Raw genomic sequence first — 64,891 nt, 5'->3', positions numbered from 1 at the left:
TCAGCCTCGCCTCACTGGACATGCCTGCCAGCCCTCGTACCAGCTTTGTTGCCGTCCTCTGGGTGCTTTCAAGGACCTTAACATCCTTTTTATATTGTGGAGCCCAGAACTGCACACAATATTCAAGATAAGGCCGCGCCAACACTAAGTATAGTGGGAAAATAACCCCTTTTGACTAGCTGGCTATGCTGTGTTTAATGCACCCCAAAACGCAGTGTGCCGTCATGGCTGCCAGGGCACACTGCTGTCTCATGTTTAGCTTGCTGGCGACCAGCACCCCCAGGTCCCTTTCTGCTGAGCTGCTCTCCAGCCACTCACCTCCCAGCCTCTCACCTCCCAGCCTGTGCCTGTGACTGGCATTACTCTGTCCCAGGTGCAAAACTGGGCATTTATCATTGTTGAATTTCATGCCATTGATGATTACCCAATGTAGCTAGATCCCTCTGCAAGGCCTCTCATCCCCCAGGGAGTCAACAGAACCTCCCACTTTACTATCATCAGCAAACTTGCTAAGGATGCTTTCCACTCCTGCATCCAGATTATTGATAAAAATGTTGAACAAAACTGGCCTTAGAATTGAGCCCTGGGGAACACCAGTGGTGACTGTCCATCAGCCAGTTGTAGCCCTATTCACTACAACCCTTTGAGCTCATCTTTTTAGACAGTTCATCAGCCAACATAATGTGAGACTGTTTATATCACAGTTGGACAATTTCACAGAATCACAGAATTGTAGGGGTTGGAAGGGACCTCGAGAGATCACTGGGTCCAACCCCCCTGCCAAAGCAGGTTCCTTAGAGCAGGCTGCCCAGGTAGGTGTCCAGACGGGCCTTGAATATCTCCAGAGAAGGAGACTCCACAACCTCCCTGGGCAGCCTGTTCCAGTGCTCCATCATCTTCACCGTGAAGAAGTTCTTTCACATGTTGGTGCAGAACTTCCTGTGCTCCATCTTGTAGCCATTACCCCTTGTCCTGTCCCCACAAACCACTGAAAAGAGGTTGGCCAAAGCCCTCTGTCTCCCACACTTCAGGTATTTATAAACATTGATAAGATCCCCGCTCAGTCTTTTTTTCTCCAGGCTGAACAGACCCAGGTCTCTCAGACCTTCCTCATAAAATTTGTCTAGAAGGACGCTGTGAGGAACAGTATCAAAGGCCTTACTAAAATCAGAAAGATTATATCCACTGCCTTTGCTTCATCAGCCAAGCAGGTGACCTTATCATATACAGAGATCAAATTACTAAGGACTTTCCCTTCATGAACCCATGTTGACTATGCCCAATAATTACTTTGTTCTTTAAATGCTTTTCAGTAGCACCTAGGATAATCTTCCTTATAATCTTTCACAGGACTGAGGTTAAACTAACAGGTCTGTAGTTTCCTGGGTCTTCTCTTGTGCTCTTTTTGGAAATAGATATAAAATTGCATTGTTGAGAGGGATCCAGCTATAACATCTGCCAATTCCTTCAGCACTAGGGGGTGAATCCTATCAGGTCCAATGGATTTATGAACATTCAGATGATGCAACTTACACTTTCATTGACCACAGACAGAAAGTCAGTGATTTCCAATGCTGAGGACTGGGCAGCCCAAGAGCTCCCATTATTCTTAAAAACTGAGGCAAAAGAAGGCATTAAATGTTTCTGGCATTGGCCTGGCTGAACAGGGAACTCCTGTTGGAACTAGAGCAGGAAAAGAAAATATATGATCTTTGGAAGCAAGGTATGGCTTCACAGGGAGAGTACAGAGCTAGAGTTCACATCTGCAGGGAGAAAACAAAATCCAAAACTCGAATTGACACTGGCCAGTGTGTTGTCAGACAATAAAGGCTTTTTTTTTTTTTTTTTTTTAATGCATGTTGAGAGCAAGAGAAGGTCTAAGGAAAACATTAGACTGATACGTAATACAGACGGTCACCTAACAAGGAAGGACAAGGTCTATGACAAGACTTATTCGGCAATTGTGCTTTTTTTCCTTCTTAAGCGCTGTGCCTAGCTAGTGGGAGGGAGCTTTGCAAAAATGTTTTATGTGAATCAAAAATCTAAATCACTGTTGTCACAAAAATGTGAACAATGCCAACAGAACAGTCAATGATCTTCATTTAAAAGACCTAGCTGATTTCAAAAGTGTATTATTTTCTGGAGAAATTAGAGTATTCTATAATTCTATAATTCTGCAAGCTATGTTTCGATAGTATTCCATCCACATTTTGTTTGATTTTGATGTCATTTCTGATGTAAAGATAATGCTGCCTTACATTAATGATTACACACTGAACAACCTAGTCTAAAATGCTTTAATTTTTGCAGAAAATAAGATTACATTTTGTATTATGGAATTATTAGTTCCTCTGCTTTTAAAGGTCAGAGGCTTTATGTCATCATGCTTTTTTTTTTTTTTTTTTTAAAGTTAGGGCTTTTTAAAGAAACACCATTTTATATCTTTAAAGACTTAAGTGTTTAATGTAAAAAACCAAACAACAACAACAAAAACCCACAACAACTATGAAGTGCGGTGGGAAGATCATGCATGAAATGTTTCCAAAATTGTATTTCCTTACTGAAAACTCCAGACCTTGAGACTTTAAAACAATCTCAGTGTTTATATTTGAGAGCCAGTGCTCTGAGCACTGAGAAAAGCCAGAGTAAAAACGGAAGCGAAACAAACCATTATGGGCTGTTTCCCCTGTAGCTTTTCCTTACCAAAATGCAACTGTCATACTTTGGTTTTCTCCAAAATATTTTGAAAACATTTAAGAACAGCTGGACAGAAAGAAGCTTTTCAAGGAGTTAGTTTGTCCAGTTCATAATGGCAAAAGTACCATATATGTTGCAAAAAGCATATACAAATATCCCAGGCTTGACAGCTCAGAGTCTGGCTGTTGTAGAAGCAGAAAAATTAATAACAAGTTGGTGTTCATTCTGTCAATGTGTTGTGATATGTATTTAAAAAGTCAGATTTTGCAGTTCTGTATTTCTTAGTTTGGCTATATTTTCCATTTATAAGACAGATTTTGTATATTTCCGTAAACATACTATGTTGACTGGCCTTGGTGATTTTAAACTGCAAGGGCAAATGGAGAAAAGAATTTAGATATTTCTACTAAACATGCATATTTTGCTGCCCATCTTACTTCTACTCTAACTTTTTATTTGGACTTGGCAGAACATATAGAAAAGCCACTGAGAGAGAGACCTAGAGAAAGAAAACAAATTACTACTAAAAAATCCCGTGTATTATTTTTAAAAAGGTCCCTACAAACCATATGAACAGTGACTCTAAATACAACTGCATGGTGTAAATGTGATCCACAGATTTCCCACTCATCTCAAATCATGAACAGGAACCACAAAGGTTACAAGTAGGTCAGATTACATGAGATAGTGCTAAAAAAAAAAAAAAAAAAGGCAAGTGTGGCGAAGCAAGCAACAAGAAAGTAAAAAAACATTCTATAATATTGCTGATTGGAAGAAAAAGGATATAAGAATTGCCTCTCTGTGTTCACTGTGGTGGGTAAAGCATCAAGAGAAGAGATCAGTAAGACCTTTGCTAGAAAGACAGAAATTTGCTGTAGGCTTGAGCAAGCTGAGTTATTTTTCTGTTACAATAGATGAGAGGTATCATTAAAAACAGAGAAGTTGAAGATGACACAGGGTATGCTTTAAAAGTTTTTGATGCAATCACAGAGAGATATTCAAACCCTGCCTGGGTGCCATCCTGCGCAATGTGCTCGAGGTGATCCTGCTTGGCAGAGGGGTTGGACTAGATGATATTCAGAGGTCCCTTCCAACCTCGTCCATTCTGGGATTTTGTGATAAATAAGGTAAGGAGAATACTTTAAAACAAATGCAAAACCTGTGAGAAAAATCACTGTAGTTATTTGTAATTCAATACCTGGCAAATTATATTATGTCTTACCCAGGACCAGAATAATTCAACAGATTCACTAATGATTTGAATGGTGGGACACAGAATATATATATATATATTTTTTAAAACAGCAAATGACCACAAAGTGGGAAGGCTGTAAGCACTGTAGAGGGCAGGGTCGGAACTCAGAATACTCTTATTAAACTGGAACATAGGGCTCCTACTTAAGCTAGTGAAAATGATGTCTTTCAAACTGAAAACACACAGATATCAACTATGGACTTCCCAGGCTAATTTCCGAGATGGTTTCGAAAAGATTTTATATAAAAGAACATTGCTAGTATTCCAAATTAAAGTATTCAGAAGTTATAGAATGACTCATTAAAACTGTGTTATGACAGGCTCCTTAATTATTTATATATTATTTTTCACCTGGAATCACTGGTTTCTTCAATAAATTTGATGGATGAATGAGAAAAGTCTTCAACATCTTTTTTTTTGCATCTCTATTAACTACATGAGGTTTTATGTGCACATGGTTCAAACTCTGCTAAGTCAACAAAATAATCCATTTCTTTGCTGGCTTTTCATTACACTCATTACTGCAATACCTATAGGCTAGATTCACTTAGATACTAGGTATATTCATTTCACTAACTTCAGACATGTTCAAGCTAGTTAATCTAGACTTCCATTTTTCTCTACAGTGGAGAACAGACTTTCTAAAAAGTGATTTGAGCTGCTCTAGGAGTGTATACTAGGCTGCTGCGTGAAGGTCTATTGACAATCAGTAGTGTCCAGGGCAACAAGCTAACTAATATTGATACTGTACACCACTAGGTCTAGTGCAAAGAACACACTTCTATTGCCAAGTGGTATCTTCAACTCTGAATGGGATACCTAGATCCTCTAAAGCACACAGAGAACTAGCCACTGTAGAATGGTACCCAGAAAAGCTGGAACAATGAGCACAACCTTAGACTGCCACAAGACAAATTATATCCTCCATAAATCAAATAATTCAGACAAATATAGAAAAGTACCCTGAAAATGCAGAAGTCAGACAAAGTATCCTCAGCTTAGAACAGCACCAATGAGTGACTACTACTGAAAACAAAAGGGACTCAGCACCACGGACTCAGCTGAAGGATACAAAGATTGACCGATCCTGTTGCACAAACACTCCCACCACTTTGAGCGATGCAGTGCCAACAAAGCCTGCAGACCATGTAAGCATGCTCAGTTTCTCTTGTTTCCCCTCCTCATACATCCCCATACCTTGAGCCACAAGCCCCAGATTCAAAAGATCACAACCTCCTTATTAGATGCAACTGCCTGGCACATCTTTTCAGATGGAACAGGAGAAAAGCAGGGACAATGCCTCCCAGGGGTGGGGGCACATGCTCAAGCAAACCCTGCTAGCAGGCAAAGTATTTGGCAATGGACTAATGCAGTACCTCTTCTCCATCACTTGACAAGCTTGCTCAATGAAACTCTTAGAATATAAGCAGCATGTAACTAACTATATCACATCACTGTCTCGTAGGTAAACAGAGAGGAAACCTGAAGGGACCAGAAGCAACTCCACAGGGCAGGAAAAGGCTGTCACACTGAAGGTAGGTTTGTGGGACTGGGAAATATGGACCGTGACTCTCTCCACAACCCATTATTCACAGACACAATGAGCAACCAGGACCCAGCTAGAGAGCACTGTCTGAGAGGTCTTTCCGAAGTGCATTTGAGAACCCTATAGAGTTGTTTGGTTTTGTTGTTTGTATTTTTTTTCAAACCTCTGAGAAGTATTTGTGTCCCCAGGATCTGTGCTGTTGAATTACCCAGACACATAATGTTCCCTAAACACGTTCAGTCTCTAGGACTATCTGGGCACCCTCTCCTAACACAGGGGAAATGACAAGGGGCATGCTCTTCTTTGGAGTGGCTCAATGCGTTGAGAATATTTTGTAGCCTGTAGCATTTCTAGTGATAGCTCCAGGATGATTATATCCCTGCCTGTGGTCTGAACCCACTGGGATACAGATCCCAGTGCCAGTGATGACCACGCCAGCACTAACCTAATACATCACTGCTAAAGCTCCTCTCCTAGTTTGGACAACGTCTTCTCTGAGCCTGTTTTGCACAGTTTCTGAAGATATGATGATAATAGATTCACCATTGCTATCAGGGAAGGAGTTTTCATTCTGTTTCATAGACTCACAAAACCATTGTGGTTGGAAGGGACCACAGGAGGTTTCTCGCCCGAACTCCTGCTCAAAGCAGATCACTGTTGAATTCAGACAAGGTTGCCCACAACTTTGTCCAGTAAGATCCTGAAAACATCAGAGGATGGAGACTTCAAAACTTCTCTGGGAAACCAGTTCCCATGCTTTATTAACCTCCTGGTGATTTTTTTTTTTCCCATTAGAAACACCAGGAATGTCCCTTGTTCCATTTCTGACCATTGTCTTTCACAGATAGCTTAATCATCTGTTAACACCTGCCCTTTATGTATTGGAAGACTGCTATTTGGTCTCTCCAATGCCTTCCCTAAAGCCATGTTTTCTGCCAGTTTAACAAGCCCAGTTCCCTCAGCCTCTCCTCACAGACAACATGCTAAGCATCTTTTAGGCCCTTCCTTGCACACACAAGTTTAGTAATATATTTCTTATGATGAACGCCCCCAAACTGGATAGTAGTATGCTGCTGCAATCTAACAAGTTCCAAGTTAAAAAATAAAAATAAATCACTTACCTATGTCTACTGGCTACATTTGTGTTTATAAAGGGTTCAGAATGCTGTTATCCTTCATTACTGCCAGAGCTGGCCAAGTCCTTTTCAATAGGGCTGCTATGCAACCATTCAGGCCCCTGCTGTTGTACGGGGTTAGTCCATTCCAGGCGCAGAATTTCGCATTTGCACTTTTTTCATTTCATGATGTTCCTGTTAACCCATCCTTCCAGCCTCTCTAGGTCCTTCTGAATTGCAGCCTTGCACTTGGGCAGATCAGCTCCCTGCCCCTCTCTTCCTAACTCATTGTAATTTGCAACCTTGATGAAGGAATCTGACCACACTGCCTGCACATGCCTCCCATCCTTCAGGCTGAAGACATTGTTGGTGTGCATAATTATATCACAACCTGTTCTAGGTGACATATAGCTGCAGCTGTGTCTAAACAATGCCCCATTGCTTTGCCCTGCTCATGTCAATGCCCATGTCTTACTCAGCTCTTGTAGGCTCAGTTTAAACCTTTGGAGGAGCAGTGCCAATATGGTGAAGCTCAGAAGGCAAGGAAATGAACCATGACTGAAAGCTGAACAACTGAGAGCAGTCAGGCAAGATACCCAAAATTCACAACCTGTCATGGAAACAGGGTGACCAAGACAGAAGAAAAAAAAGGCAGTGGGGACAGCAAACTGGTAGTTGGTGAAACAAACTGAGATCAGATGTGTTCGGCAAAGAGACTGGGACAAGGAGCTGACAGAAGAATTGCAGGCTCCAAGACACGCATACCTTAGAAAACATTCAGTGACATGTTCTTGAGAATTTGCCCTTGTTAAAACATGGGTAAAAAAAAAAAACCACACAAGTATGTTTTCCCCAAGAGCTTCACTTTTTGAAACAGAGGAGCCCTCAGTATTCAGACACTCCACTCACCATGAAATGTGTACTAGGATCATTTAAATAGAAACTTTAATGCACAGGTAAGATGACAAAACACAATTACAGATGCAGGGTGTAACAGTCTCATGAAAGCTAATACTAGTGTAAAGTGACAGTGGAAGTAGCAAATAACTTTAAAGAAAGAAAAAGAAATAAAAAGAAAAAGAATAAAATCAGAATGTATGTGCTGTTTTGCTCGTTTTGACTGATAGAAAAGGCCCAGAAGTAAGCATGTTTTCTTTCTATTTTTTTGTTTAGTTACTAGATGCTGATATAGTGACAGGCTTCAGAGATGAAAGTGCAGGAAATGAAACCTGACTGGAACAGGTACTTAGATTTATATTTGACCTACTTAAAACTCTCAAGGTTTACCTATTGTAACAACAGACCACCACCACACACAAGCAAAAGCAACACTGTGCAGATGAAGGATTATTATCCTGTAATGTATTTACTTTGCCTGTTTAAGGCTCTAGGTGCCCGATGACTATCTGAGCTTCCTTAAATGAAGCTGCCAGCAGCCTGGGAAGTCATGCTCCTCCAGTTCTGCGTCTTTGCTATCTCCAGTTTCTAAAATATTATTTGTTCTTTGGGAAAAGACCTATTTGCTGTCAGGGTGATGCTGTAAGGGCAGTCCTTGCTATTGGTTTATTGATTTGTTCCTGTTTCTTTCAATTGTGCCTGATTCCATGAGACTAATGTAAATTAACATTTTTATCCTGCAGTTCTTATTTAAGACTTCATCATGCATGGATTCATAACAGTATATAAAAAATAATAATGGAGGAGTAATTTCCCATTGCATTGGCTCTCGCTGGTATGGATTTAACTTTCCCTGCAGCAGCCCATACAGTGCCGTGCTCTGTACGTGTAGCTAGAACAGCATTGGTATCACACCAGTGTTTTGTCTATCATTGAGCAGCACTGGCACAGCATCAGGACTCCCTCCAAAGCCCCCCAGAGCTAGCAGGCTGGGGCCAGGGCAGCTGACCTAAACCAACCAAAGGGATATCCCATGCCGTGTGGTGTCACACTCAGCAATGAAATGTGGGGAATGAGAGGGGGGGGCTCTCATTATAAAGATACCTGTCCTCCCAAAGAACCGCTACGTGTATTGAGGCCCTGCTTTCCAGGAGAAGGCTAAGCATTACTCATTAATGGGAAGTGGAAAATAAATTCTTCCTCTCTCTGTGCTTCCATGCGGCCTTTTCTTATTCCCCCTCTACCCCCCCTTTCATTTTCCCTTTAATTAAATTATCCTTATCTCAACCCATGAGCTTTTTTTTTTTTCCTCTCCACTTTCCAGCATACTTTCTTCTTCCCCTCTTCTTCTGAGGAGGGGAAGAGAGAGAGTGGTTGTAGTGGAGTTCAGCTGCCCAGCAAGGTAAAATCACCACACACGAACATATGAGGAAGAAAACAGCCCCCCAAAGTCACAGAAGGAGATAAGGTTGGGGTTGGTCAGGCAGGACTTGCTTTTCATGAACCCATGATGACTGGGCCTGATCCCCTAGTTTTCCCACATATGCTGTGCGAATGCATTCAAGATGAACAAGCAAGCTTCAACACACACACCCACGCTTGGAAGTCTTTTAAATAGCTCTTCAGTATTTGCCCTCACAGTTGTGAAATCAGAATTTAAACATTTTAAACGATATCTACACTCCTACATGAAAACCAGGCAAGCAAAATGTCTTTGCATAGACCTCTATTCAGAGAGCAGTAAGCCTACAAGTCCAGATACCAAGTCAGCAGAAAAACAAAAACAGATGTATCCAGGCATTAACTAAATGCATAAAATCCTGCCAATAACTTACTATATATCACCTACTATTTTTTTTAAAAAATAACTCTTAGCTCTGCTTATTTCATGCCTAGAGCTCTTGCAAGTTAGGTACTCAGAATTTCCTGTACAGCCCTGAGGAAAAAATATTGAAATTTTGATGTTGCATTGAACACTGAGGACTAGAATAACTTGTTCTTCACTAGAAATCTTTTTTCGTGTTTTTAATGCCCAGACTGAGACAGAGTTCAACCTCCAACCTATGCATTCACAGAAGTTATTTCTGTTCCCAGCTGTTCTCATTCTCCCATAACTAAGAGCTTGCCCACTAAAGTGTGTTTCGAGGCCAACACCAACATAGGAAGACATTTCTTAATGCTACCTTCTAGACTGATCTAGACTGCAGTGCCACAGGGGGAAGATACAAGGGGCAAGTGAACTATGGAGAGACTGGTGAGACACCAAGAGATGGGTGAGGCATTAAGGTAAGCATTTTATAGTCACTGTATTTTCCTTCTTCAGTTGTCTGTATGCAGCACAATTTCTTATGTTTCTTCTGATGCAGCTGAGTATTTCTTGACATTGCTCTTCCTATGCGGCCTTCTCCTATTTTTCCCCCTCGCTTCTTTTCTTTGCCTTATGCACACAGGGAATTTGCATGTTTCCCCAGATTTGCTTCATTTGTCATGATTTTTTGAATTTAAAAAAAAAGTCTGTGAAGAATGTCTTTCTTCAAAATTCAGAGTCTTTATGGACATTGCAAACCTCTCCGCTACCCCTGGAAGGATATCAGATATGGCCACATGCACCAATACACACTTTTACATCATCATCAGAGTACTGCACGGAAGACATAACATCCCAGAAACCTTCCAAAATAAGCAAGAAGCCCCCAAGTCTCACCCTACCTAGGTACATGCAGATTTTAACATTTAAGTGCTCGCGAGTATAGAAGAAAGATTTCCAGCTTCAATCCTCATTTACTGAGAGGGAGAGAAAGGCCTAAAAATAGGAAGTGACATGGTTTCTTGTGCTCCTCTGTTCTAATGCTTCCTCCAGTCCCCAATACGCTTACAGTTCAGAGATATTTCAAGTCCATTTCCTCAAGTTCAGAATACCAACACAAAAGGATGTAGGTTTGCTACAAACTGCTCCTGAGCCTTGTAGCTAAGAGAAATATCATATACAAACTCCCTCTTCACAGAGAAAAAGGATACTTAAGACCAGATAGAAGGTATCTTTTATTTAAGGCCTAAGTTGTAGAAATGACAGACTTAGTTATCTTTTCTTCTGAAGAACTTTCCAAGGACAGAAATATTAGGAAATACCTAGACGCAGGGAAAAGGGAAGAGAGAGGGAGAATCAGGAGCCAGGAAAGGCCCATACATTAGAGTAACTAATCTCCAGTTCAGATATCACAGTCTAAGCACTGTTGCTCTTTTATGAGGGGAAAAAAGCTCTCAAGAGATTAATTTCTTTAAAAAGGCAACGTTTTAATATTGAACATCTTAAAAACACCAAAATACGAAGTTTAACTATTGCTTTGAAGAGGAGATTCTGCTTCTACACAAAAGCAAATCAAACATCCAAGAAATTATGAACAGTGTCCCAGAGTTTCCATAGATTTTTAGCAACTCTTATTGTAGCTCTTAAGTCCAGAGCCACATGACTCTGATATGCTTAACTGATAGAAAACAAACCCCAAACATTTCAGCACACTTCTCCTTCACTTTGAAGTAATGCCCTTTAAGGCCTCTCAATTTAGCTTAAATCGATTCTATTGACTTAAGACTAATACAAAATCCTATATAATAAGAACTAGTGTGTTACTTTTGAAGTCTGCCTTTATACACACACAGAGTGTCATATCAGATCCCACAGGGTTTTATCTTTGCACCAGAATCTGACTTCACTGCACTTTACATCACCAACAAGATGACTTGTTAAGAGTAGTAGCATTTCCCATTCTTAAAATCTAAATCATATTTTATTCAGTACTAACACTGATCCTTTTAACAAGGCATCTTAAAAAGTGAATAAAATTTACAAATTCAACACAAATTCAAGAGAAATACTGGTACAGGCACACGCCCCAAAGTTTCTTTATATATGTGGTTCTTCAAAGGTATATTATAGTTAACTTTGCTGCACTTTTGAAGCTCAAAAGCTCTGACACTGCTACTAGACTGTGTCACAGATATGAACAAGGAGGCAGAAAGGACCAACCATTCTTTAAACTCTGCTCTAACTAACCTTAAAAGGCCTCATATCAGATTCCTGTAGGGACAATATTTTTTCCCCACAGATTTCACAAGATGGCGCACCAGAGCTTCACAGTGTTCCTCTCCAAGCAGTAACTATTTCCCGTAGTCCTATTCCTACTCCCAATGAACTAAGACAACAGCATGCAATAATCCACTAGGATATCACAGAGTAAACAGACTTTTATATAAAGATGAGTTTATCTTTGAACAAAAGAACAAGTGTTTTATAACTCTTGTTGACTTTTTCTCACGAAATCTTGGGAAGCAAGGTAAACCTGAATGGTGTTTTGTTTTTAAAGAAAATAAATCTATTTTTAGTAGTAATGCTGGCCTGAGAATCAGTTAAGGTCACCTAAATTTAAAGCCTTCCTGAATGAAAGAAGTTTTTGTAAATTATGCTGGGAATAGTGCTGCAGTTGAATTTAACCCTTTACAGATGCATATAAGTAACACACATATATAAATTAGACTTAATAGGAGTTTCTTAAAGCATCCCTGAATATTTTATCAGCTTCAGCTCATTAGGAGAGGTCCAGTGACCAAAGTACATATTAAAGATGTATCATTTAGGAACCAATGCTTAAATTTAATGCAGTATCTTATATGTGGATGTTCCATGTAACTGCACCTTGGTGATAAAGATCTCTTGAGTTGCCCTGACAAAACACATTGCTGGCCAACACTTCCGCATCCTGCAATGAATGAATGATCACTTTCCATTAGTTGATGCATCCTTCAAAATCTGATTGTAGGGTCAGCATCTGCAAAGGTACTACACTTTCAAACACGTTCTCCATGTTGTAGTGTTGAATGAGAAAACAGTATAAAACAGTATTTGCATTTGACACATTCATAACACAAAGCTGATCAAGTTGTAGAAGCTGCAGGAAATTGAGAGGTTGGGTGCTGACTGGAAGGGAGGATTTCAGGAGCAGATGACTGGGATGAGCGGTGGGTACTTTCGGGGAGGAGACTGCTTGGATTAAGAAGGGGAAAAGAAAGAGATGCCATTGCAGCAGCTTGCCGTCCTAGTAGCAGTCCTAAACTATAAACATTTGAATTAATGAGATCATTGCCTGGCAGGAGTATATTTAGTTGTTTCTGAATTTGTTGCAGGACCTGCAGCTGACTTTGCTGATTCAGAAGAAGCATGTCCATATTTTCCCTCATTTTCTTCACTGTACAAAGAAAAGAGAATGTTAATGTCTGCTATGTAAAAATACTATGCATGGCAATCTAGACACCTTTTTATACTCACACTCTTCAAAAATAAGATTTGGTTGATCCATATCAAGTTTCTCTGTACCGCTCCTTTGCTGTTCTTTATGATGCTGAGACGTAAGTACAGAACAGTATGCACCTAAAAGGAAGACAGTCTGAATCAACAGCCTACTTCACCATCAATTGCTAGATCAGTATTTTAAATATGCTTTCATGCAAGGAAAAGGCAGCTTAGTAACAACCCTTCCTCTCACCCATATGTTAAAACTAAAACTTCACTCAAGTCACCTGATGACCCAGACTAAGCCAAACCAGAACTGAAACTAAGCAGACACAGCCCCCTGAAATATTACAGACATGGGTTTTAACACATTCAAAGGACGTTCACAACTGTATCTCTCATCTGCACTCCAGTAAGCTATAAAACTTTATTTTCACTTCCCCCATGCACCCTTTTCTCCTTTTTTTGGGGACAGGGGAGTGGAAGCACACAGGGTAAAGAAGCAAAGCTAGAGGAATGTGGCCATTAAGGCATCATACAGGCACTGATTAACAAAGCCTAAATCCCTTCCAGTTCCCTAAGCTTAGTGTTTTGTTGGTTAATCACTTCTGAAGACCTAGTGCTAGACATCAGGCAACACTACATATCAGGAGTTAGGTGGACTTGAGAGCTTTGCAGTCTAAGGTCCCAAGCAGCCCTCATAGTAAAGTACAAATTTCAACTTCAGCATTTGCAAGGCACTTCTTTAAATGAAGAATATAGGAAGGGAAGGGGAGGAAAAAAAAAGAAAGGAAAAAAAGAAAACCAAAAATCCACCATACCCCTATCCAAAGCAAGGCGGGGCAATCACTTTGGAAGGAATGGAACTCACAGTGTTCGATACGTCCCATGTAAGTTTGTACAGCTTGAAATAAAACTCAATAGATCTTAATTGGGTTACCTGCTGTGTTTTCAATGGGGGTCTCCGTCACATGAATTTCTTGACGTTTGATGAAGCCTGAATATGGACAGATGCTATTTCCACACTCAGCACACCCACAGGGCTTCTCATCCGTATGGGCTCTCTGATGCTGAGACAGCACTGTGCTTCCACTTTGGCTGGGTGTATCACAAGAAAAGGCTTTCTTTTTTGCATGGATTTTGCGATGAGCAATAAGATTTGAACTACAGCCAAAGCTCTTCTCACATTCCTCACACTTGTACGGCTTCTCTCCTGTATGGATTCTCCTGTGCACTACCAGGCCAGCTTTTCTGTTAAATCTCTTTCCACATTCTAAACATTCAAATGTTTTTTCTCCTGTGTGGACTCTCATGTGGTTCAGGAGAGTAGTGGTCCCCTTGAAGCCTTTTCCACATTCAGTACACTTGTAGGGCTTTTCATCTGTGTGTAGCGTTTGCTTATTAGCAATGAGAGTCAGTTTCCTGGAGCCTCTTGCTTGGCGAGCAGGTTTATTGCATGCTGCCCTCTGATGCTGTTGCAGTCTGGCTGTCACCCAGCCTGGACTGTGGGTTTCAGGTAGCTGAAGCGGTACATCTTGCTCAGGGCCTTCCAGGATGTCACTTTCTCCTTCACTTTCAGTCAAAATGCAGTCCCCTGATGGAGCAAGACAGCAATCTGTTACTTCTCCTTCCCTAAGACAGTTAAGCATGTCCGTGTAAAACAAGCAAGTTTCTCAAGCCTAGCATCAACTTTCATCAAATTCCCTTTTCACAAAGTGAAAGGGAAATTATGAAGGCTGAATCAAGAAGACTAAGAATGGAGTGGCAGGAAGCAGTACACGGAAGAAGAGAAGGGTAAAATCCTCCTGCCTTTTCTCTACCTTCCCTTCTACATTTTCCCATTCTTCCTCCTCTCAGGAAATGGAGGAGGAAGACTACTGAAATGAAGGAAAGAAAAGGAACATACTGAAACATCTCAGCCATCACAGAAATCTAGTTTTAGACATTCATTCCTGCAGACAACCCAGAAGACTTCAAGCCTGCTAAATTAATATTAAAACTGTTTTAAACCTATGTGTTTGGGCAGGGAGGGTTCATTATGAAGTCTCCTTCACTGGGCAAAATCAAAAAGAAGGTTTAGGTTGTTTTTCACTTTGCTTAAAGTTTTCAAGCTTCTTCAACCAGCATGTCAGAGTATTTTTCCTAATAATCACAAAAACAGTTGTAATTATTACAGGGATAATGTATATTATTGCATCAGAAGTCAAAGCAGTTACATCTTTACTGGTAAAAAAAAAATGATATTAATTAACTCTTTTTATATCTAGATCTAATATGACACCTACTTTTCTTGTAGTGGCAAGCTAAATAAACTTCATTGCAGGGAAATTCACAGCAAACATTCAGCCATGGCCTTTTATTTCCTAAAGAAAGCAATTTATGTATTGCATAAATGATAAAGAATGAACACACAACCCACAGTAAACTTTGGCTATTTTACTCTGCTAAGTTTTCTATTTACATCAGTTCAGCATTAATTGAATTAATTAGTAGCACCTAATGCACGCTTACCTGAACTTCATTTTTATAAGTATCTTAAGACGTTTACTATTAATACAAATGGAGGATTTAGAAAGGCCTTAGCAACTCTGATTTAGCACCAAAGTATTCAGTTACTTACACTATATATACTTTAGTTTGACACAGTGAGTTTCATTTTTCCTCTAACAAAAATCAGGTTATGCTCAAGGTAACAGTCTGAAATGCAATTTCAGCCCTACATCTATTAAACAAAGAATTAAAGGTCTTATGCAACATGATCTTTAAGAGCAAAACACTCTCTATTTACCCGGCCACAATTGCCAACATCTAAATACCAACAGTAAAAGAAAGACAAAGAAAATATGTGTCAGGAAAAGCATTACACCTGAGGTAGCTTTCTCTGAGAGGGATGAAGAAGCTTCCTTCTTGCAGGAGCAGGTATGGATATTTTCTCACTTGACAACCAAACAACTGGTAATTCACAGAGGCCCATGCAGAGACCTTGGGTCTTTAGCAGTGAAACGAGATCCTGAACAATACTCCATTACCATCCAGAGCCCATGCTAGGTAGGCACTGCGTTTCAGATGCTGCTAGGCAACTCCCTCAGACCTTCCTTAACTAAGGAAGCTTCTAGGAAGAGATGTTGATTTTCTTTCATTCCAAATTAACTACATTATTTTAAAACAGTCACCAGAAAACCACTACGAAAAAAACAAAAGCAAACAAACAAACAAAAAACCACACAACAACAGAAACACTTGAATACCTATCCCTGAACACTTTGCTCCCGCCTAGCACACAATACACATCCCAGCAAGCTAGAACAGAGAGGACTGCTAGGAAGAGGTAGCAGTGGGCCCCAGACACCATTTGACAGATCCCTAAGATTCCCTCCACGTTTTAACTAGCAGAAGTTACATCTCACCTGTATAACTTGCAAAAAAACTCTTTTCATGCTTCTGGACATCAGAAAATGTGGTTTCTTCTGCTGGTTCCATCTAGAAAAAGGGAGGAGAGCTGGAGTATGAAACCTTCCTTCACACATATAGCAGAGCAAGGAGGAGGGGTGACACAGGTGTATTGCATTTTAACAGTACCAATAGGCCGTCTAATGCAGCAAATCTGCATATGCTATTGAACCTTACTTTATAAATAGAGAGGAGAAGAGGCTCTAAAGAGCTGAAGTACGCTGCCTTGCAAGCTGGAAAGCTCAATCATGAGCCAGAACTTTAAAAAAAAAAAAAAAAAAAAAGCAACACCGTATAACCTTAACACAAAGAAACCCCTCCAGGGGCAGCGAAGGCTCCCAGCGCTGTGGCCTGCTCCTCACCCAGCCTCAACACCTCCACCTTTAGTACTGTACCTCTGCTGGTAGCTTTCCCCGTTCCCTCCAGAACCACCCACCCCCAGCCAAAGCCTAGTGTGCAGCCGGACCCAAAACCTGCTTGCGGCCAGCTAGCCCCAGGCCCCTACCTTCACCCCCACCGGGGTTCGGGGCTGGCAGCTGGCCCCGGGGCTGCGATGTGCCAACCCCAAGCTCCCACAGGAGCCCGAAATGCCAGGGACACGCCGGGCCCGGCCCAGGCGCTGGCGGTAGGTTCTCGGCGCGCCTCCCCTGCCCCTGCGGCCCGGCCCCGGCATGCTCTGCCCCCGGGGCGCCACCGAGTTGGGGAGGCCGGGAGTGGGAGCGGGGCGGGGGGAGCCCCGGCTGCTGGTGGTTCTGTCTTCAGCCAGGCGGCGGTCAGAGGGCTGCCTTCCCAGCCAGCCCTCGGTAATCGCTGCTTCCTCAGGGTAAGGTGGGGCATTCGCTTCATGGCCCCAGAGGAAGCCGTGGGTGCCCTCCAGTAGCTTAGTGCTTTGGCTACCTTGTGCTCTGAGGGCATGTGGTTATTTGGGTCATCTGGCGTTTCACCTGTCCCTTCCGATGCAGTTGCTCTGAGAGCAGGATTGTTTTACTCTCTACATGTATAGCAGAGAGCATAGGCAAGGTCGGTGCCTTGTCTTAGGTTCAACAGCATTGACCCTGGAGAAACACTTGCTTTTCGTTACAGACATGCACCTGGTGGGGTGCAGGTATGAGAAGAAGACCTGCCTCATGTATCCAGAGGCAACAGAGAACATGCAGCAGCTACTGCAACAGAGTGACCCTAAAACTCAAGCTAAGGAACAAGACACTGAGGTAGTGGTCTGTCTTTCATGCTGCCTCAGCTGAGCAGCCCACAGAGCCACAGGAACTAACCACTGCTTAGTTCTCCTGGCAGCCTCTATCTCCTTAAGGCATCCACTTGCACCTTCTTTCCACCTCTCCCTTGTCCTCGTCAGATGGGAGGAATGGGTGAGGTGATGGACGTGCTGGAAGGCATCACCTGTTATTGCACTGTGTGCTCAACACCCTTTGCGTAGGCTCTGTGAATTAGTCACATCTCCCCAACAGCACACACTTCCTCTGAGATATTTCTGTGTGGGTGATGTTTTCAGCCTTGCGTGTACTGCGAATGTAATGCTGCCAACTCGGAGTGGAAAGGGGCAGGAAAAGTGACTCTCTGTGGCTCTGCTTCCTTCCTTTCTTGGGTTTCCAGGCTATGGAGCCATAACCACGGCTTTTCCACAAAGCAAGACCAAGCCCAGAAAGCTGGCCTGTTCCACAGCATAAATTGCCCCACAGTTCTGCTTCTCCATTTTGTATCCCAGAATAACTCTGTGAGGTGCAATTAATGTCTTCATAGCAGCACCCACAAGCTGTACAAACCAAAGGGAGAGCAGCTGGAAATCCCTGCTGCCTTTTCTGAAAGAAAAAGGGCTCCAGGTCCCCGCCATCTTTCCTCAGTAAATTCCAAGCCCTACAAGTGAAGGGAACATTGCCGTTCCTGCCCATATGGTGGCAATCAGTGATTTCACTGAACTTCATTTCCACACTGTGTACACACAAGTCAAGAGCTCAGTGAGCAAGGCAGGCTGCATCTTTCCCTTTGTCTGTGGAACTAAAATATTCTCCATCCACACATTACAATAGAATATTCTGTTTGCTTTCAATGGCTACTCATTTCCAAAGGACCACTAAAGTCTGTCCAAACTGGAATATTCCCCCCCCCCCCCCCCCCCCCCCCCGCAAAGTATTTCAGTTTTGTTAAAATAGTTTTTAGGAAAAAAAAATAAAACAACAAAAAATTGCTCCATAAACTCTCTTTTTAACGATTTCTGAGAATCAAACATAATCCCATAACTCCAAAAAATAAGTTAAAATATCATTGTATTTGCTTGCAAAGTCACAAGAGTTAAATATCAGTCTCTTCCTACCAAATCTTTTATTTGCCTCATCTTCATTGAAAAAAATATAGGAATTTTCCTAGGAGGAGCCAGTTCACCTTGTCTTAAGACAAAGGTTCAGAGGAAGACTAGATATATCTCAAGATCCTTCTTTCCTCCTGAACAGCAGCCTTTACAGCTTCTCCTTTTTGCTTCCCTTACAGCCACTCCTTTTTTCTTTCAAGCCTTTCAGACCTACTAGGGGAGAAATAAAGCCACCAGTGTGAAAGTAGAGATCACGACTGACCTGTCAGAGAAGTGATCCAAGACTCAGCTGCAAATACACCTGCCAGTGAGAAAACTTTATTTTAAATTAAACATTTCCATTTTACACTTCTTAAAAAATAAAAGAAAACCTATAGTGAGTTTTAAAAGCTGGATTGCCCATCTGTGCCAGATGCGGCCAGCTTATGGCAAATGTCGCTTTTCAGGAGTCACTTTAAGAGCTCTAATAATCATCCAAGTACAATCACAGCAGATTCTCCTGCTGTAACTACAAATTTAGAAAGCAGCCACATAAAGCTTAAAACTCCTGCAAAAGAAAAACCTAAGTATTCACTTTTTGCTGACATGGAGCCTAAATAGAGAACAAAGACAAAAATTTGTATTATCTTCTCCAATGAAAAGCTGAAATAGTTGTTTTTCCATCTCAGCATTGCAGAGCTACTTGGAACATGCCCAGGAACTCAGTTGCATGTCTGTCAGGTCACCAGAGGATAACAAATTTATCAGCTTGATTATTACATATGCTTCTTTCTTTCCTAAAATGAAGAAGCAGAAATTATGGTCAAAATAATTTTCCCCCCTTAAAATTCAGTGGTTCACTCTAATTTTCGTTGTAATGTAAGAAAAAAACAGCAGGTGGAGACCTACTATTGTACTATATTGTACTATATTTACATTACAAATAGTTTCTTCATGACCCTGTACTGGTCAAAGACATAACTGTGCTTTGGTATTGTACTAACACAAAATGAAATAGTATTTTCTGCCACAAACAACTTGCACAGTGGAGTGACATTGACACAATTCCCTCAAGTGGAGAAGCACTCATACACAATAGCATGATTTATTGCGTATTTTTGACATTTTGCAATTGAATAAAGCCTGAATTTCAGCTTTCCGAAATTATCCAGAAAAGCCTCATCACATTCCCAAGGAAACTAAGAAATTGCCCAAAGCACAGTTATATGTGGTATGTTTGACACAGTATGGCTGTTTGAATAATTGCAGATGCCAAGAATACTTGCGAAATTGTAATGTAGGAATAATTAGAAAAGCATCAAGGGAGTTTAAGATTAGAATTAAAGCATGATTTATCACATTTATTTTTATTCCATGCATTTTGGTTTTGGTAGTATATTGTAGATCAATTTCAAAGTTGGCAGACTCCCCATTTCTGAGGATTTTCTGGTTTTGCAAGGAGGAATAATTAAGTGAATTTCTTAAATGCAAAGGGTTTGAGTGTTGGTGATTGTAGATCATGCTTACAGGATAGGAGACATGGGAAACACAGACTCAGAAAAAGTTTTCAGAAGTCATGGTGAATATCAGCAGAACATAAGCTCCAGTGGTGATACTATGGTGAAATAGCTAGTGTAATTCACAGAAATATAAACCAGGAAACACTACCTAAAACCAAAGATATTCAAAATATTCACCCCGTATTTAAAACTCAGGCAATTACTTCTAGCAAGCAAGAACAGATTAGCTATTGGGTTTGAATTAAGAGCTAACACAAAGAAGTTCCTTGGCTTGTATTAAGAAAGAAGTCAAACTATCACGGTCATCTTTTCTGAACTCTACCCCACCACCACTCCCAAAGGAAGAACACAAGAAACACAAGAAAGCAAAAACAAGCAAAACACAAGAAAGAAAAACAAAACAATACAAACAAACAACAAACATCCCATGGTACTTAATTTTCTGGTACTCCACTGAAATCTATGAAAATATTCTTAAATAAAGGATGTCAGGACCTTGAAGGCTTGAGTAAACCTTTGTGGCAGGAAGAGGACACATCAAGGAGACTGACAGAGGATGAAAACACAAGAATATGGAAGTTCTGCCTTCAAGAACCAAGCAGTGGGTCCTGGAGATTTTGTGGTTAGATGGGAAGTTCTCATTTGGAGCATCAGGGAGAGTTTCCAGCACCAATGGACAGGTATTTCCTTCCAGGATTGATTCCTCACCCAGCAGAAACTTTGGGACAACTAATCTATGTGTTTTTAGCATAATACAACAGATGCTAGAGTTAATATGACACAAACATTCCGTAAATCAATAGCATTTAATTAGTTTAAGTAAGCATACAAGCTAATAAAAAGTTCTCCCCAAACAAATCTTGCCATTAAACTTTAATTTAGCAAAAATTTAGCAAGAGAGGTAACAACAGATAACTCTTGTGCTAATAGCTAACTGCACTCAAAAGCAGAGATTTATCAAAAGCATAGTAAGACATTTAAATGGCTTCAAATGTGTGAAAGAGTAACAATTTCAGATGAGGGCCTTTTATAACCCACATGGGAAACAATTCAGTTTCATTGCAAAATGAGTCGAAACGACAGATTTGATATCCTTCAAAAGTGCCACCTCCTGGCCAATTTAGGAAACATCGTTTCAGTCTAATGAAAGGAGAATTATTGGAAATCAGGTTTTGGTGTAGCCGTCACGATGGCTTAGGAGACAAAGAATCACAGATGGGGTACATGATAATGCAGTCTTACAGCCACAGTCTGATTCAACAAAGCCATGAAAAAAAAATAAATTGTGGCATATCCCATCTTCGTTTGCACCCTCATACTTGTGCATGTAACTTACTTGCAAAGATAATTATGTGACATGAGCCTATATGTATATAAAATGGCATTGTGCTGCTAGCATTAATCCAGCAAATGCATCTCCATTACATTACTGAAGTCCTAAGAAGGCCTCCTTCTCCACATTATGTTTCTCAAGTTTTGCTCATTCCTAGATAATCACTATATTCTGGCTGAACTGGGACTGAAATACAGGTAAAAGAAGTGTTCCTGCACTAAACAGGTATTTAGGGACACTATATGAAGCTTATAGCTCATAGAATCATAATAAATGATATTTCTTTTATATTTTCCTTTCCATATGGCTGAGAAGAATTTTTCCATACTCAGACTGCTGTTGTCCAAGTCATCCGTGGAAGTACTCACATTCAAAGTTGACTTCCTGAACCTAGATTTGTGGATCGAAAGTATCTGAATTGGAAATGGTAAAGTACTGAATTTGGATCTAAGACTATGGCCTCACAGACCTGAAGAAAACACCCCATCATTTTTTTTTCTTTTTTTTCTTCATCCAAGCCCTTCCATATGACTGTAACTTACACTTACAGGAAATAATTGGATTATGATAGTAAAATACTCTTAATAAGAACACCAAGGTATCAGTAATTGCTGATTACTCTTGAGAATAAAAACAATCAAAAAGCCACAGCAAACATCACCCTTACAGCAGGAGCTGGTTGCAGACTCCTGCAGGCAGAGGGTGGCAGCAGACTCCCAGCAGAAGTGGCTGCCAACCCATTTGCAAGGGGTGAGTGTGCAGTGGCAGGAAGCAGTCAGCCAGGCAGAGGCCAACTGCAGTGGTTAGCTTTGATTAGAGCCCTTTTTATTCTCGGGACACTAATCTCTAAATAAAGAAAATCATTGGATTTTATAATGTAACTCTTAGTTAACAAACTGCATAAAAGGGAAAGTGTACAGCTCAGCAAATGTTAAGCTACAGCAGGAGTCCTGAGAATGTGAAAACCCTTACAATAAAGGAAAAGGTTTCTGGTGTTCCTGTTCCAGTTCATCTAGTTTCAGCTTGTTGCTGTAGAGCTACCAAGAAAGAAAAGCATGCTGCCAAGCTAATTTAGTGTTGCCAAAATCTGTCTCCCTTTTAGCTATTGTCCAGGCCTTGTCTCTTCTACTGCTCAGTGGAACTTCTTTCATAAGTAGTCATGGATAATTTTGTTGTTGATTTGTATCATATATCTATCTGAGGAAAAGTAGAACATGTTGTGCTGTTTTAATGATATTTATTATTTTCCTATTTAAAATACAATCGTCAGTCTATCATGTTGGTTGTACAGCTTCTCTTTATATTCAGTCTCAATTAGTAGCTATTATAAACACAGAATTGAAGCTGCGCAAGTCATTGGAGATAAGAGAACATAGACCTTTGTAGGAGATAGTCCATATGGGTGTTGCATCACAGCATAACAGCAATGAAAAATGTGCATTTGTAGGTGAAATCCCTGGGGCAAAACCCACGTCACTTTATAGTCTGGGATATTTCCTTTGAATTAAGGACTAAAAAAATTTTATAGCTCAAGAAATTGAATACCTGGCATAATATACAACACAAGTTCACTAAACTGTCCATCTAGCTTGTAGTTCTAGAGCAGATCTTTCACAAGAATGGTCAGTTATTGATTTAAAGACTACACATAACAGAACAATCCATAACATACCAAAGACAGGTGTTCTAGTGAAAAACAAACAAACATGACAAAAATATCTTATTTCTAATGGAGTTTTGTCCTGTTTAATTTCTACTCACTGGCACATAATATACCTTTGTCTGCAGAATTAAATAACCCTTTCTAGTCAGAAATCTTCACATATGTAAAAGTAATTTGGACATGAACTGTATTTTCTCAACAGGCTATTAGTCTCTTGTTCTGTGACAGATTTTTCCTGACTGCATACCAATTTCATGGTTTTGTTCTAAACCAGTCCCTATTTCTCAGCATCTTCTTTTCTGTGTTGCCACCGGTATACAACAACCTTTCATTCAAACTTACCTTGCTCAACAGCCATGAGGGGAAGTTTGCTGACCTGGTCACCATCACTCTGTGTGAATGTACTCCATTTGCTCTTCTCTATTGGTTAACAAACCTCATGGTGATATGAGCCACATATTGCTTAAGAGGTCATTTTAATGAGCTATCTTAATCGCCATTAAAAAGATCCACCTTTAAATTACTTTTTTTTTTTTTTTTAATGGCAGCTCTAAAGAAATGGTTTAGCACTGGATGAAGAATTTCTTGATGCAACACTTGGTTAGCAATGCTCCAGAGTACCAGCAGAGAAGATCAGCCTAAGTCAGACCTACATTTCCTCTAGCCCCAAGGCTCTTGTTGATTGGGGCTGCTGCATGAGCAGGGGGAAAGCTGGAAACTGAGAGTGACCCCAGCACAGGCTGTACCCCCAGCACCTGATCAGGGTGAGCAGAACTGTGGCAGCAACAGTCACTGGTCCGAGCCTCAGTCCAGTGACCATCAGCTAAAGGCAAGGTTAGTAGTCAGGCCCTAGGAAAACCCTGGAGGCCCAGACAATAACTGAGGAAGACCAAGGGAGAGCGTTGAGCACAGGCAAACCTCCAAAATGGCTCAAGTTAGGACCAGGCACCCAGATGTGAGATGAAATGGGGCTTTGGGGACCATGGGGTAAGGCAGAGGTGGGTCCTGGGGGAGGTGGGTCAGGGCCATCCTGCCGTGACAGGGGAAGATGCTTAGGGAAAGCGAGAGTCAGCAGTACTTATGACACCTCTACTACTCTCCCAACAACCAATTCATTTCAACATACAAGGCAAGCCTTGAGCAGAACCGGGAGGGGAAGGCAGGTACTTAACGATTATCATGTCATTTTCTTTTCTATAACTACCCTGTTTACCTTTGAACCCATGTATACAACATTTCTTCGTTGTGATTTCTCACATCTTATCCATACTGTATGAAAAGCCAACTCCTTTGTTTGCTTTGAACATCTTCTCTACTATCTTGGTTTGGTACTCCCTAGTACTTGTATTGGAAGGGATTGTGAGCTGCTGAACCCTAGCAATACTTTCCATGCCACTCCATGTTCTCCATTTTGTTACTTTTTTCCACACTAATCAGGCCTAATCTCTATTCTATTGGTCATCCTTGTATCCACATACATATTCATGCTTTGTGTGCTCTTTCACTGCCCAGGGATTTTATTTTTTTTACTTTTTGACCTGGGACTTCCTGAGGTGGCCTCTATACTTTAAAAAGTCTTCAATACATTTTTTTCTCTTCATCTAGACACTATGTAAACTTTTATCCCCATAATTCTACTATTTGTGAGGTGAATCAGTACCTCTGTTCATTTATTTTGCTTGTTTTTAATACCCTATTGTGCTCTTCTTGTATTAAACAACTGTGCTCACTTCCTTCTTATTGCTTATGATATTCAGTAATGTTTGTGTATTTGCACATACTTTTAAAATACCTCTGTGACTTAGCTACTATGTACTGTGTACTTCATAGCTTCTAGAAAGGAGTAACATGTTTAAAATTTTAATGTTATGCAGAATTAAGTTGTGTGCCTCAAACAGTTAAACTGCATTGTGCCATCAACAGTCAAGCAAACCGAAGTGATAACGTCAATGTTTTCTCTCAGATGGTAATAATAGTGTTGCCATTTAAAAATATTACAAAAGTTGTTTCATACATAAATCTTACTATTTTGAGCACATCAAGGAGGCAACCTCTCGTTATTCAGCCTATTTAGTTTGATAATTTTCCAACATTTACTCCCTGTCTTCTGGAAATTCCCTCAAATTCCAAGATCATATATAGCAACATGATAGTGTCACAAGTATGGGGTAGCTGCTTTTCTTTCTGTGACCTGAAGGTACTTAATCTTATACTGATACTTCTTTCCTTTCAAATGCTGGGAGGGCATGAGCAATGGTTCAAATACCTTATTTCCACAGTCTATTGAATCCATCTTTATTCCCACTTCATTGGTTAGAATTCTTTGATTTTTCCCTCCTGACATGACTAGAAATGATGAGCCTAAATATAGGATATTTTATATCACCTGAGATGCATAGAAGAGAAAATGTTCACTGACTCATATGCCCAAGGCCTGGTTGTACATCCCATCCGGTGACATGGGTTGGTAGCCTTGCGTGCCATTTAGGATCTGTGTTATGATGATGAAGATATATGACTACTGTTTTTACATGGCATACAGCTCGTGGGTGCTTCTGAACAACGTGGTGAGTCCCACTCTCGCCTCACAAGTTGACATCGGTGACTGGGAAATCTCCTCAGCAAATTCTTTTAGCAGTATTACCTTTGAAAATGAAAAGCATTTGCTTCTTTGCAGTCTCTCAGTTATGCTTTAATATTTCTAATACAAATAAATAATAATAACTGTAAATTTGGTGACCTTTGTGATACATTATCAGTTGTAGATTTAGTTTAAGATGAGGAATTCTGGCAGGAAGAACCCAAAAGATCCAAGTTCCTTGGTGCTAAGAGACCATGTGTTCATCTATTATAACCAATCCAGAACAAGTATCTCTGGTCAGACACCCATCCATGCATCGACTTTAATAACTGAAGTACTAAAATAAAGCAGCATATTTGGAAATATTTCAAAGTGAAAATGGAGTATATCTGCTTAGTAACTTACAGAATGATCTTTGCTGAAAGGTGAGAGGAAAAAAGGGCTACTATTTAAACCATGAGAAAGATAAGACTTGCTGAAGCAAATTCTTTTATCGTATTCCTCTTCTTCTTACATGTAAAGAAAATGAGTCATGGAAGTAAAACCCATGTTTTAGAAGAATCATCCGCTAAGTACAGGCTTACGTACATAAGCTTAGGTTATAACACAAAGTTTTCTTTTTTCCCTTTCCTCTCCTCTCCTCTCCTCTCCTCTCCTCTCCTCTCCTCTCCCTTTTCTTCTTGTGAGTCCCTTCGAATAGGGACCCTTCTTTACATTTCTGGAAATTTACTCATTTCTATTTGGCATGAAATTATGTAAGTTTCTGATATCTGCTGAAGTTTGCACTGCCTGAGACTGGGAATAAACCAAGATTAAGTTTTATTTACCTTGAGACCTGCTGCTATCAAGCATCTCTCTTATTCCTGGATGCTGGTGCATTTTGGTATTTTTCACTGTTTTTACAACAATATGGTATGAATGAGACCTGAGACTAGGCTGCCAATCTTCGTGATTCACTGTAGCCAGAATGCTTCAGTTAATCCTATACTCAAAAATCTTCCTCATTATTTTTATTTTGTTTCTTTAGTTCAATATCCAGCTATACAAATCAGATGACCAGACACAGCTCTTCAGTGCCCCATTGCCTGCAGCTTCTAACACTCACCTGGCAGGACACCTGGCAGGCCCTGTCCTGGCTCTCCTATATTCAAGACCACTATCTAAACAATCATGCATATGACAAACAGTGGGCAGCATCAGTTCTTCTTCTGTCAACAGTATTTTCTGAAGTGATGGGTCTAAATCCTTACCTTCTGCCAAGGCAGGTACTTAAACAACACCCGTCTTCTTGGTATTCCTATTGAAAAGATTAGGTAGTTCCCTAATGGCACACTGTAAGTATTTATCATCAGTAAAGCTCAGTAAATTCTCTTCTTATCCATCTGCCCCTTGACATGCATCCCACAGAAGGTATTCAGCATCTGCCTGTGATGTGCAAGCTCAGCTAGGCAGCAGTGTACCTACAGTCACTGCTGAGATGCAAGTGATGCAATACAAGATTGTTTTGCCAATATTATTATGAAGGGTGAGGCCTACCTTTCATCACACACATTAAAATATTAGTTGCTTTAACGGATGCAATCTCTAATGGTGCTGTCACTATCTTTTTCAGTGCAAGCATTCTTGAGATTTTGTTCCATGCTAAACAGTCCTCCATTGTACTCCCCATCTCAAATTTATTTAATACCAAATATTGTCAAACTGCAAAAATGATGTATAAAGGGATACTAGGATACATATCTTAGTTTCAGATAACAAATATAATAAATTGAAAGGAAAAGCTCCAAATCACTTGGTCTTTGAATTCATTTTATTGTTCCCAAGCTGTCTTGTCATAACTTTTTTTAAAAAATAAATCATATGTAGCTCATAACAAGGTGTTATTACATTGCAGAAAATGCATGGAATTATTCAGTACACCAAGTACTAGAAAGTAGCAAGAAACTGCTGGAAACCTAAAAAAGCTCTGTTTTTTTCTTCCAGTCTCCTTTGGACAATATTCTGTATTCTGTAATGACAACTTTTATTGCTGTTATTGTTGTACTACAGCAGATTATACTTGAAAAAAGTCCCTAATGACAGCATTTGATGTCCTAAGTGTTACAGGTTGAATTTGCGTGTTGCCCAGAACCTGCAGCTGAATTGTCCTTCCAGCAAACCACCTTCCTCCTGTCTCACGCTGCACTGCTTGCAAAGGTGAGCTACGTACAAGAATTGGTGCAGAATATCCCTGTACCTTCCAGGCTGCCAAGTCGGACTGGTAGCATGCTTGAAAGACTTTCACTGCAGCCTACCCACTACTCCTCACACACAGAAGGCAGACAAGGGGCAGCAGAGCTGTTGCAGCTTGGCAAGGAGGGATGGAGCTGAGGGGCAGCCACAAAACCTGCTTCTGCAGCAAGCTGCACCTCCCCAGCCATAACAAATCCCCTCACTTGAGTGCCACCGACTCCTCAAGACAAACGGTGAGCAGTGACATGTGCTAAATGGACATGTGCTAAAATGCCTGTATCCTTTGCTTTCTGGTATTTACAAAGAAAGTTACAGGACGGCAAGCATTTTCAGGGTGGATACTACTAGTTGCTTCACTGATGATGAATTTTGCCTTGAACACCACTCACTGGATAAAGTCATGGTGGAGATCTCAGTCCTCCTAAAGCCTAGTCTCCTTTTCTGGCCAGTAAGTTGTCTGAATTAAATGGCCACTGTTGAAGAAATTATCTTTCCTGCTGTTTGTCACACAGGTGCCTCTCTCCCCATTGGCTGAGAGGGTTTCATCTTGCGGAGCAGACCTCTTCTGGAGAACCCAAAGGACAGCAATGCTGAAGAAAACGGACATGGTGCCCAACACCAAAGTCAGCCCCAGGTACATGTATCTGAGAGAGAAATGATCAGTCAGAGCCTATCTCAAAGGCACTGTACAAGTTGAAAGCAGCAAGGGCACAATTATAGTTCCACGCAGTAAGTCTGAGTGAAGAACATGTTCAAGAAAGGTAGTAAGGGGATGACCCTGGAGATGAAAATATGACAGCTCACCCAGGTCAGCTACTGTCTGGACTGTGGACAAAAAAGACTGTCAGGCACTGACTAAGTTCCTTCTTCCCAATGTGCTTCAGTGAGAATAATGCTAATAATTCCAGGGCAATTAATTTTTTTGGTTTTCTCATAAACAGTATCAGAGATACCAAAAAACATTTGGTTGTATTTTTTGTTTTCAGGAATTAATGACACTTGCAATATCAACAATAATAGTATTATTATGCTTTATTAGTAATGAGTCACGAATGAGTTTTTGTTCTTTTCTTCAAGTTTTCAAAACAAGATGTTCTCTCCCCTCATATTCCCCCCACCTCAGAGTGGGGAACTCAGCTGCAACCCTGTCCTCTCTGTCCTCTCTTTGTCCTTTTATCACTGCAGCAATGCCTTTCAGGATTGCAGTTCAGTCAATTACTCTCCTCTAGCAATAAATCAATAAAGACAGAAGTGCTTTATAAGCCTTTTGATAAGCCAGGCATGGTCTGAAGCACCCTTCTCTTCCTTTTTGTGGTCCAGCTCCAGTGTGGACCAGTGATGAGGTTTAACAGCCCCCCCACACACACACACTTAGCAGAGTTGCTAAGAAAATTGGGGTGGGGTAGAGTGTTGGGGTAGTAGAAACTTAAGGTTTTAACTGAAGTTATTTTGGCTAAAAATTAAGTGACTTCCAGCTAGTATTGAAATAGCATGGACCAAAAAAAGACTAAACCAAAAAAGAGTGCTAAAAACTGAGCATTATTAATTTTGCTGGTCAGTCTCTTTCATTCAAGATCAAATTTTAACCCAAATTTTCTGACAGAAATTATCCTACCAGTGCTCACTATAGAAGTAGTATAAGTAGTATATAGAAATGTAGTATATGAATGTATAATATAGTAGAATAATATAATATAGAATAATAATAAAATAATATAGTATTATTTTAGTACAATAATATAAAATAATATAGTATAGAATGTAGTATATAGAAGTAGTATATGTAGTATATAGAAAGCAAGTTAAAGAATGAATGGAGAAGAGTTGTTACCTGAGCGTGATGGAGTGATAGAGTCTACATGCTCCTCTTCCCCCACATTGTTTGCTTCCCCATTTCAGGCAGGTGGTATCTATTGCCACTCCAAAATACACTGGGGCTGGAATTCCAGCTGTGTGTATTTAATGAAAGAACAGAGGCAAGAAGATTACTTTCTAGAGTGACTAGTTCTGATCTAGATGCATGTTAACGTAGAATACTAAATTATACATTCAAATAGCAATGATCCTTTGACAGTCTTTTCTAATTTAAGAAGTCATGCCTTGCTTTGCCCAGATAAGCATACTCCTTTACTCCCTGTGAGAAATCAGGATGGGGCCTAAAATGCAGCTGATCATCAAAAAGCCTGTTGAAGTCAACAGGAGAGTGAATGCCATGGCTTGTTTGCCTTATCCTCTAGAACCCCTCTATAACGAGATATTTCTCCTTTCTTTAGAGCAATGGAGCCTGTTCAGTCTGGGGGTCATCCTGTGTCTCAGCAGGGGTGGGTGAAGAAGGGAGAAAGACAGTGGGGCTGGGAGCCTACAACAGGGCTACAGGTATTCTGCAAGTATCTTGAAATCCTACTGAGGCAAACCTATTGCCTACAGGAGCAAACCTATAGCCATGCTTGTGGGTGATGAAATGGAAAATCCTTTCTTTGGTAGCTGAAGGAGACAACCTGGGGATCCAATGATGGCTGCTGGAGAAGAAAATAAGCCTAGAGGGAAGAAACTGGTCTGCAAAGATGTTGTGAAAAAGGAACCAATAGCTTGTTTTGATTTCACTTCATCTGACTCAACCAGCGTATCTAAGTCCGCTCCATTTACATAAGCAACTTGCTTCTTGCTAGTTATTATCTTTTCTAATAAGACCTAGAAGATTTTCAAGTTTCCAGTTTATTGGCATCTCACTGTACCCTTGACGTTAGAGAAAATCTGTAGACAGCTTTACCACAAGGCTGCAGTGAACTGCAATCTCAGGTACACTTGTACTTAGATTAATTCCCTCAGAAACTAATGAAAATATGCCTGAAAAATGATCACAGATTCTGAGCCATATTTGTTCTGTTGTGCTTAATGTTGAATAAGGAGAGACAAGAAGTAATTTTCCTCTTATCTTCTTGGTACAAAGGATCACTTGCTACTTCTATGGGTGTAGCAGGGTTTATTTTTACTATTACTAAGACAGTTATAGAAATTACAAAATCACAGAGTCACAGAATGGTTAAGGTTGGAAGAGGCCTGTGGAGGCCATCTGGCCCAACCCGTGCTCAAGCAGGGCCACCCAGAGCAGGCTGCCCAGGACCATGTCCAGGTGCCTTTTGAAGATCTCCTACAAGAGAGACCCCACAGCCTCTGTGGGCAGCCTGTGCTTGTGCTCCGGCACCCACATAGCATAGAAGGGTTGCCTGGTGTTTAGAGGGAACCTCCTGAGTTCCAATTTGTGCCCATTGCCTGTTGTCCTGGCACTGGCCACCAGCAAAAATAGTCTTCCTCCATCTTGTTTGCACCCTTCTTTCAGGTATTTATATACATTGATAAGATCCCCCGAGCATCCTCTTCTCCAGGCTGAACAGTCCCAGCTCTGTCAGCCTCTCCTCATAGGAGAAGTCTTGCAGTTGTACAAATGCAAAGTTGCCTCCTCCCACCCCCCTTCCAATCCTTTTTCCTATTATTTTTTTAAATGATATAATATTAACTTGTCAGTTAGAAGCTGTTCTTTCCAACAATCAGTTTAATTCTAAGATAAGTGACTAGTGACATTAAAACACATGTAAGTATGACTGGACTTACCAAGTACTCTTACTGCCAGGGTATAGATACCAAGTGCAAATGATTTCAAGTGTGGTTTAATGCATCTAAAAAAAAAGAAAAAAAAGTGTTAAATAAAGAATCGATCATGGATAATTTGAACAGAAATAGAAAGCATGAGGGGGAAAGACATGTAAGTTTTCCCTCCTTGATGGCACCAACTTCAGCAGAATCACAAAAATATATAAATAATGTGATATATATATACATAAAAATAATGTGATTAAAATCGTAACAGCAACAAGGTATTCTAAATATCTATAGTCAATATCACATTTTAAGCTTTCAAACAAGACCAGCACTTTGGAGTTACTAACACAGGACAAGATTACTGGTTGTGAAATCATTTGTGATTAGATAGTCCCTTTCAATTAAACATTCTCTGAAATTATGGCTAATGACCCAGACAAGTAAAAGGTATTTAGGCCCAATACTTTCCCTGCCATATGTCTAGGAGCAGGATCACACTATTTACCACATCAAGACCATTTGCATCTGGACATTTCTGGGCTTGCAATGGTGGCCACCACAGACATCAGTCCTTATGACTCAAGATCAGTCCTACTCCAGCCTTGGGTAGGTGGCTCATCTAGAAGGGTGAGCATGGTGGGCAGTAGAACAGTTGCTCTTCATGTCCATGCTAGCAATCGAGTGCATATGGAACCACTCCAAGCATGCTGTTTCACTCAGACTACCCAGTGCAAGACCTAATCCAGCAAGAGCCTGAGTACCTGCTTAACTTTTAGCACATGAATAGTCCCAGTCACCTGGCTGAACTGGGACGTGCTTGATATGTGTGGTGACTAACACATGTGAATCATTATGGTAACTGATGAAATGCCCGGTTGTCTCAGCCATCCTGTTAAGTATAAAAAACAGGTTGAAATTCTGTTGTCACTTTGGATTTAAACATAGCACTTTGGGGGTATGGTCTATGTGCTCTGAAACAGGATAGACTCAGAAATTCATGTAATTGGGAACACCCCTTAATGTTAATAAAGTCATTGCAGAACTTGCTCTTTTGTTCCCCAACAGTAATGTTTTGTTATTTCTCAATGTATCTGCCCAGACAGCAGTAAGAACCCATACTGTAAATGATATTCAGGTCATCCTCCATTAATTTAGTAAAAACGCAAAAGGACAAGAACATGCATGGAAAACAACACCAAAGTACTGACAGTCAAAAAATAATTGCGTGCCTCTCATTTTGTAACCCAAGTGCTTTGTTCTCCAATATCCTGTTATGGATTATCATCATGCAGTCTGCTACATCGTGGTTTATACAGGCATCACCATCTATGCAGAAATGAATGTAGTATGATACTGATCTGGAAGAACAATGTTTCGCCCTCTTACCTGATCATAGAGTAATAGCGGCACAGAATGGTTTGGGTTGGAAGGAACCTTAAAGACCATCTAATTCCAACCCCTCTGCCATGGGCAGAGACACCTTCCACTAGGCCATGCTACACAAGCAAGCCTCAGTCTAGAAGCCCTTTTAACCAAGTGTGAGAGCATAGAAAGAAAAAACTGGAAAATAAAACCAAAACATGGATATTTGTTATGTGTTTTGTAGATTTTATATTCTTCTTTTTTTTTTTCAGATGGAAAAAAATGTTCAAGCATTTGTAATACCTTTCCACAGAAACTGTAATTCTTCGAGACCCTAAGTGAGAGCCAAACCTTTCAGGGAGATCTGAGACTCCATTTTCACTGCCTAATCACTTTCTATATTAAAAGAAGCTTGTTTAGCAAGCTGTAATAGCTTGTGCTTAAACAATAGCTATCTGAATTGCATTTTTTTTCCCTCCAAAACTTAAGGTCTTTCCCAAGCTCCCTGGCAATTATAATTAGCTTAATGCCACTAAAAAGACACTTCAGAAAATGACCGTCACTCACTGCAAGTGTATTTCATTGATTCCGGTCATGTGAACCCTTGAAGTATATGTCACTAAATCTTACAGAGTTTGAGGGATTTAGCTGTATTTTGCTCCATGGCAGGTGCAACGATATCTGCTCATCTAAAATTAGCAAATTGCTCAAGTTATGGAATTTTATCAGATCTGACAATATGGAATAATTTTACAAACAGATAACTGGCAAAAATTAACTTAAATGAAGTCTGCAACTTGACCTTGGGACTATTTGTTTTCAGAGTGTTTATTTTCTCTCAGGGAACAGAAGCACACTTTCACACAGTTCAGACAGATTTTCAGGGAAAGCCAGTCAGTGATGGACTTCAGGAAAACAAGGGTGATCTTAAAATGGATTTGTGCCCACAGGTCATTTGCAGAGAACAATAACAAAAAAAGTGGATTGAACTTACTGAAACATATTTTATTTAGCATCAGATTTACATCAGATTCTTTATTTACATCAGATTCTGATGCCTTTGATCCAGCAGAAAAACACACAACTTCTCAGTTTCAATTAAGTGGCTCTCAAAGTAAAATGAATTTCAACAGAAATAAAGGCTACTGGAGCAGAACCAATAAAGCTGGTTTGCACCTTTCATATAACAAAATGTTTTGGATTGCTATTGAAAAACCTCTCTAAGCTTTTGTAAATACATCCATTAGGCAGTCAGTCCCCTGGGAGCACGTAGTTAGGGCTGCAAAGTGCAGGCAACTCCGTGTGATTTAAGCTCACACATGTTCAGCTACGAGCATCTCCTCCCATACATTTCTGCAGTGGAGACAAGACAGAGAGCTGGAGGTTGATCATGACAACAATAGTGCCAAGGCCCTTTGTGGTACCACAGCTGTATGTTCCCAGCAACGTGTTTTATGCATAGAAGGTAAACATCATGTGGGGAGAAATGGGAAAGAAACTGCATCCCTGACCATTTTTATACAACAAAAAATCCTGCTGTGCTAGGAGCAACCACAAGCTCTCAACTTGCTAATCATCCTCTTCTTGGTGCGTAGTTTTCAATAGTGAATAAGCTTCAGTAAAAAAAAGTCAACTGGATTTTAATATGATTATTCTTCCTGCTGTTACTCCTTGGAGAGACACCATGTGTTTTTGCAGTACTCAATGCAACATGTTACATGGTGGGTGGGGAAAGCTGTGCAGTGTATATGGTTTAAAGCATAGACCTCACTGGTGGTGTTTGTGGAGGGCAGTGGAAAAACATCCTCACTTCAACCATTTCTGTAAGTCTCTGTGTGAATATTGCTTCTGGCTCAAGGGTTGTGCTGGAACCACAGCTGAAGTTACATTTCTTTATTTAGTTCTTTCCATATAGTCTATATTCAGCCAGTTTTAACACTATCTTTTACCATGCAGGCATAAAGGCACTGGCACTGAGACAGTTCCAGAAAATTTAATTCAAAAGCAAAGAAAATTTTGGGGTAAGAAAGCACAATGATAATAAAGCTTATGTAGAGAGTATTTACTGATGTTTTGTTTGAGAAGTAGAACATGCCCATCTGGAAATAATTTGGAGAAAGGTACTGAGAAAGAAAGCCTTCTAAGACATAGCAGGGCAGCCCTTAGAATCCAAAATTTGCAAGAAGCTGACAAAAATCCAGATTAATCACTGGAAGTATTATATTCCTTTTGCATTTTCTAAAATTAGTTTAAAAGTTCATACTTGGTGACGGGCAAATAGTTCCAGCAGTTAAGTACGTAGTGAAACAATCCCTTGGGAATAACTTTTAATAAAGCTGTGAATGTTACAGCAGAAACAGATTTATTTATTTATTTATTTAAAGATACAAATCTGGGACATAATTATATGGAATAATACAACAGACTTGAGAGGGATAGGTGAGTGTATATAGAAGGTTTGGGTTAGGTCATCTCTTTCTACCTTGTATGTTGAAACCCATAGCAAATGAGGAAAACCAGCTACCTATAAGCATACCAGAGAGTTACTTTCCATTCATGCAGCACCCATTTAACACTGTTCTGGTAATGTAAAAGGCATTAAGGGAAGTGGAACTTGATATAAATGAAATGACAGCTAGGCCTCCTATATCATGTTTAAAACTAGAAATGTATAGCAGGTAGAGATAATAGTAGTCACGTTGTATCAATGGTAGAAAACTCATTGTCAAATTATGAGGATGCCTGTTGATAAGTGAAAAAATAATTTAAAAGCCACTTCACAAAGCTGAAAACATTTCACTCTATTAGGGAATGGAAGGAGGTACAGTATCAAAACACCTTGAAAACATGCTAGCAGAAATAATGATTGCTTACCTTAGAAGAAGTATGTATCCGGGTGTGCCACCTACTGACAAAGTATATGAAGTAATAACTGATGTTACCAGAAAATACAGAAACATTTTTGGACACTCATTTCCTTTTTGACATGGTCCCATCACAGCTGAGGAGCTTCTTGAAGGAGATTCTAAAATTCCCACGCAGCTGCAGTTAAAAAATACCTGGAAGACAGCAGGTGAAACTGTATGATAGCCAAAGCAGCAGGGAAGTGAATGCCTGGGAACTGCACATCATGCTTTTCCAGTTAGCCAAAAATTTAAATCCAAACTGGAAAAGATTTTTCAACAGGAAGGAATTTTATATATATATAAAAAAAAAATCTACTTTTGATGAATGTATTTAGATTTTAAATTTTTTTTTTTTAGTGTTTTTGGTAGCCAACAGCTAAAAAACCTCCTTCATTCTCTGCTTGGGATTTCTACAGGAAACAGTAGTTGAGAGAGTTTTGAACATGGATGGTAAATTGCTAAAAACCTCAGGAGTTTATGTCTGGATGGAATGTGCCTTACTCAATTTTAGTTTGCTCACACTGACAGAATGAGTTATAGTAGGAAAGTTACCACATCACATGTAGAAATGAAAGACTCTCACAGTGTTTTTCCCACTTCCATTGGATGCCTGACAGCCAGCGAGACAAGCAGAAACATAGGTAATGCCATTTTCCCCACAGATGGGATCCCAGTCATTTTGGGAGCACATGCAGTCTGAGTTGCAGTTTGAGAACAGGCCTTGCTCGTATCCAGACGTCTGCTTGGTTCTGTGGAAAAAGGAATCATGATGATGTTTTCTGGCAGATGTGGAAGAAATCATTATCAACTCACGAGTTTTGCTTTCTGCCAGGTGCACCTGGCCAGGCCTTGTGTCTTTAGCCCATTACAGTGTTGTCTCTTCCTATCCACACCAGAGGGTAAATTCTTATTTCTCAGTGATCAAAAGGATTTATTCATATGACTATTTCAATATCACATGCCTACTGTGAGATGATAATTACTTTATTAAGAGCAGACAGCTAACAATTTCTACTTATGCATTTTCTCATATTTTATAAGATTGCAGTTTTCTGAGGCTTGATGCATTTATAACAAAACTGGGAAAAAAAAAAAAAAAAAAAGCTTGATTATTCTAGAGCCAAAGAGGGGAGTGAGTTACTCTTACATCACTGCAAAAGTTGATGGGGAAACAATCAGAACGGTATTTATCCAAACCAAGGAGCTGTTACGTTGCATGACAGTTTTATCTGCACCTTTAGCCAGCTGCTGCTGAGCTCAGCGGCCAAGCAGCTCCTGGGGCTGTAATAGAAGGGCTAGCCTCAGGTATACCTCATAGATAATGTCACAGTTAATTCATGGTTAATCCACGAATACTTAAATTTGGAGTCTGGAGGCTATTAAACACCATGGGTTGTTCAGCAGCATGCAGAAGCAAGGAACAATTAATTGAATCTCACTCCCCTACTGAGCTCCTCACGTTTCCAGGAATCTCTATCTTGAAAGGGTGGGTCCCATGACAATAATAATTAAAAAGTAATCAGAAAAATAATCTGCACTTGTGGCATAAAACCCTCTGAGTTGAAGGCAGCAATCACAAATGAATTCTGACACAGTGCCCAGTGGAATAGATGGAATGGTTTCCACCGTTTTGAATCACAGTTCTGGGAAGCATATTTAGGTCAGTCATTCTTTTTTCAACAATATATACTTTGTGGAATACAACGACCAAGGAGTTTGCTTCTCAGTAGCACTTTATGCTGATGTTTGCTCTTCCCAGCATACCCATGGTAGGACACGGTCAGTCCGGCCACATCTGAGTTCTCACAGCCCATCGCAAATAAAGAGAGGAGCAGCAGGTAACCAAAGAAAGATGATCCCAGAGAGAGTTTTGCAGCCCCTAAAACACTGATTCTGAATTTCTGCATGATCAGTCCCCCAGAGAATATGCCAAACGCCACAGCAGGAATGTTGATAAGACCTGAAATCAAACAGAAATAATCTGTATTACTGAATATCCCATCTCAATGGATTATTTTCCTCAGCCACAAAAACAGCAGCAGTGATAACATGAAGAAGCAAAATATTACACATCTTCAAGCTGGGCAATTTATTTATTTATTTATTTATTTTGTGCGTGTCCAGATTTGGATTGTTCCTGCAAACATGATGGGACTGCTTTTAACTTGTTCCTAGGGAAATGCTGCTTTTTCAGTTCTCTGAGAGACAGATTATTATTGGTCCTATCTTATATAAGGTCTAGGCAATGATCTTCTACTTTCTTAAGCTAGGTGATTTTTTGCATTGCTAGTTTGTCAGTGGAGGTATCATGTAGTGTTAATTCAAATATTCTTAGTGTCATTTCTCATGAGAGGTGCTCTGGGCTCAGAGGTGTTGTCTGGGGGCATCGTGCTGCTGAGGGCAGCCAAGACAGCCACAGTTCCTTGAGGCATAGATTCTCCCTGGGGCCCCATTCGAGTCCTTCACCATGGAGCAATAACAGGAGCAGCAAGGGCCACGCTCTGGGGCTGTCCCGCTCTGAGAAGGTCAGCTTCTCTTCCCTCATCCACTGGCAGGAGGAGCCCAAACTGCTCCTTCCTAGTGGAAATTCAGTTCTACCTAATGTTAGAAAGTCTGGAGAAAGACCTACTTTTTCTGTTTTTACTGAGCCATGAAACGAATGATCTCCTAGGGAGATCTCCCAAGAGGGAGAGAGTCAGCAATATGCCATCTTCTCCATACACAGGACATTTAGGGTATTTCTCCAGTTTTGTATGTTGAAATGTTCCCTTGGGTGAGTGTTGCCACAGCAAAAATATATATACACACTCTGGGCAGTCTTCTTGTAACAGGCTTCAAGGAAATAAGCGAAAAGGCAGTGAACACATAAAATAGGGTGACCATTAATCCTTACTGGAACAGTTCTGCTGAAAGCAGTGTCCATATTGATAGACATGGACAAGACCAAAAAAAAATAAAAATCTGTTCAAGTACATGCAAAAAAGATGTAAATAGAGACCACTGTAAAAGATAATGCACAGTCAAGTAAGGTGACCTTTCCTGGATTTCATAGTTACTGAAACTGGTTTTCTCACCTTTACCAGCCAGATCTAGCACATTAAATTCCACTTGCACAGGGCTATGTATGCCTTTTGCAGCTTTTAATTCATGCTGACACTTAGTGGTGCTGAGTTGAGTAAGCATACAAAACAAAAGCAAGTACAAAAGCATACATGCATTCAAATAGCAAATGAAGTTTATGATTTTTTTTTTATTATTATTATTTTCCCCAGGGGGCTGGAGGTTTCGAAACATGATTTAAAATGACTTATGTAATATATAAGATCCTGACATAGGAGTCTAATCTCCCTGCTAGGAAGTGCACAGGGATCCCCTGAATTTCTGTCTCAAGCCACTGTTTGATTCATCTGCACGCATGGAAAAAAACAGCGCTTAGAAGAAATGATGGATACTTGATGTTAGGAAAAGCCTTTTTCCATCTACCAAAACTATAAGTCAGTACCTTGGCAAGCATGAGAGCCTTGTTCTGTTACTGTTAAGTTTCAAAACACCAGCATTTTTCAATGAGCAAGATTTCAAGAGCACCATTTTTCATCTGCACACACGTGGAAATTGTACTTCAGGGGATTTCAGAAGCAGCATTTAAAGTGCAGCATATGTAAATGAAGAATCACTAGATAACTGCATGTGGGTGCCCCATCCAAACACTTTGATGCTGCAGCTTTTTCTGTCCTCTTTTGCTTGTAAGAGGAGACTGTGACTGAATGTGGGAGCTGTGTACACCAGAGAGTACACACACCCTGCTTGCCCATTCATATGCATCCCCTTTTATCCATACATATGTTTCATAGCCTTACAGATCACCCTACTGCTTGTCACTGGCATCATGGAAAGCAACATTGTGTATATATTTAAAGAAAGCCATACAAACACAGCAGGTACCCTTTTACTTTCTGGTACGTTCCTTCATTTGTGACTATCAAAAAATGCCCTCTTCGAGCCTCCAGCAGGTTTTTGTTTTTGTTACAGTGCTTCAAATTGCTCTGACAATTCCGATATTCATCAAATAGGTGGTGATAAAAATTGCAAAAACAAAAAGAAAAAAAAAGACGGGGAGGGGAAATAGGCACTGATAGTACTAGCAAGCTCTCAGCTTTCTTAGCAAGAGCAGATTGAAAAAGAAAGGAAAGGGAGGAAGGGAAAAACCCTTGTTGCAGGGATGGCCACTCAGCCAGGACCCTTCCCTAGCCAAGCCATCACACATTCCCTGTTGGATATAGTCCCTATGCTTGTGAAATCAGATGGATCTTAATCCTCACTCAGTTTGCACATACCTGAAAGCTTAGCTCCAGAAAATCTGTAAATACAATGAGAAGTACTGTACTGAATGTAGGGATTGTTTTCAGGACTTTTTCTGGCCATTGCCTATGCTTGAAGATTTCTCCTTGCTTTTAGGGGTGCTGTGCCAGGAAATTCCAGCCTCTATCTTTAAAGAATTAACATAGCACAATGGATCACTACAGCTTTTCTGCACATATATACCTCCGTTGCCTCGCAACTAATGCTGCTCTGAAACACAGCAGTTCCCTCTGTTTTGGATAGATGTAAACCTCTTTGCTGTCTAATGCTATTGAATCACTGGACCTCAGAAACTGAATCCAAGCCTGTAGGTTCAACAGCTGGGTTGTGAAGTTCACCATCCTGAAGGCATCCTCAACAAATAGCCACCTCGATGCCCAAAGCTGATTCTGCAACTAATTGAGAGAGGTACCTTCCTCTTATGGGTCTGGCAGAGCAGAAGCTCAGTAATGCTGGCAGAAGCAGCATCTCTCACTCTTGTGCCACGTGGGGGTTTTGGGAGACCAACTTACAATAGAAAAAAGCTCTTAGATAAAGTTAACACAGAAATACCTGTTTTTCTTTTACCAGCATTGCACTGAGATAATGTTAATCTTTTAACACATGTATTATGTGATCACTAATATGACTTTAACTTCATTTTATTTAACACCAACCTCTTCAGAAAGTAAGAAATCACTGTCAATATCACAGCTACCTTATGGTCAGTCCTTTAGCACGCACTGAGTTGATCTTCATTTCGTTGAAATAAATGGGGAGCCAGCAAGGGAACAGATCTGTCTGATGACAAATTTATGTCAAGTATTTTAAAATTAATTTTCAATTATTCTCTTGTGATGTACAGACATTTCAAATTTCCAGTAGAATGGGAAATAAAGTATCAAATTGTGCAATCTTTTACAGTAACACTTGCATAGATAAACTCAGAGCTAACTAGTGCTAAAGCAGAAATAAAATAACTTACCTTCTATGTGCTACTACTTAAAAGCCAGATAAAGCAGGAGAAGAATAAACATAGCCTCAAAAGCACTTTTCCCTGTGTATATGTATACAACACTCCTAAAACGTCCATTTTTAGGGTATCAAGAAGCAGATATAGCATTACCTATAACAAAATTAGTTTTTGAAGATGTTTGCCCATACTGTTGCTCAATATATTTGGGCTTATATGTCACCATGCCAATTAAAGAATTGAAGTGAAGGATACTTGCACACAAATACAGAACGTAAACTGGATTCCCAAAGAGGTTCTTCAGTGATGGCAAGAAGTCTGCAAGACAAAACAGCAGAAATGACAACCAGGCCAGAGAGAGAATAACTGCTGTGAATAATATTTTGTAACCTTCCAGAAGCGGACAGCAGGATATTTCAGGGGGAATAAATGAAGTCCTGTGATGCTTATAAGAGATGCATTTCTATATGAGGGGAATGGTGGAGCAAAATACTAAGAATCAATTTTCTAGAACATCCATCTTGTTATAGGTACTTTCTTTTGCTCAGAAAACAGGCAGAGTTGTTTCATTGTCCCCTGAACAGCCACAGCATCCTTTAGCTTAATTTGGGAGTAGAGGGTACTATGCACAGCTGACTGTAAGCACAGATTTATTGAGTTGTGAATTCAAGTATTGAGGAAAGTACTTTTGGCAAAGTTGTGCCAAGGAAATTCAGTTGTGTAAAAAAGCTTTTGTAAAAATAACAATATTATCCTAAAACAGTATCTGGTTTGTGCCCATCCTTATTCTGATCCGCTATTGTATGTATTCCATAAATGGATAACCATAAAGAAAAAGGAGGTTTAGCAGAAACTGAGATTGTTACTTTATGATGCCCCACATCTGCAACAGCTAAGATCCATGAATATTTTTTGCTGAGTTTCATGAGATTTGATGCATCAATGGCATAATTTAAAAACTTCCAGGTGAAGAAATTTGTTGTGCAAGAGCAGGTCTAGAGAACAATTAAGAGACCCTTTTTGTGCATACTAAGTAGGTGGAGAATGACACCCAAGGGAAAAAATAATCTTGAGGCCACTAAACAGTATAAAAATTAGTGAGAGAAAGACCCAACAGTGAGGACAGAAGCTCTAGTGACTTGCCTTTTGCCATCTCACCAATCTTCACTTGTTGCTGGTAAGATTTGTGTTGCTCCTTGTTATCCTCAGTGATGAACTTTGACTGCTCAGAAGAGGTACTGGAGTCCTTTCTGCCCTCTGTTTTTGGGAGGTGTTTGGGCAGGAACCAGAAAGGGATGCCAGCCACAACACTGATCGCACCTGCTATTAAGTAACCCAGCCACCAGGCTCCCACCCACTGCACATCCTTGTGAGTTATTGTTACACTGTCTGGAGAAAAGTCAAAAAAAAAAAAAAAAGGAGAAAAATAAATGCTTTTAGGGAATTTTTGCTGATAACTAGGAAGGTGATTTTGCAGGGAGATTCTCCAGAGGAGTCTGTTCACCTGCCTCTAGATTTAGCTGTGCGATGTGTCTATGGGTGTTACAAGAATCACAGAATCACAGAATCGTCTAGGTTGGAAGAGACCTCCAAGATCATCTAGTCCAACCTCTGTCCTAACACTAACAAGACCTCCACTAAACCATATCACTAAGGACTACATCTAAACATCTTTTAAAGACCTCCAGGGATGGTGACTCAACCACTTCCCTGGGCAGTCCATTCCAATGCCGAACAACCCTTTCAGTAAAGAAGTTCTTCCTAATATCCAACCTAAACCTCCCCTGGTGCAACTTTAGCCCATTCCCCCTCGTCCTGCCACCAGGCACGTGGGAGAATAGACCAACCCCCACCTCTCTACAGCCTCCTTTAAGGTACCTATAGAGAGCGATGAGGTCTCCCCTGAGCCTCCTCTTCTCCAGGCTAAACAACCCCAGTTCCCTCAGCCGCTCCTCATAAGACTTGTTCTCCAGACCCCTCACCAGCTTTGTTGCCCTTCTCTGGACTCGCTCAAGCACCTCCATGTCCTTCTTGTAGCGAGGGGCCCAAAACTGAACACAGTACTCGAGGTGCGGCCTCACCAGAGCCGAGTACAGGGGGACAATCACCTCCCTAGACCTGCTGGCCACACTGCTTCTTATACAGGCCAGGATGCTGTTGGCCTTCTTGGCCACCTGAGCACACTGCTGGCTCATATTCAGCTGACTATCAACCAGTACTCCCAGGTCCTTCTTGGCCAGGCAGCTTTCCAACCACTCATCTCCCAGCCTGTAGCGCTGCTCGGGGTTGTTGCGCCCCAGGTGCAGGACCCGGCACTTGGCCTTGTTGAACTTCATACAGTTGACCTCAGCCCATCGGTCCAGCCTATCCAGATCCTCCTGCAGAGCCTTCCTTCCCTCGAGCAGATCGACACATGCACCTAACTTGGTGCCATCTGCAAACTTACTGAGGGTGCACTCGATCCCCTAGTCCAGGTCATCGATAAAGATATTAAAGAGGACCGGCCCCAGCACTGAGCCCTGGGGGACTCCACTAGTAACCGGCCTCCAACTGGATTTGACTCCATTCACCGCAACTCTTTGGGCCCGGCCATCCAGCCAGTTTTTAACCCAACGAAACGTACGCCAGTCCAAGCCACGAGCAGCCAGTTTCTTGAGGAGAATGTTGTGGGAAACGGTGTCAAAAGCCTTACTGAAGTCAAGGTAGATCACATCCACAGCCTTCCCCTCATCCACCAGGTGCGTCACTTGGTCATAGAAGGAGATCAGGTTCGTCAAGCAGGACCTGCCTTTCATAAACCCATGCTGACCGGGCCTGATCACCTGGTTGCCCTTCAAGTGCCGCGTGATGACATTCAAGATAATCTGCTCCATGAGCTTCCCTGGTACTGAGGTCTAACTAACAGGCCTATAGTTCCCCGGGTCTACCCTCCGGCCCTTCTTGTAGATGGGCGTCACATTTGCTAGCCGCCAGTCGACTGGGACCTCCCCTGATAGCCAGGACTGCCGATAAATGATGGAAAGCAGCTTGGCCAGCTCCTCCGCCAGTTCTCTCAGTACCCTCGGGTGCATCCCATCCGGCCCCATCGACTTGCGTACATCCAAGTGCTGTAGCAGGTCGCCAAACATTTCCTCATGGATAGCGAGGGCCACATCCTGCTCCCCATCCCCTTCCACCAACTCAGGGTACCGGGTATCCAGAGAACAACTGGTCTTGCCGCTAAAGACTGAGGCAAAGAAGGCATTGAGCACCTCAGCCTTTTCCTCATCTTTTGTAACTAAGTTTCCCCCCGCATCCAGTAAAGGATGGAGATTCTCCTTAGTCCTCCTTTTTGTGTTGATGTATTTGTAAAAACTTTTTTTGTTATCTTTAACGGCAGTAGCCAGATTGAGCTCCAGATGAGCTTTGGCCTTTCTAATTTTATCCCTGCACAGCCTCGCAACATCCTTATAGTCCTCTTGAGTAGCCCGCCCTCTCTTCCAAAGATTATAAACCCTCCTTTTTCTCCTAAGCTCGAACCACAACTCTCTGGTCAGCCAGGCCGGTCTTCCGCGCCGGCTCGTCTTTCGGCATGTGGAAACAGACCGCTCCTGAGCCATTAAGATTTCCTTCTTGAAGAGTGCCCAGCCTTCCTGGACTCCTCTGCCCTTCAGAACCTCCTCCCAAGGGACTCTGCCAACCAGTGTCCTGAGCAGCTCAAAGTCAGCCCTCCGGAAGTCCAAGACAGCGGTTTTACTGGTCCCCTTCCTGACTTCGCCAAGAATAGAGAACTGAACCATTTCGTGGCCACTCTGCCCAAGACAGCTCCCGACCACCACATCTCCCACCAGTCTGTCACTGTTTGTGAACGGAAGGTCTAGTGGGGCACCTCCCCTGGTAGGCTCTCTAACCAGCTGCATCAGGAAGCTATCTTCCACACTCTCCAGAAACCTCTTAGACTGCTTTCTCTGGGCTGTGTTGTGCTTCCAGGATATGTCTGGGAAGTTGAAGTCCCCCACGAGAACCAAGCGCTGACGATTTCGCGGCTTCTGCCAGCTGCCTGTAGAACTCCTCATCTGTCTCCTCATCCTGGTTCGGTGGTCTATAACAGACCCCCACCAGGATGCTTGCCTTGTTGGCCTTCCCGCTGATCCTAACCCAAAGAGACTCAACCTTATCATTCCCAGCCTCAAGTTCCTCAACATCAAAACACTCTCTAATATAGAGAGCCACACCACCACCCCCTCTGTGCTGCCTGTCCCTTCTGAAGCGCCTATAGCCAGGCAGTGCAGCACTCCAGTCATGAGAGTGGTCCCACCACGTTTCCGTGATGGCAACCAAGTCATAGCCTTCCTGCTGCACGATGGCTTCCAGCTCCTCCTGTTTGTTACCCATGCTGCGTGCATTAGTGTAGATGCACTTCAGTCGGGCCATTGCCTTCTCCCCCGGCCTTGCCATTGTTCCCCCTGGTACAGCTCCAACAAGACTTATTTCAGCCCCGTCCCCCTACTTTCCTAGTTTAAAGCCCTCTCAATGAGCCCTGCCAGCTCCTGGGGATCCGTTTTCCCCTTGGAGATAGGGACCCGTCTGCGGTCACCAGGCCGGGTGCCGAGTAAAGCGCCCCATGGTCAAAAAACCCGAAATTTCTGTGTTGGCACCAGCCTCTGAGCCACGTGTTAATCAGGTGGGCTTTCCGTGTCCTCTCGGTACCCCTCCCTGCCACTGCAGGGATGGACGAAAACACCACCTGTACTCCCGCTCCATCCACTAACTGTCCCAGTCCCCTAAAGTCCCGTTTGATAGCCTTCAGGCTTCTCTATTCAATATCATCACTGCCAGCCTGGACTATCAAAAGAGGGTAGTAGTCGGAGGGGCGAACCAGGTTGGGAAGCTTTCTGCCAACATCCCTGACCCTGGCCCCAGGGAGGCAGCAGACTTCCCTACGGGTAGGGGCAGGTCGACAAATAGGGCCCTCTGTTCCCCTGAGAAGGGAGTCACCTACAACGATCACCCTTCTGTCTTTCTTGGTGGAGGCTGTCTTGAGGCGTGGAGTCAGCTTCCTTGCCCTAGGCATCCTCCTGGGTAGACTTTCTACCTCGTCCTCACCCACCGGCCTCTCAACCTCCAGGACCTCAAATCTGTTATGTAAGGACACCTGGGAAGGAGGGGCTGGTGGGGGGGTGCGTTGCCTGCGAGGTCGAGCAGGGACCTGTCTCCATTCCTCCTCAACTCCTAGGTCAGCTCCCTCTGCCTGACAGCGACAGGGCAGGGGGTCCACCCCCATTTGGGGTGTCTCGCCCCGGTACCTCTCCTTCAAGCCCTGCAGGGAGTTGCTCCACCAGTCTATCTCCCGCTCACACTCCCTGATAGCCCTCAACCTATCCACCTCCTCTTTGAGTTCTGCCACCAGGCGGACCAGGTCATCCACCTGCTCACACCTCACACACAGGGAGCCTCTGCCTCCCTCAGATGGCAGCAACAGGCTCAGACACTCTCTGCACCCAGAGACCTGAACTGCCGCATTGTTGAGCAGGCGGTCAGTCTGGGTGGATACAGACTTTCTAGAGAGAGCAGCCTGCCTGGTGTAGACCATTGCAGCCTAGCTAGCGGTCAACAGTCGTTAAAAGTGCTGTTCTTATGGGCGGGGGGAAACTCTGCCCTCTCCACCCTCCCTGTGCGAACTCTGCCACGCAAACTCCCGCGCCACGCCCTTCTGACGCGCCACGCCCTGTTTGCCCGCCCTGGTCACCGCTCTCCTGGTCGCTCGCGCTCCCTAAGGGCTGCTTTTGAACGGCCAGAGAGGGGACGCTGCTGGCTCCGCCTACGCCTCGTCAGCCTCCCTCGCGAGGGCTGCCGGGTCCTGGCGGCTCCCTCGGGCGGCCTCGATGTCGGAAAAAAAGCCCTGCCTGTCCCGATCCCCCGCTCCGCTGCAGCACGCGTCTGCCCCGGAGCTGATCGCCTCGGCAAGAGTGACTGAGTGATTGCAGGGAGCTGATAAGGACTTGCTGATTCCTGTGACACATTGGTGGCCTGTCCCTGACGCCATGGGGTCCCAGACCATGCTGCTCACACACCCCCAGAGAGGCTGTAACGACCAGACCATGGAGTGGTCTGGGTGACCACACTCCTGCTTCCACCTGGGCTGTTCTGCATAAGAGTCACCAGAAGGAAGGAGTTGTGTGAGGAGGAAGGCAATCATGAGCTCTGGTACTCATTGTGAGAGACCTGTTTTCTCAGCAGTGGTGGTCTATTACAAAACGAATGCAGACAGCTCTTGGCAGGATCCTGAGCCACAGTCCTGCCTTTTCCTGGTGCCTGCTATCTCTCCAGAGCCTCCTCACCAGGGCATCTCCTGGGGGTCACCAGCTGTGGATCTTCTGGGCTGAAGGAGAGCCAGACCTCCTACTTCTTCCACACCTGTCTTTGTTGCTAGACTTTTCTGTGTGAGGCGCTGCATTGCTCTCATCCATTTTACCTTACAAAGTACCCACTTTTCCCTTATCCCTAGAAATTAGATAGATATTTCTTTGCCTAAAATACATGCCTAAAGTAGGTATATTGGAGCCTGACTGAATTTTTTAAATCTGAGTTTTCTGACTTACCAAGATCTACAAAGCCAATGTCAACATAAAGTTTGGCACACAGGGATCCAAGAAGAAAGCCAAATATTGGACCTATAATTGCAAGCGTCTGTACACAGCCTGTAATAGAAACCAGGGGACTGTTATTTTTCTGACTGAAAATGAACATTTGTTCTTGCTGCACATAAAAACAAAGTACAATGTGGTAGGTAACAAGTGAGACAGTCTTAAAATACTGAGCCAAAGTTTGCTTTCAGGCATGTTAGTTACTCAAGTTAGAACTTTTACAATTAAAAAAAAAAAAAAAAAAAACTTTTTTTTTTTTTGTTATCATCCGATTAAAGAATGAAGGTCAGACCAAGGGAAAAATCAGGGAACTTAACGGCCTAAACTCAGTAATAATACCAATCTATAACCACTATAAACACTTTAGCTGGCTAGATTAAGTTGTGGTGGACCCAGAACAGGCTGAAAAATCACTTTGGTTTGGTACCCAATATTAACATGTTTCAATACACCCCCAGCCTAAATTTCCACGTATTCTAAATTTTCGAGTTTGATTTGGAAATCTGGTAGGAACGAATCTTTTACACAGAAATTCTGAGTTTTTCCCAGACTGTAAACTTTCTGAAACAAGGTGCTGATGGAGAAGGACTTTCTGGTGATATTTCAGGTGAAAGTGCAGAGCTCATCACACAATGAACACAACAAAGAAACACTGACACCAACTTCTTCAAGCCTCAGTCACTATTGGTTGTAATCCTACCTCATTCTGGAGGCAAAGTTTTGAGTGCCTGATGAAATTCTATTTAAAATGCTTAAAAGAGTACGTTTTTTTTTATCGCTTTCCAGAGAACTGAATGTGCACAGAGGCACAGCAGTCCACATCCAGAAGAATTAGGAAGATTAGGGTAACAGCAGGAACCTAAGGTCAAATTCTTTCCTCAAATTAAGATAATGGAACTGTGGTGGTATGATTAAAAGGGAACTTGGTCCCTTGAGTGTACATGATTGTTAAATAAACTTTAATATTGGAAATAATGCAAGCAAAACAATCAGGGCAAGTTAATTCAACAACAGTCACTCCATTAGCCAAAATGACTGTTTCCTCTAGGGAAAAATCCATTAAGAAAAACAAAACAAAACAGTGATTTATTTACTCTACCAATGTATAAGGCAGCATCCTCTTCAATGGCATAATCATCAATGTATGTAATTCCCAAAGGCTGGATAGGAGTTTCACCTATTCCACGTAGAAGATTTCCCAGTAAAACATAGATCCACATAGAAGAGCCTGCTTCTTTTTCACATCCTGAATACGTCACAAGAGAGACAACAATTATGTGTTTTTCCACAACATTTTGACACTGAATGCACAGGACTTCTTAAATACTTCTAGTGTAGGAAAAGCAGTGATTACTAAGAAAAATATTTTGGAGCTGGAGGTTGTGGTGGCAGTTTTAAGCCAATCAGATTGAGGTGGACACACACTTAGTATGAACTGCTTCAAGCAGATTGTAAAAGATATTATAAATCATCCAGTTTTAAAAAATTCTTACTACATCCCATTTTAGAAACCTTTTGCTCTTGCTTCTAACCAAAACTGGGATTTTCTAATGGAAAAAGTTGGGAAACATTGATGATAGCAAGTGCTACAAGCCACATCTATTCCAGATCCAACAATCAAAACACATACACACACTTTTTGGTCCAGAGAGGGTCCGATTTTCTCATCCGTAGCTTAGTCTATAAATTCAGCCTGTATGGATGTCATGCCCAGACATCTGGGAGGAAGGCTATGTCTCAGTTCCAATAAGTTGCTGCCCTTCAGCTCAGGTGGGCACCCATGAGGAGCTAGCTCAATGAGCCCACAGGGGTGGGCAGGCAGGGAAGGAAATGAGAAGCTGGGTCTGCAGTCTGGGAGACACAAGTGGCTATTTCCAGTGGGATGAGGACCCAAAGGCACATCTCATGACAGAGGGAAGACCAGAAATTTCGTACGCCACCATGGGAGATCATCTGGTGTTTCTACAAGCCATGAAGCTGCAGAAAGTTTTAGGAGGAAGCAGCAAGGCTGAAGGAAAGGTGTCCAGCCTGAAAAGACATCTTAGCAGTATGCAGTGGCAGTTATTAATTTATTTTCAATAAGTTTGTCTCATCAGGTAGATCTGGATTTTCTCTGGGAAAGATCCTTCTGTTTCCCATTTATTATTTCTTGCATTCTAATAAACTATTGCTTTAGAGTTTGAGAGTCTTTTAATATGTTTTATTGTGCTTATCATAATACGCAAAAGAGATTGCTCTCACCTGCATTTATTTTGGCTTGAGATTTTTCCAGGGCTGAGAGAGGGGTTTGGCTTTTATCCTGCAAGCATGGAGAAGTGCTAACAGTTGAATTCATGGTAGAAGGAAATCTTTCATACTGATATCTGTTTATAAACAGAAGTTGTTTTTTACTCTCCCAACTTATAAGAAAAAAGAAACAAACAAATCTGTTGCTACCATGGAAGAGAGCACTTGAATACAGCACTTAAATGTAGATTTCATCTGCATCCAGTGTTGCCAGTGTTCCATGTGGTTTACAAGGAAATGGCACTTCGTTCATACTGTGGTAGTACATGAAAATTGTCCATTTGGTTCTCTCTCTGTCAAAGTGATGCATTTCAGTTTAACAGGTAATTTGCTCTGTTATGATATGTGAATCTGTACTAAGAAATTATCAGACAGTGAGGGCATCCTGTGGCTTGTGTTTAACACTCTGATTGTCTTCCTGATTTTAGTCGTCACTTCACCAAAGCTTCAACAATTCTTAAGCCATGTCAAAACATGGCCGATCAATTGAGATCATAGACTAATAAAATGATACATTGAATAAAACTGAGAAAAACATACGTTAAATTATTAGATCTGTTGTAATAAAATTTGTCTTTGTAATGCATATTAAATTGAGTAACCACATCTGCATATGCCTATTTCTATGGGCATTATTTTCACGATTAATGCCTAAACATCTCAGTGAGCTAACATGCAGTGTGCATAGCCCAGCTGGAAAATACTGATCACTTTGCACTTACCGTCCCATGAAGAACTGGGGCATTGCAATTAGGAATGTTCCCGCTGACATAATTAAGCAGCCTGCTCCAATTATTCTTGGCCTGTGAAGCTTCGCTCCAAAGTAGCTTACAAGAATTATGGTTAGGAGGTTCCCTTTGAAAGTACAAAAGGAAAACTAAGTTTTACAGCTTTTTGATAAGACATCCCCCAGCAAAAATATTCCTAGTGTGGAGCGTATACAGCCATTTCAGAGGTAGAGGGCTGATTGCATGGGTTTGGTGCTTCAGCCTCTTTCCAGGCATCCTTACAGGAGCACAATACCTTCCATGATAAGAAAACCATAAACTTTTGGAAAAGCAACTGGAAAAGACGAGAGGGATTATGTCAGATGATAGAGTGCAGCAAACCTTTATACACAAGCTAAGATTTCATTCCCATGAATATCACAGTCCATTGAACAGCCAAGAGATAAATCCAGTAATCTGAAACAGCAAGAGATGCTGATGCTAATTAACCAGCAGCTAAGCTTATCAAATCACAAAATATTTAGGACTATGTTGGATTGCTTATGTTAGCAACCTTATCCTATCCAAAGTAATCATAATGACAGTCATATAATTCCTAGGTGAACCTTGCTCGCTTTTGGTAGTCCTAGGAGATTCATACAATTATTTTTCATGACAAATTTCGTCACTGTTTTTTTTTCTTTCTTTTTCCTGAAAACAAAAATGGATTTATACAGCACATACCAATTTCAAAACTGCCATCAATAACGCCAACCAAAGAGGAAGGGATATCAAATCTTCTTTCTATTTGTGTGATAGTACTTTTTAGATAACTTCCTGACAGTGCTTTAGCAAAATAAACAAAAGATAATGCACCAAGAAATATCTGTGAAAGAAAGTGACAGTGATTAATATCAGGCAGTACAGAATGCTTTATTAATTATTTCTAAACAATTCTACATTCCCACTTCTTTCCCACTTCTTTTTGCTGATAAACATGTCAATATTTCTCCCACTCTATGAAATATGCTTGAATGCCTATTTATCTAGTTCCTATTAGTTATAACAATATATACAGATCTTGATATCCACCACTGCTAATTTCAAGTAGATGCCAAGGTTACTGATGAAGGACTGATAAATATAGTGCCCTCCCGATCTCTCATAGCAATAATGATAAAGGTATTTATTAAGTGGGGCTTGGCAGAGAGAGGAGTTGGTTTGGGGGCATTTTTAAACATAGTCATAGGCATTTGGTTCCTACTGCAAACAAGCAGACTGAATTCATTGCAAGCAAAATTAACTGGAATATGTACTCCAGAAGGGCACTACATTCATTTAAATAACTAATGGTTCATAGTCTCTGTGACAGAACTAAATTTAGCCTGATGTAACTCCCCACCCTGAAGTGCATGTAGGGTGAATGCAGGGTCCTCAGCTCCAGCTGTTCCTCTCCAACAGTGCTATTGCCTAACGTAAACACAGCTTTACTAAGTTTACTAGCTCTAGGGATACTCACACACCATGCAATTGATCTCGGAAACCACATTGCCTTCTGCCTTCAGATGCAGGCTGGGTTGACTGAATATATATGTCTGCTCTTTGCCAAAAGTGTAAAAAGCCCTAAACTCAAAATTAAAACACAAAGTAATGTTTGGTATGTGGAGAGGCCTAGACCCTTGCCCTACTCTTTAGGCCTGCTCTCTGAGCAATCAGTCTTCCAGCAAGTTGGAGCCCTGGAACAACTTCCCCTCCTCCAGTGCAACACGGCCTAACAACATCACAATTGACAGGGCATATTGGTAGTGATACTGGCATCGATGCTGAATGCCAATTCTTGTGTCAAGGTTCAAAAATATCTTTTTTTTAATCATTCAACATGCTTTTCTTTATAAAGAGATGGTTATTTCCCTTTCAGGAGCACTTGTGGGTAAATAGAATCTCATTCTTATTTTCCATGGTGATAGTTCTCAAAAAGCTCTCTAGTAAAAAGATTGCCATAATATTTTACATTTTCTGTGTGTTTATGCTGTTGGATTTTAAATAGCAATGTGAAAATAAGTACAGTTTTCCACATGAAAATCAAACAGCTTAAAGTAGAACTTCAAACTTCATGTCCCTCTGGCACATGTTTTTTTTCCACTGGGCTTGGAGCTGTCCCAGGAGGGAGATGGAGACCCCATGCAGTGGTGGTTGCTCCTGATTTAGAGCTGGGACAGAAAGCTGCATAGGATTTCACTTTCTTCAGTCATTGTTGAACAACAGAAAGTAAAATATTTCACCACATCTTTTTGGTTTATAAGGGCAATTTTAACACATGTAAAGGCTGTTGATTGGTAAAACACACAAACAAACAAAAACAACAACAGCAACAAAAAAACACCTGTTGACTCTGCATATTGTTTTTGTATTCTAAAGGTTAATCATATTAGTTTGGTTCTCCAAAGTCAAAAATTTCCTGTACAGAAAAAAATCTGAGCTGAAATATTATTGGTTTTCTATTTTTGGATCTAATAAGCTGATTCCTGACTGCCTAATCTGTGACTGAAATTTTATTCAATGAGGGAATTGGATTATCATTGCAGCAAATGGAGGAACAAGGATAAAATTACTATTGTGCTACAAATTTGATTGATACAACTCATCCTCTATTTCAAAGCAGGATCCCAATTCTGGGCCTTTACAGGAGCAGGCAAAATCAAGGAGGATACTCAATAATTAATATATATATATATCAGTCGTTAGACTCTATTAAGCTGACAATATCTTAACTGCTTTGCATAATATATAGACTTCAGCTCAACTATTGTTGAACTCAGTGACTTTATTGGGAGCTGGAGCAGAATCTGCAAATGAATTTTTTTACTGTTTAATGTAGCAGTGAAACTGCTACAGTTTAGTTTCAAAGTCCTCTCATGCAGAACTCACTCAAATCAGGAAAATTATAGTAACATAGCACTCAGAACGCTGAGACCGTAATACAAATATTATTTTCCAGAGCCCAGAAGACTACCATGGCTACAATCTTAAAAAAGCAATCTGTGCTAACAGATGTCTGTGGTGTCTGGCTTCTGATACTCTGTTCTTAGCTTCAGGAAAATAGGATGGTACAATAAAGACAATACAACTGACCTTTCAGGATGAGCATTAAAGATGTCATAACACCCAAGCCTCAACCAACATTTTATATTTAAATATTGCCAAAACTTAGGCAAATACAGATAAGAAGTAGATTTTTTTTGTGGCTTTGAAGTAACTTCAATAGCTTTGTACTGACTCACCAACACATAATCACAACTTAAAAAGGGTTATTTCAAAAATAAAATAAAATAAAATAAAAATGAGGTTTTCTAAGTCCCTACTAAAATATTCGAAAACTCTTACTCTACCTTTATACCTCCACAACATGATTGTTTCTCCTTGGAAGCAGAAGATTCAGATTTGAATGAAGATCGGTCAATAGGCAGGATTGAGTTGTTTGAGAAATACTGAGTATTTTCTTTTGATGAAATCTCCATGATATACCCTGCCTCTAAACTAGAAAACATGAAGAACATTTTAAAAGGACATCCTATTAGCTCAGCCTCATAAGCTTGTCATGTGACAGCAACACCCTGCTGTACTGTTTTCCTAACAACAGCAATTATCAAACTTCACAAGAGAATCTGAGCAGTGCACTGGATGCTTAATTATGGAAATTTGCAATCCACTTGCCTATAATAATGAAGATTAAATCATACTCAGTAAACCGCTTTCATCTTCATTTTCGAGCTATCATCAATGTGATTTCATTGAGCATTTGGCCAAGCATCACCAGCAGACTAAATAAGGCATTTTAAATAACATTTCTGGAATCTGTATGTAAATTCACATTTCTAGATGTGACTATTATTGCAGAGATTTCTCAGAGTTGATCTCTGAACTTCCTGTAAATGTGGGACATTAAGTAATTAGATCAAAGGAAATCTAGCCCTGTTAATGAGGGACTTGAATTGTTTTAGATTGAAACATTATCTCTAATCATCTGATCATAGCTAATGAGTTACACAAGAATAAAGAGGTTTAGTTCTCTTTACCATTTCAGATAGGGCCTTAGGGCTCAGTGGTTTTGTCAATTGTTACAGGAAAAGTGTGAATTTGCTTCTTTGCAGGTAAATACAAAGAAGTAAAGAAAATCTAAATACTGCACTTTGAGAACCAAAGATATCAGTAATTCTTAAATTTCTACTTACATAGTACATTACTTTGGTTTTAGTTTCAATCTCTCTAAATCAGATCCGAAAATATTTATGAAATCAGCTTCTGTGCTCACTTTGAGCAGCACTGTGTTTTATAGAACTGCTGGCTGAAAATAGGAATAGAAGTTCCTATTCTTTCATGTTTATCTAAAGCACAGATCTTACACAAATAAGATACAGATATGGTTTTAAGAATATATATATATACATTATATACATTTGTATTCATGAATTCCAAGGTGTGTACAACAGGCATTTGTACTTTCAGAAATGTGAAAACAACAAAAGTGTATCTAGACTTTGTTAGTATATAGGCAAGGCAAAAAGACTGTCTGAGATAAATCAGGTACCAAAATTTCCAGTGAGAATTCTCTATGACATCAGATGAAACAGAAGGTAGTGACTGCATGTAAGAGAAATAACTGCATTTGACACTGCCACATCAGGGACTGTAATGCATTTCCTTGTCAGCACTAATGAGTGTACAAATATTTTTTAAAACAACAATAACAAAAGAAGGATGGTTTGTGCTTGCTGCAGAAAACATATAAACTGTTCCTACTCTGCTGGTGATGTTTGTGAACTTGGGAAAAGTCACTTTGCATGCCCTTCTCACAGACTTGTACAATGGAAAATGCCAGGATATACCTCACAGAACTCACATGAGGATAAATTCATTCAAACTTGTGAGTATGGGCAAGACACACACATAAGGTATGCTGCCAGGTAAGCACATGAAATAATAGCTTCTAGTTTACAGTTTGAAATGCTCTGTATATTACTATTACAGCAATCTAGGAATGAAAAAAAAAAAAAAACTGAGAAAGGAAAACATCTGAAATGTGGTTGGAGCTAATTGTCTTTATCACTGAGCAAAGCAATAGCCAATTTGGGAATGTCCAGCAAAATAGCATTGGCCTGCACAGTCTCCTCCACTGCACCCATATACAGGGATGGACAAAAAGAGAAATGCCATGGAGGTGTGGAGATGGAATATGACACGCCAGAGTTTGACCACGTCATACAAGTTAATGTGTGATGCTTGACTGCATCAGGCCACACTGAGCTGGTACAATTCATGAAAGGACAGAGAATCAACAGTGGTGCTCAAACAAGACTTACGCTCAAGAGTATAAACAAATTATAAGAATTATTACCATTTATTCTGGCACTCTGGGTGTCAAATAGAAATGTCCTAGGAAGGACTGATAGCTGCACAAGTTTTGTAGGTTTTACTTGTAACTATGGCACAGCTTTACAGAGGACAGTAGTTTTCTGACCCGGAGCAACCTCCAACCTTGTATCTCAGAGCATCATTTCAGATGCTCTGATAATATCTCTGAGGGAAGCTCTTAACACAAAATGGAGAGCAGAGTAAAGGGCCCAGGGGTACCACAGACCACTGCAATGTTAGCTCTAATATTTCCTCTTTCATGCAACAAGTATAAATGTGAGTGTTTCGCTAACCACAAACTTGTCTAGTGCTGCACAAACGCTTTTTTTTTGGTTCCATTGATATTATAGCAACAGCCTTAGCTTTTTGCCCTATCTTATTGGACACCATATTTTTGCAGTGTGCCATGAAACCTGAAGACAGATAATCCATGTCAGCTCTTCTATCCCAGATGTATCAGGAATGCTTGGAAAGAATAATCCCAAACAGTGGCACAACATTTCCTTGTGATCAGGTTTCTGGACCAGTTAAGCTGATAATGACAAAGAGCTGGAGTTCAGCCTGCACCACTCTCCTTGTTTAAGAAAGGTCCATTTAGTTGATAATACAAGAGAAATGCAGTCACCTCATCATCACTGAAACATTTTGGGCCAAATTCAACCCCCTCAAGTTTACAGTGCTAAATTAAAGCTTCCTGTATCTAGCAAACTTCATGTAGTTCTCCCTGTGTATATCTATGTATGTCTGTGCACACTCAGTTGAGATGAATATAATCATACATTCTTTACCTGATCTATTAATGATTGCAGAAGTGTTTATGTATGGATGTACATGCACATACACAAACATTTCTTAAAGCTATATCTATTGGAAGACAAGCTCCTAATTGAAAGGATATTATTATATGGATTAAGTGCATTCTGTCTACTCACTAATAGTTTAAAAATATGACCTGAGCAACAATTACCTTGGCACAATATTTAGATTTGCTAGTTATTTTTAGTAAGTATGTTTACCATGTAATATTTGCAGTGATAAAAATATATTCATTGGTTTTATGAGTCCTTATTACTAAGCCTGCACACAATCTTCCAAAATGTAGGTTTTCTGGCAGCAAAAGTATTCAGCTCTTTCATAAGCAAGTAACTACATGGTTAAGAACAAAACAAGTTTACCAAGGCATAAACAGTTACATGTGTACATACAGACAATGTATTTTCTCTTGATACCAGATACCAGATACCCTCTAAGAAGTATTTCCTGATTTCCTAAGCATCTTCTGAAGCTTCCTCTGAAGTCTTCAAGGATCTCTGAAGATATTTAGTAAATGGATCTTCCATGGATTAGTCCTTCTAGATCCATTTTGTAACTTTTACCAGAGACTAAGAAAACATTGTAGGGCTGTTTCCTGTCTTAGGAAATTCTTCACTTATTTAAGGCATGCTCTTCTCCATAATAGTCAAGGAAGAGTAGGTACATAAGTGAAAACAGTGCCTAATTCTTCTAATGCATTCTGTACTATCAGCCCCCAAATTAGCAGAGGTTCTCTTGGACACAACTAAAGTAGACACTATCAAAGCCAGAAATTTTTTATTTTCTGTGAGGATAAAGGTGGAAAGAACATGGTGTTTTACCACACTTATGAAGAATCAAGTAAAACCAAGCGAGTTCCACCTTAAAATTGCCTTTTTTTGGGGGGGAGTACTGAAATAAATAAAATGGGCAGAATTGTATCACCAGTCATTCTAATGGGAAAGAAGGGCACTGGAGCAGGTGCCCTGAAGTGAAGGGAGCCTTACAAACTTTGTTACACTCTCTACAACTGTGTACACCCCAGCTGGTGACACTGTCTGAAGGACCACTACGTGGTCACGGCATCTCCCTGCTCATCACCAGGGCTCACAGCTGGGGCACTGATCCCTCCTCGCACTTCTGGCTCCAGCCAGCCAGGGTGCAGGAGCCCCCTCCCACGAGATCACTTCCCATCCCATCGAGAGCAGGCCCACTAGCTCACCTGTGAGACAGCTCGGGCAGCAGCGGCTTGTACCCTTCTGAGGGCTGGCATGTAGGGCTGTGCTGGGTGGTCAGGTCCAAGGAAGAGACCTTCAAGCATGCATGCAGTGGGCTGAGGCACCACCAGGCAGCTCCTGGAGTGCCTTTCCACTCATTCAAACTCCAGGAAATGAAAAAAGTCCTTCCCCCCACTGGAAACAAGTCTGCTTTGCAATAAGTCTCCTTAGACATGCCTTTGTTATGTGGCAGCCCACAGGCATAGGAGCTGCACTTGTTAGACTAGGTGGCCACAGGCGATGGGTACAGAGACATCCTCTCAAAAAGGCAACTCAATAAAGAGAAGAAAAAACAAATCTTACCTGGCAGCAGAAATCTCCACAGATGGTGCCTACCCTTTTTTCTAGGTAAGCTCCCTCTACCACTTATACCTACCCATACATTCATGCACACGCTCAGGTCCCAACTTAGAAATAGGAAAAGCTGGAGGGAAAGACCACCTTTTATAAATTACCCAGACTAAGGACAGTACATCTTATACTGGAGGTAGAGAAAGGAATAAACATAGGGGTGGGGGGGCTGCTGTCTCCTGTTTTGCCCGAGAACTTGGTATTCATCTCCCCCCATCCTCCTTTCCCACCTCCTCAATTTTTTCTTCCCTCCTCCCCTCCTATTAACTCCAGCACATCGGGCATACAGCAAGCAACAATGCCGGGTGCCCTAGCTTGAAATCCTGGAGAGCACTTAAGCCCTCCCTGGGGTATTTTTCTTTGGAACCTGCTACAAGTTTGATGGAGCACGTGACAAAGATTTGTTGAGAGAGAAAAAATAATCCTGATCTTCTTAATTGCTCATTCCCAGGAAAAGAAAGATTTCAGGGCAGAATGGGCCAGAAAAAAGAAAAAAAAGGGGGGTGGGGGGGGCTGGTTGGGAGAAGATAGGATGTGGGGTGAAAAGGTTACAGAACTTTCCAATCCAGGCACTGGTTCTTCCCAGTATGCCCAGTACTCCCACAAAGCCCCTGGGCAAAGTCCTTGCCAACGTGAAGTAAAACCATCATGAAGAGATCCGTTAAAGGAGAGGACAGAATTGTACTAGATAATCAGTCAAGCTCTTTGCCAAAATTAAAGGAAAATTTTGCAAACTTCATTCCAGCCCTGTGTTTCTCCTGTCACATGGTTATGTTGAAATGGCAACATGAAATAGGAAGTTCATGTAATGGTGAGGGATGTGGTTCTCAGCACAGTCACTTGAACTGAGAAAGGTTATAAATCCTGCGTGTTCTGCTAACTTGTGAGATTTCATTAAAAAAACAGAGAAGGTATTAACTACAAATTCTTCTTCCTTCCTCCTCCTTGCCTCTTCTACCCTCTGCAGTTGGGTATGTTGCCGTGGCAGCTAAAACTCCACTGACACTCAAAATGGTAAGGTGCCAAACACAGCACCTTGGAGCAGATTTCTGTTTTCCTAGATTTAAAAAAAATTATTATCCATTCCTTCATTATATCTCCATTTTGGGTTCTTAATGCGGCTGGGATTTTATTACACTGCACATAATTCACATTTTGTTCTTTAATATGTCTTATATCCTTACTTGGCTGGTTTGGAAACTTGGAAATCTCTTTTCCCCTTTTCTAAGAGATATCAGTGTGCCTGATAGCCCACAGGAATTAGTGATTAGGAGAATTAATAGTTCTTTCAGCCTCTTTCTGAGAGCAGCTTCTAGCCTGTTTCCTTCAATTATTAGTAAAACCTAGTTTACACAGTATCTGTACTAGTTTTGCCTAATCTTTAATCTTTGTTGCTGACCTTGTCTCTTCCAATGACTTCTGACAAACTCCAGTTTTTCTGCCACTGGTAGCCTTCACCACAATGTCCTTTAATATAGGTGAAGTTCATATTCAGAATACCATATTCATTATATAAATCTCTTTCACATAATTCATCCGAGACCCCATTACGCTACAGATTTTATCAATAAGCTCTGGGGCATGGTTCTCAACCCTTAGAGAAAAAAGAAAGAAAAAAAATGGTGTGGGAGGGGTATGCAGTTTAAGATGAAGTAATGCTTTAAAGAATGAGGCCTATCAGGTTTAGTGCAATATTCTCATCATTTCTGGATTTTTGTATCACTGTAAATCCTCAGCATCAGCTTTCTAACACAGTTGGTCTTTTACTGGAATTTATTTATAAACCCTTCTCTGACTTCTTTATAGGTGTGGATGTCTTAACTGGAACTTTACCAAAACCACCATGAGGGAGATACTTTCCATTATGGAAAATTTTCTTACATCTTCCAAATGAGCATCACCATTCGCTTATGAGCTAATTATAGCAGTCCTCAGCAACAGTCATATTTATTTCCTCTACAATTCTCTTCTAGATGCTTGGAGAAAATGAGCATAAGATCCCCCCTAAAACTAACTCAGTGAGTCCATCTGGCAGAGGAGAAAGTGTCATCCAGGTAGGAATTTATCAGTCTCACAGGCCTCCCACACAATAGATATTGCATAGGAAGGTGATGCAGTAGATCACCTACTTTGATTTATTAACGAGAACTGAGACATGGAAAACAAATCACTACCAATTCTGATGCATCACATGACACCTCTTAACGCAATCCCCACTCTGATTTCTCTTTTCACTGCCTACCACAGTTAAGCACTGCCGAAGCACAATGTCACAAAACTCCCTGAAAGCTCACTAGACAATTAATCAAAGAAAGATTTTGCTTTCCCATAGTCCCAAAAGAAATTGCTTACTTATATATTCTTATTCTATAATTGAAACAAAGCCTTGAAAGCATATATAGGACAAAGGATTAGGCTAAATGCTGTTCCTCAAGGTTTGTTTCCATTTTCTTTGCATTCCTACCTTGTGTTTATTACAGGAAATTAGAAGCCAGACCACCTTCATTTCTAAAGTACAGGGTTCAATGAATTACGTTTACAAAGCCTAGTCTAGCCATGGTGAATAGCTGGGACAAGAGTAGTCTTAATTGATAGACATGTCAATACGCTAATCACACAGCAGGTTTGTGGGTCAGTCTTTAAATCATCCAACAGCAGGTCTCTGAGGTGAAGCTCCACAGAACTGGCTGCTGCTTCTTCAAGCACATTTCATGAAAAAATGCTAACCTTGTAAGGTCTCAACCCCCCCCCCCCCAAATAAAAAACAACAACAGCAAAACAACAGCAGTGTTCAGACACATGAACATTTTTCTTTTGTAAAAGATGTTTTGTTAAAACATATTCTATCAGATATTTAAGGGCTTGCCTGCAAATATAAACATTACACTGAAACCTGAATACACATATAAACATTGCAAAGAAACTTTTGGTTTTATCTGATAAAAGGAAAATATTGACTTAAAAAAAAAGAGAGATAGAGAGAAACTCAGAAAACGTATAACCAGGATTTTGATAGACCATGTTGTCATTTTGTCTTAAAATTTGAGCTCGTATAATTTCTATGGTCTGACAGAGAGCACATTCCCAAGCCTTACTATTGCATTAGAAAGCGGAGCTATGTACAGACTTCCAGCAGAATAAGTTCTCAGCTACTTAGCTTGACACTTGGCCAAATGATCTTTTATTATTTTATTTATGCTATTCTGTGAATGCTGCAACTCTGAGCTGCCCTCCTGAGCCTGGAATGACTCATGCAAAAGGAGAGACAGTTGTGGCAGCAACTGCTTGCGGTCCAGAGTCCCCCTACTGTGGTGAGCTCCTAAACCCTCAGAGAGCACAGTGCAGGAGTGAAGATGCAGAAGACAAAAACAAGCATTTTGTCTGTATAGTAATAGCAAGTAATAACTACATTTGAAGGAGATGAACTGAAATCATTCATGATTGCTGAAGACCATGAAGGAAGTTTGTGCGGAGCTCAGGAAAAAAAATCAAACAGATCCAGATCTCCTGAATCCTTGTCCAATGAGCAGTAAGCTTGAGACATTCCACCACACTTGAGTCTGGAAATGCAGCTGCCAGAATAAAAGCAATTTAGAAAGCACAATGGGTTGGAAGCAACTATTTCTTTCAAAGAATTTTCTCTGAGTACATAAATTTCAGTAAAATTTCACTTTAAAAATTTATGAAAAATACATTTTTGCTTTCTGTGATTCTCAGGGAATTATATAGTTTGGAGTCAGTGACAAGCAGATGCAGTAAAGATGTTTACAATTAGCTGATAAAGCAATCCTTGTTAGACAAATAACTGAATACGAAACCCACTGTCAGAACAAACCTCACATATTCATTCCATATCAGAGAACCAGAGATACACACTGGCTGTTAGAAGCACTTGGGGAAACAGCAGTTGGGGTTCAGTTTAGCACTTGCTGCAGCCCTACAATGGAAAATACCACCTTTACCATGTACGTTCTCCATGCTAGGGTAACATATAGGAGCATACTCAATGGCTGTAGATTATCTTGAAAGCAGTTGCACAAGGTAACCAAGTAAAAGATCAGGTAAAAGTGGTAGGAGGTTGTCCTTCAATGACGAGGTCCTTCAAATTACAGATCCAGACAGGTTTTGTCTAGAGTTTTAAGGAGAAGGGAAGTAATATGTGTACCTATATAAAACCACACTTTGTAAAGATCCCCGTGGACCCTGAGGAAATGCAGTTCTGAGCAGAGGCAATGGAGAAATAAAGAGATCCATCAAAATGATACAGTTCTTCAGGGCAGAAAGTTACTCCAGGGGTTAACTGTAGCTTTGGCAGAATTTTAGTTTAGAAGAACAGAATAAGAGAAACTGGAATTTGGCCAACTACTAGGGATTAACACCATTAATCTTAATAAAATCCCACAGCACTTTCTGTAATGCAGATAAGTTCCATGAACTAGGTTTAAACCATAAGATTTAGGTTAAAAATTTGGAAACAGAAGGTGTAAAGTTTCTAATAGAACAGTTTATTATACTGAATGTGTGGAATCTGTTGAATACAATGCCTTCGGCAAGCATGGTAATAAACAATTGCCAGGTGCAAAAGCTTGTGAAGTGAAGTAATTTACTAGCAACAGTCACTGTAAATGAAATCATCATGCAGATCAAACAGGACCCTTCTGCTGTGTGCTTCCTGGCTGCAGATAAGCAGATGTTGCAGCAACTTTTTATCTGTATCAAGCTTCCAAATCATTATAACTGCATCTATCCTGGGTTATTTAGTGATCACAACAAGCAGTCCAGACTGAGCATGGCACAAGTCATCAAAGCCTTAGGTAAGACTTTAAACTTGCATGTTTTATCCCAATGGATCATGAATTAAGACAGTTTTTGTATGTGAAGCTTTGATTGTGAAGCTGCTCAACAAAGTAGCTGGTTTTGACAGTTTTCTCCTTCGCGTGCTAGTTTTTGGGGATCCCAGTGTGGAGTAGTTAAAACGCCTTCAGATGGTGTGAGATGCCTACCCCAGAGCTACTCACCCCATTAGTCAGGGCAGCACAAAGATATTAGGCAGCTGATTGTCATATGTGAAACACCAATGATATCAAGGGAGCCTGTGGTGGCACAAGGGATAATTAATGTCTTTTTCCACAGGATTTTAGTGAGAGAATTGAAGGGTGAAAAGGAAAAAAATAAAAAAATAAAAAAATGCAAGCAGAGTGCCAAGAATTCTCTGAGCTTTCTATTTTTAGCGAGACACTTTAAGTGGTTTTTAGGCAGTGGATTTGCTTGAGCAATTGAGAGTAATTTGAACACCTGGAAAATGCAGCATTTAATTGAGCTGCTACTGATTGCACGTCATGGTCTCCTTTATGTTTTACCAGAACTACAAGAAAGGCATGTTCATGTGTGGTCTCATTAGCAGATTGACTGCTTCTACTCTGTGTTTTGTTGCTCATCCCTTCCCATGGGAGCCTCTCACTGTTTGAAGAGCTCCAGAGAGAGTCCTGTGATTTCTAAAGACAAGTGCGTTCTTACCTTGGTAGTCTCATCTTTGTGATGAGGTGTATTGAATGAAAAGAGTTTTTCTCTGTCACTCCAGCAGTGTGCTTCTCTGTTGGCAGCTCTGAATCTCTGGGTCAAATGATTCCATGCTACAGAGTTATTAAAAGCTTGGAACAGACCAGCTGCAGGCTTATGAGCATCTTGGTTATAATAGGTATATCCATATTTTACTTTCACACTGGCAATGCTAACAACTAATACATTTCTAATCGTTGCCTGGTGCAAATTTCCTTACATTTTTGTCATTCAGAATTTAAGCCAGAGAACAGATAAACTGATGGGATTTCAAAATTAACAGACAGGTTTGAGGCTGATGTTTTTCCATATTTTGAAAATTGTGATTTTAAAGTTATAGGAAAAGAAACTTTGAATAGATAGCTCATACAGAAAACTTTTAGGCAAACATTTCAAACAATTTGTCTGAAAAGCTCTCCAGATTTTGATGAAAGTAGGTAATAAAACTTAAGAAAAAAATAGGAAAATTAGATCGCTGTAGGATGCTTTATTTTCTCTCTTTTTTTTTTTTTTTTTTGGAAAGCATAAACAGTGATCAAAGAAACATGCTAGATATCAATACTAGTCCACATCATGGACTACAAAATCTTTCACTGTAGAATGACAGTATACTTGTCAAAACAGTTGCATGAAAATTGATTTAACTTACTGATGTCCCACTTTAACATTGTTTTTGTGATTAATAAGGAAAACACTATTAAGGTGACACATTTCATTTTCTCTGGAAACATTAGCTACTCTGCATTACTAAGACTAAAAAGTTCCATAACATATAAAGCACATTCAAACAGTATGGTCCATATTGGACTGAAAAGTAGACAGAC

The 64,891-nt window shown here is 40.9% G+C and overlaps 1 protein-coding gene across 2 annotated transcripts; it reads right to left on the bottom strand.

Moving 5' to 3' along the window:
• Positions 1-28,299: 28,299 nt before the first annotated feature.
• On the bottom strand, positions 28,300-54,194 carry SLCO1C1 (solute carrier organic anion transporter family member 1C1). 2 transcript variants are annotated; one of them, XM_035550872.1, is made up of 14 exons: positions 54,066-54,194; positions 51,421-51,562; positions 50,692-50,824; positions 49,925-50,046; positions 48,783-48,929; positions 47,639-47,737; positions 42,201-42,446; positions 41,211-41,375; positions 37,511-37,706; positions 36,330-36,495; positions 35,715-35,899; positions 31,491-31,555; positions 29,710-29,827; positions 28,300-28,522 (listed from the first exon to the last, which is right to left on the bottom strand). In XM_035550872.1, the coding sequence occupies exons 1-14, from the start codon at positions 54,192-54,194 to the stop codon at positions 28,300-28,302; spliced, it is 2,136 nt and encodes a 711-aa protein (XP_035406765.1). The 2 variants fall into 2 exon arrangements, with proteins under 2 accessions (XP_035406765.1, XP_035406766.1); XM_035550873.1 differs by lacking the exon at positions 48,783-48,929.
• Positions 54,195-64,891: the final 10,697 nt, after the last annotated feature.

This window comes from Cygnus atratus, chromosome 1, assembly GCF_013377495.2.
Source record: "Cygnus atratus isolate AKBS03 ecotype Queensland, Australia chromosome 1, CAtr_DNAZoo_HiC_assembly, whole genome shotgun sequence".
In the NCBI taxonomy this organism is placed as follows: domain Eukaryota; kingdom Metazoa; phylum Chordata; class Aves; order Anseriformes; family Anatidae; genus Cygnus; species Cygnus atratus.
This window is presented reverse-complemented; position numbering and strand designations above follow the sequence as displayed.

Excerpts from the sequence above, each read along its gene's own strand:
- SLCO1C1 (XM_035550872.1), bottom strand. The coding sequence starts at position 54,194 with ATGGAGATTTCATCAAAAGAAAATACTCAGTATTTCTCAAACAACTCA. Across the intron at positions 51,563-54,065 it reads CATGTTGTGGAGGTATAAAG|ATATTTCTTGGTGCATTATC; the intron begins GTAGAGTAAGAG and ends TTTCTTTCACAG. Across the intron at positions 48,930-49,924 it reads TCAAGCCAAAATAAATGCAG|GATGTGAAAAAGAAGCAGGC; the intron begins GTGAGAGCAATC and ends TGACGTATTCAG.